The sequence below is a fragment of the Hyperolius riggenbachi genome, chromosome 2 (assembly GCF_040937935.1).
Source record: "Hyperolius riggenbachi isolate aHypRig1 chromosome 2, aHypRig1.pri, whole genome shotgun sequence".
Taxonomy (NCBI): Eukaryota; Metazoa; Chordata; class Amphibia; order Anura; family Hyperoliidae; genus Hyperolius; species Hyperolius riggenbachi.
This window is the reverse complement of record NC_090647.1, coordinates 228182937-228244692: the sequence shown is the minus strand read 5'-3', so window position 1 is coordinate 228244692 and position 61756 is coordinate 228182937. Positions and strand designations below refer to the sequence as shown.

The 61756-nt window shown below is 42.5% G+C and overlaps 1 protein-coding gene across 1 annotated transcript; it reads left to right on the top strand.

The window, feature by feature from the left end:
* Nucleotides 1-1980: 1980 nt before the first annotated feature.
* NMS (neuromedin S) lies at nucleotides 1981-39245 on the top strand. Its single transcript, XM_068266022.1, has 10 exons — nucleotides 1981-2128; nucleotides 6367-6428; nucleotides 6592-6642; nucleotides 14681-14731; nucleotides 16711-16737; nucleotides 16811-16858; nucleotides 18705-18740; nucleotides 22295-22336; nucleotides 33225-33276; nucleotides 39121-39245. Exons 1-9 carry the CDS (start codon nucleotides 1981-1983, stop codon nucleotides 33261-33263), a joined length of 504 nt encoding a protein of 167 aa, XP_068122123.1. The 3' UTR covers nucleotides 33264-33276; nucleotides 39121-39245.
* The last annotated feature ends 22511 nt before the right edge of the window (nucleotides 39246-61756 follow it).

Genomic DNA, 61756 nt, shown 5'->3' with positions numbered 1-61756 from the left:
TGTAAAAGCTGTAAGTTAAAAAAAAATCTAAAGTGGGAAGAATATGTCACCTTTATTCTCTTCTGAAGATGACGGTCATCTGGATATTATACTGCTTTCTTGGCTCTTGGACTAATGAATCATTGGCTTACTGAAAGAATGAGTATTAGGATTGTTCTCATTGGTCCACCTAATGAACGAATGGGGAGCACTGGCAGGAGCTTCAAAGACGCTTCTGCTGGGTCTCCTGAGTAAGAAGAAGGAATAGAGACCAGCAGTGGTGGTCACAGCGGGTCCAGTGGGTGGTACAGAGCGATGGGAGGAGGTGATGCCAGTAGAGTTAGTCATGCTGCGGCAGGCAACAGGTGAGCACCGAGTGTTAAAGAGACTCTGTAACAGAAAAATTTCCCCTGGGGGGAACTCATCTTGGGAGGGGGAAGCCTCAGGGTCCCAATGAGGCTTCCTCCTCCCCGGTAGTTGCAGGCAATCCAATGCTGGCTCCCCCGAAGCGTCCCACAATCCTGGCTTGACAAGCCTTGATATATTTACCTTCCCTGGCTCCAGCGGGGGCGCTGTTGCGGCTCTCAACACAGAGATAGGCGGAAATAGCCGATCTCTGTCACGTCCGCTCTACTATGCAGGTGCAGGAGTCTTGCGCCTGCGCAATAGAGCAGACTGACAGCAATCGGCTATTTCCGCCTATCTCTGAGTGGAGAGCCGATACTGTGCCTGCGCTGGAACCGGGAAGGTAAATATTTAAATCCCTGCTGTTCAGAGGGGCACAGCAAGACCGCTGTGGGACACAGGAGGATGGGGGAAGCCTCCACAGGAGCCGGAGGCTTCCCCCCAGGGGAACTTTTTTTAGTTACAGGTTTTCTTTAAGGACAGGTGGCAGAAGAAGATTCTTTAATCAAGATTTATGGGAGAAGAACGAGTGACATATGAAAAACAGAAGATTACAGAGGAAGTATTTTTTCCTCTACTAAAGTTCATTAATCTATTTTTAGTAATAAATAGGTCTAGAGTAAAAAGTTACGCCGTATACCTATTTACCTAGAGGGCCAGAACTTCTGGGGGTGTCCTTACGAAAGGGTGCCATATTCCAACATAACTCCCCACGACATATGTACCTCCGCTCTGTAGAGCTCTGTAGAAGAGAAGGCTTGTTGCCCCTGACGTACAGTGCACCCCATATCATGTACCATGTGGGCTAGTATGGCAGAGCACCACACAGGTTGACTTAGCTATCCTGACTACACCAGCCTGCATGGGTGAGAAGGGATTACGGAAAGGTTTAAGAGGAGGAGCCATGACTTTTTTTTTTAATAAAAAAAAAAGTATCCCCTTCCCCTACCAAAACTTTAATGAACCCCCTTCTTACCCATGCAGGCTGGTACAGTCAACCTGCATGGGGCTCTGGCATACTAGTCATACCAGCCCACATGGTACGTGATATAGGGGCTCTGTATGACAGGAGCAGCAAAGTCTCCCCTTTCCTGTAGAGCCCTTGTCCATATCATGTGCACACCCAGCTTCAGAGGAAGCTATGTTTTTTTGTGAAACGGTAGTTAGGCCTGCACCCCCAGCACCAACTGCCACGCTCCTGCACCCAGTACACCAGGACTATAAGCATACTAACTTTGCATTGAAATGTACAGTATGTTCATATATAATACTGCAATTTTGCACAAGCACTCTACTGGTTAAAGGTACCCTGAGCAGGGCCCAAAAATGCCATAATGAACTTACCTAGGGCTTCCCCCAGCCCCTTGTAGTCTGTGAGGTTCCTTGGAGTCCTCTGGGCTCCCTCCATTCTTTTGCTGGCAGCTCTGCTAGCCACACAATTTTGCCCAAAATCATACACAACTGCGCATACGCAGCCCCTCTGCACGCCCGTCTTGCCCACATGCCCATCGCCGTGAACATTTTGCATGCATGTGGTTGATTCTTTCGAGAACCGCACATATGCAGAACACTCACAGCAACAGGTGCGCAAACAAGATGGGTGCATGGAGGGACCACGCATGCACAGTTGTGCATGACTGTGGGCGAAGTCGTGCGGCTAATGGAGCCACTAGCAAAAGAACGGAGGGCACCCAGAGAACACAGAGGGACTTCACAGACTTTGAGGGGCTGGAGGAAGCCCCAGGTATGTTCATTATGGCAAGTATGGGTCCTGCTCAGGATCCCCTTTATAAATGGCTCAATAGTGCCGCACCTTCTTTTGCTTTGGATGTGAAAGAGATGAAGTAAATGGATCATACCCAAAGTGGGTAAATGTAAGAAGTAGAGTCCAGTAAGGGTCATTACTAGGACCAAATATCTCCAGTTTATTTATTGACCTAATAAATTAAATAGAAAGTGATATTACCAGATGTGAGAAGAATGTTGATAATTTCAAGGTCATGCATTTTGGCTGTGCTAATAATATATCACCACATAAACTAAATTGGAAAAATATGGAGTATTCAGAGTTGGAGAAGGAATGGGCATTACTGGTTAACAATATGTTAAGCAGTAGAATTTAATGGCCAGCGGCATAAAAAGGTGACTTCAGGCAGATAACACTAGTGTAGTTATGCTTTTATATAAATCACGTGTAAGACCATATCTGACATACATTATGGAGTGCAGTTTTGGGCTACTCATTACAGGAAAGACATTGGAGTTTTACAACAGGTACAAAGCGGCCAACCAAATTAATTAAAAGGAATGGAAGGTCTCACAAAATCAGAAAAAATAATTAGCTTGAAAAAGAAACCACTCAGAAGTAATCTAATTAACATGTACAGTATAAGTACATCTAATGGCAATATAAAATGTTTTTTTTTATCCCTAGGTTGGTACAAAAACTAAATTTTACAAGCCGATTTTCACATGCAATAAAGCTACGGACAATAGATTTTCTCACCCGAATTTCTCATTTGTGTTTATCTCAAGTGAAAATCTAGAATCAATCACTGATAATCTTCTGCTGACTGTTTGGTCACTTTTGCCTGCTATTGCCCGACTGATATTCTTTTCATGTCCTCATGATGGGGAGCCTCCTGCTTGTCCTGTTCCCTGTCACCCAAAATAATGACTAATTACCATGTTGATGTGCAATAATTGAGCATCTGTATGGGTCTTAAAAGTGGGGAAGATATGGGATATTTGACATGTTATTGCAATTTCTGTGGTTAATAGGGCCTTGGATGCCTTCTTTATATTAAAGGCCATCCACTGATACAATTACTGGATACAGGATGGTTATACATTCATCCATCTTGAAAAAAATGTTGTCTTTATAGGACATCCGAGGTGACATGTGACATGATGAGATAGATGTGTATGTACAGTGCCAAGCACACAAATAACTAGGCTGTTTTCCTTTATTTATTTCTCTGCCTGAAAGAGTTAAAAATCAGGTATGCAAGTGACAATTTATGCCTGAGACAAGGACCGGGTTGGACTATAATGTAACCCTCACTGATAAGGAATTACAGCCATAAAACACTTTCCTGGCAGTAAACTGCTTCTGAGAGTAGGAAAGAGATAACAAGGGTTAATAGTTCACAGATTTTAGCTCTGGCTAAAAAAGGCTAATGAATGTGTCATGGAGAAGAGGCCATGAAACAGTAAAATGTTAAAAAGTAGATTTAAATATGAAATAAAACTGTGGGATACATTAAAAAGTCATTTTTAGAAGAAGGAGGATCAATATAACTGTTTATCTCATTAGTTAATTTTCACCTCGGATGTCCGTTTATATGCAACAAAGGATAGGGAGGCCCAAGAGCTTGAACTTCATGACAAGTCTTCTGAAAACATAGATAACAGATAAGCAATTGTTACATAGTTAACTTTTGTTGAAATTATTGCAATGTTATATGTTTCACATTTTTGTTTCTCATAGCGTTACCTTTATATAATATTAGAATAAAGATACAATACTAATAGTACCACATATGTTAAAAAAGAAAGTGATTGCATAGTTTGCACTTACATTTTCCCATGACTGTCTGTGCTTTATATGTGCTTTTATATATTCAAACATGCTTTTACAGTTATTCTAAGGCCTTCCAAGTATTGCACATAATTATCTGCTTTGTTGAAATGTTATGCTTTTGCCTCTAACAACAGCCCACCGATATTACTAAAGCGATCCCCCTGGATAACGTTGTTAGCTTTAGAAACATGATTTCTCTGGGGGGGTTTCAAGTGCACATCAACAATCTGGTGGGATTAAACTGTAGCGCTAAACACTAAGTGCTGTTGTGTAAGCAAAATGTAAAGTGACACAATACAGACATAGCTGAAAGCAGATAATAGCAGAGAATAGCTATTGCTGCACACTTACAATAAGTCAGATTATATCAGTACTGCTTCTTTTAAAGTAGAGTTCATGTGAAATTTCCCAAGGATCAGCAAATGTCATAAAATAGTAATTGTTAATAAACTCCATAGGAAGCAAAAAACCTATTATGTTTCAGAGGGCACGTGCGGTGGTATCACATAGTGCTCATAAGCAGCATTTCCTATCCACCACAGTCAGTGTTAGTTATAAGATTCCCTATTGTGCAGTAATATAGATCCTGTGTTCTTCCCTACTTACTCAACCCTTAGCTAATCAGGCAACATTGATTTGGGGGGGCAATGGCTCATAAATAAGAGCCCAGCACGACACAGGCAGGGAAAGTAGGATCCTGCCAGGTGCTGATTGCTTGCACTCCTATGGGATACAGTGTTGCATTTAAAGAGATAGAGCTGCACTGTGGATGAGCCAGACACAGACTCGCAGACCTCGCCGGCAGCATTCCCTCCCAAGATGCTCAAGTTCTGCAGCCACAAGAGAAGCAGATCCCTTAAAGATAAGAAAAGAGAGTTGATTAGTTTTAAATCTGTGACACAGCCTCCTTCTCTGCCATTGCTATTTGCAATCTGTTGCTTGAGTGCCCTTCACCTTTCCTCAGGTAAGGCAATTCCTTTCCTCCTATTGATTACATACATGCTATTTTGTGATATATTGTTACACTTTATAGTGGCTGATTGTATTCCAAATGTCCTGTGAAAGAACACGGGAGAGGACAGCTTTCTGAAGACTGCAGTGGCTTTCATTGTATATTTGAGTTTGGCATTATTGCGGCTCCTAAAGTGTTAATTTGGCCATTATTCACATAAGCAGTGTCCAGAAGGGCATTGTGAACGATGCTCCCTCACAGAATAGGTTCTCCAAGCCTAACAATTTCACTAGGCGTTTATCCCTTACACTGCAAACCCATAAAGGTGGCCACACACCATGCAATAAAATGATCCAATTTTACAGCATTTCGGTAAAAATGATCGATTGTCCCGAAAAATTAAAAGCTTTTTTTTATTTCAGCAAGAAATCATATAAGTCAGTCAGGAGTGGAGGATTTTTCTGATCAGTTTTTTATGAAAATTGAATGGTGTAAAGTAGATTGCCAATTTCCTTATATACTAGTACTACCAAGCAATTTTCTCAGTTTTCAATCTTATTTTTTTATAATTGGGGAAAAAAATGAATACATGTGTGGACATTGGTCACATTTTTTAAAAATGTTATAATCAATCAGAAAAAATTGATTGTAAACCTTGACTTGAAAATAAATTTAAAAATTGTATCGTGTGTGGCCACCTTAATCCAAAGTAAAAAATAAGGACAATCATTTGATTTATGGCAATTGGCTATCTACCTCGGTTAATTAATTTAATTGATTTAATTGTTCTAATTTGTTCTACTTTTAAATCCAATACCTGTTAGGCAAGACAGCTTGTCATTGACAAGGGGTTACACATACGAACTCCTATGTACTGCATGGCTTATAAGGATGAATGCAATGTTGGTGATATTTTAGTACAATACACTACAGTAAATAAAAGGGCATCAGAATTTTATTATGCTGATTTTTACAGTGTAACAAGTGTACTAAAAGTGTACTAAAAACTACAGATAATTTACTAGGATAATAAAGATTTATCTACTGTAATTAGTAATATGTGTAAGAAGGGCATATACATTCATTCATTCATTATTCCAAAATGAGAGATGAAATGATATTTATTATTATTTTTATAGTGTATTTACAAAGCTATGGCATATAATTGTCATTTTTTTTCTTATTTTATATCGTAGGCTGAAAACGTATATCATAATTACCTTTGTATTTTGTAATACACAATGTTAGATTACAATATTTCATTCAAAGGTCGGTCACTTTATACCGTACTAACAAGGAGCTCTTATAAAGTGAACTGTTTTTGCTCTAAATATCTGCATATTATTTGGTTTGATGTCTATGGTTGATCAAAGGTTTACTTTTCCTTTGCAGTGTTACTGCTGAGTGTTTCTACATTGTATGAGTTTCTCTTGCATCTACTTTTTAGGATTCCCTCAGTCAGCAGAACAATCTCAATATATAGCTGATTTGGATATTCCAGAAAATGAGGTATGCAGTACGTGCGTGTTATGTGTTACAATATTATTGTATTTACTGTGGAATTATACATGCAGACCAAGGGAGCATTTCATTGCCTGGCAAGTTATGGATCTTGGCTCTAAATTAGTGCACAGTTGCTAATACAGTAACATGTCTTCTTCTTTTACTTTAGAGATTAGCATTTTGCTTCAGTCAATGGACAGCACTATTGGACCAACCACAGGTAAAGTTCATATAGAAAATCAGATACCAGTTGTGGGATGGAATCTCAAATAAATAAACATTTTGGTACATTTAAATATACATTGAATTCATCTCTCCAGAAAAAAAAATAGAAGATGATGGGCCCAATCCAATTCACCTTCTCTCCTAAGTTTTCTCCTAGGTGATATTTTCACATTATAAATAAAATGCCTTTAAAGCCACCAGCAAGCAAGAAAAAACTAAATAAATAATTTTGACAGTACTTTTTCACCTACTTTTTGGTACTTTTCAATTGCGGAGTGCTCAAAGTTATTTTAAACCGAAGATGACATTTATTGTTTAAAAAAAAGCAACAAAGGATGAAAAATGATCTTGTAGGAGAAAAAATTAATAGGATCAGGTCATATATCTTCTAGCATGATTGCTAAAGACTCTCTCTGGGGCATATGTAATACTGAACTGAAGGTATTAGTATAACTGTTAGAGTAAGAGAGATAATAGTTATTTTATATGTAGTTTCATATTCATTTGTAAAAGCCTGAAAAATGTAAGCACAGGTTCTCTTCTAAGAACTCATAGTCCCATGTTTCTTTTCCATTAAGCTTTTATTTTAGTTTCTCAATGATAATATATGTGTAATATGCATAACAAACATAAATATATATTTTTTTAGTTGATGTAGAACTAATTGTTTATTTTATTAAAGCAGACCTGAACTCAGAACTTTCTCTCTGCTCTAAAAGATACACAACAGCATAATAACCTTTAAAGGAAAACATTTAATTCTTGCAGCTGATACAAAACCTGCAATAAATCTGCACTGTTTCGCCTTCCTGCTTTCATGGAAGCAGGCATATTGTTAACATCCTGTGCTTTCAAATGAGCTTATCTACCTTATCTGCCTTGGCAGTGAGGTGACACAGAGGAGAAATCGATTTGCAACTTGTTATTAGAGGCAAATGCGGGAGAATTAGACAGGCTAAATAGATGTAGGTTGCATTTCTCTATGTTTTCCTTCTGTCATGTGCAAGAGTTCCGGTCCACTTTAAAGGGACTCTGAGCACCTCTCATGGGTATGCCTTTAAGCCAGACAACTTCCAACAAAGTCGTGCTATGACACTTTTGGAGGAGCCTTTTGTAATGGCTATGCATGTCACTTCCTCTTCCTGCTTCATTCAGTGATACACTTCTTTAACAGAGAAGACAGGGGTGACTCAGAAGTTTTAACATAGCCAAGATGGCAGCCACAATGTTTAAATCGAAATCAAATGAAAACTATTTGATGTAGAATGGTGATTCAGGAATCAAAAGAAAGAGGAGAGCACGGGCTACAGAAAGGTATGCATCTTTAAAGGAATACTGTAGGGGTGTCGGGGGAAAATGAGTTGAACTTACCCGGGGCTTCTAACGGTCCCCCGCAGACATCCTGTGCCCACGCAGCCACTCATCAATGCTCCGGCCCCGCCTCCGGTTCACTTCTGGAATTTCAGACTTTAAAGTCTGAAAACCACTGCGCCTGCGTTGCCATGTCCTCAGTCCCACTGATGTCACCAGGAGCGAACTGCGCAGACACAGACCATACTGGGCCTGCGCAGAATGCTGCTGGTAACATCAGCTGGATCGAGGACACGGCAACGCAGGCGCAGTGGTTTTCAGACTTTAAAGTCCGAAATTCCAGAAGTGAGCCGGAGGCGGGGCCGGAGCATCGGGGAGTGGCTGTGCGGGCACAGGATGTCTGCAGGGGACCATTAGAAGCCCCAGGTTAGTTCACTCATTTTCCCCCGACCTCCCTACAGTGTCCCTTTAAAGAGAACCTGTACTGAGTAAAAATATTTAAAATAAACACACTAGGTAACTTCAAATGAACATTACATAGTTACCTTGTCGTCAGTTCCTCTCAGAAGCTCACCATTTTCTTCTGACACTAATCCCTTCCAGTTCTGACAATATTTTGTCATATCTGAAATATATCAGTTGTTGTCAGTAAAATATCAGTTGCTGTCAGTTATAGCTGAGAGGAAAACTGATGTACCTGGTAATCTCCATGTACTGGTAATTCCAGTTTAAAGAGAAATTTGACTTGGGCTTCTCCAGGTCAGCTCTGTAGATTGCAGGGATGTCAGCAACTACATTTCACATTTCTACACTGTTTTATGTGCATATACCAATGCCAGTCATTGTTAAACATTAATCCAACATTAATTGCTAAATGGGGCTGTCAACCTGCTGTAATCTATTGATCACTACCAGGTTCATAAAAAAAGAAAAATGCTTCCCCCACAGTGCAGGAAATGACTCACACAGAAAAATAATTGTTATTCTGCTTTATATAGTGTGATCATCCTTTTCACAGCATTTTATATAGTTTAACACTGCAGCCCATACCAGTGACGGTTCCCCAGAGACACACACAACGTGATATCCCTAGCACCGCCTAGAGACATTTTTTTTCCACTTAACATGCCAGCTTTATTGAAGTAAAAGATAACAACAGGGCATATAATAATCACAGGTTGTCAAGATAATACAAATATTGTAGAAATGCTAATTACAGTAAAGATTAGTGCAACAGTTGTAAAACCATGAGAATTTTGCTACAGCAAACAATTAGAAGGTAGATAAAAGCCTATCAGAAAAGTAAGGTTTATCATAAGGCAGCATGCCAAACAGTGTCAGATGCAGCAGGATAACTATTCTTTTCATAACCACAGTTTCAAGAAATACATGCATGGGGTATTAGCCCTGCCAGGCCAAAGTCTAGAGACAATTTTTAGATGAAGTCCAAATAATACTTTAGCCTGTTAAAATGTGGGAGGAAACCGTAATGCCAGGAGAAAACCCACACAAACAAGTGGCACACATACAAAAGTCTTCAGGATTCTGCCCTGGCCAAGAAACAAACCTGAAACTCAGTTTGCAAAATTAGAGGGCAAGCTGCTTAGCCATTGTTGGAATTTCATGACATTCTGTTTAAAGGGTACCTGAGATGAAAGACATCTCAGGTACCATACTTATCTGGGGTTTCCTTAAGCCCCCCTTGAGGCCACTCAGTTACTCACTGTCTCCCCTGGTGGCTCCTGTCCCTTGCAATATGGCCCGAAATAATCGCTTTGTTGCGCTTCATTGCTCCCACGGCTGGGAGCGTCCTCTGACTACTTGGTACTGATTTGGTGCGGTTTCTTGAGGTCATAGCTGCTTCTTTTCGTTTACACTGACTACTGCGCAAGCGCAGAATGCTCCTGTGAACGCGACAAGGGAGTGCACACAGCCGGGCCGCACATATGCGATGAAGCACGACTCTGTGAGGATATCGGACCATATTGCAGGGGACAGGAGCCACCCGGGGAGACACAGAAGGACTGAGGGGCCTCAATGGGGCTTAAGGAAGCCCCAGGTAAGTATAGAACCTGAAATGACGTTCATCTCAGGTTCACTTTATCAAAGAGTATAACTAAATTCCATAGCTGCATAGAAATGAAGCTTGAACTTCCAGGCAAATTTAGAACGGAAAAGTTATTTTTTCTAATTCTAAATTACAAAAAAAATTGTGTAATTCTGATAAATATATTAACATTTTTTAATGAAATTGGAACTACACTGTTAGGAGTGGCAGAAATTCCTGTACAATGTTTCAGAAGATTGAATAGTGTAGGATAGATTGTCAGTTTCTTGATTTATAAACACAAGCAAGTTAGTTTTCAATAATTTTGTCTCATAATTGGGGAAAAATAAAAACTGTGGCCCATATGTAATTCACTTTTTTTCTCCAGAGTTTTCTCCTAAGTGATATTTTCACACCTTGTCATACAATGTGTTTTTAAACCACCAGCAAGAAAATACAGGGAGTGCAGAATTATTAGGCAAATGAGTATTTTGACCACATCATCCTCTTTATGCATGTTGTCTTACTCCAAGCTGTATAGGCTCGAAAGCCTACTACCAATTAAGCATATTAGGTGATGTGCATCTCTGTAATGAGACGGGGTGTGGTCTAATGACATCACCCTATATTAGGTGTGCATAATTATTAGTCAACTTCATTTCCTTTGGCAAAATTCGTCAAAAGAAGGACTTGACAGGCTCACAAAAGTCAAAAATAGTGAGAGATCTTGCAGAGGGATGCAGCACTCTTAAAATTGCAAAGCTTCTGAAGCGTGATCATCGAACAATCAAGCGTTTCATTTAAAATAGTCAACAGGGTCGCAAGAAGCGTGTGGAAAAACCAAGGCGCAAAATTACTGCCCATGAACTGAGAAAAGTCAGGCATGCAGCTGCCAAGATGCCACTTGCCACCAGTTTGGCCATATTTCAGAGCTGCAACATCACTGGAGTGCTCAAAAGCACAAGGTGTGCAATACTCAGAGACATGGCCAAGGTAAGAAAGGCTGAAAGACGACCACCACTGAACAAGACACACAAGCTGAAACGTCAAGACCCGGCCAAGAAGTATCTCAAGACTGATTTTTCTAAGGTTTTATGGACTGATGAAACGAGAGTGAGTCTTGATGGGCCAGATGGATGGGCCCGTGGCTGGATTGGTAAAGGGCAGAGAGCTCCAGTCCGACTCAGACGCCAGCAAGGTGGAGGTGGAGTACTGGTTTGGGCTGGTATCATCAAAGATGAGCTTGTGGGGCCTTTTCAGGTTGAGGATGGAGTCAAGCTCAACTCCCAGTCCTACTGCCAGTTTCTGGAAGACACCTTCTTCAAGCAGTGGTACAGGAAGAAGTCTGCATCCTTCAAGAAAAACATGATTTTCATGCAGGACAATGCTCCATCACACGCGTCCAAGTACTCCACGGCATGGCTGGCAAGAAAGGGTATAAAAGAAGAAAAACTAATGACATGGCCTCCTTGTTCACCTGATCTGTACCCCATTGAGAACCTGTGGTCCATCATAAAATGTGAGATTTACAAGGAGGGAAAACAGTACACCTCTCTGAACAGTGTCTGGGAGGCTGTGGTTGCTGCTGCACGCAATGTTGACGGTGAACAGATCAAAACACTGACAGAATCCATGGATGGCAGGCTTTTGAGTGTCCTTGCAAAGAAAGGTGGCTATATTGGTCACTGATTTGTTTTTGTTTTGTTTTTAAATGTCAGAAATGTTTATTTGTGAATGTTGAGATGTTATATTGGTTTCACTGGTAAAAATAAATAATTTAAATGGGTATATATTTGTTTTTTGTTAAGTTGCCTAATAATTATGCACAGTAATAGTCACCTGCACACACAGATATCCCCCTAAAATAGCTAAAACTAAAATCAAACTAAAAACTACTTTCAAAAATATTCAGCTTTGATATTAATGCGTTTTTTGGGTTCATTGAGAACATGGTTGTTGTTCAATAATAAAATTATTCCTCAAAATTACAACTTGCCTAATAATTCTGCACTCCCTGTACTCAAAATCATTTTGATAGTACTTTATTTACCAACTTTGGATACTTTTTTAATTGTAAAATGCTTAAAAGTTATTTTAAAGAGAATATGAAAATGATCTCCTTGGAAATAACTTAGGAGAAAAAGTTAATTGCATATGGGCCCATATGCTATACATTGGTCAAATTATTTACAAATGTTACAATCAATCACAAAAAAAGTTTGTACTCAAATTCAAAATAAATATTAAAAAATGCATTGTGTGTGGCCACCTTTAAGAATAAGAATGTACCTTTCAGGACAAAGTAAAAAAAAATAAATCTCATCCTAAGCAGACCCTAAAATCTAACCTCAAGTGTAAAGCAACACAACACAACAGATTCTGCCATGTCATTATTTAACAACAATTATGCCAAAATGGAGGAGCCATTAAGGTTTTGTAGAAACACCTTTAGCAGAAATAACTTTAAGCAATAGTTTCCTGAATTACTTTTACAATCTATCACATCATTGTGGAGACATTTTAGTTCACTCTTCTTTACAACATTTCTTCAGTTTATTAAGGTTTGCAGACTTTTGTTTATTCATAACTCAATTATGGTCCCACCACAGCATTTCAATGAGATTGAGGTCTGGACTTATATTGGTCCCTTGCAACACCTTGATTATTTCCTTTTTACACCATTCTGTTGTAGATTTGCTGGTGTGCTTAGGAGGATCATTGCCCTGTTACATAACATAATTGTGTTAGTTTTAGCTGTCACACAGATGGCCCCATATTTGATTCAGGAATACTTTAATACAAATATGAGTTAATGGCCGGCTCAGTGACTGCAAAGCTTCCTGGACTTGTAGCTAAGACATTTGTACTGATATGCTGCATTTAGTTTTTGCCAAATTTGGTTTTGATCTGTAAGTAATACTGTGCATATCAAAAGGCATCTACTGATACTAATAACGAGAGTGGAAGATACTGTACATTTTTACATGTAGGCTCTCCATATCATGTCAACAAAAGTAATATCCTCTGTCCCCACTAATAAAATGAGAATTGCATGAGTGAGGTCAGTGGTAACAGCAAGACTATCTAATAAGATCCATTCACTTATCACAGTAGCTTTCCAGGAAGCAGTTAACACTTCCCCAGAGGTAGAACATCCCCCTGTTAGTTTGTGTTTATATAAAGCCAAGTTCTATTGATTTATCCTGCTGGGCACTAGCTGTTTCACGCTGTTTCACAACCATGCTGTTTGTATACATCTAAAGATTGATATCTGAAGATATCCCTGTTATAACAGCTTAACATCACTTCTATCTACTTAGTTTATATTATTGGCCAATTAGCTTAGAAAAGGTAGAACACGCCTAATGATCAGAAATAAAACAATGTGCTCAATACGAGGCATGACTTTGTGAGATCATGCTTCATTGGTATTAGTCCTTATTTACAACTTAATTTTGACCCAAGTCTCACCCAGTCCTCAAGTCAAATTAACATCACATTCAGTTGAACTTCACCACAAAACCAATTGATTATTTCAATTGAAGATTATGTGCTTCTCAGTTGTAAAGTAGACACACTGTCAGGCTGTCCAGAAATAAACATGACACTTGGAAAGAGCTATAAGCTGATCAGTCTATGTCCGACCAGTACACACAGTCAAAGGTACTTCTATGTGCATTTGCCAAGGACTGATGTAATGACAGATTGTCTCTTGCTCTCGTTTGTAGATGATATAAAATTGAATATACACTGTATTCCAGGAGTGAAATCTAATATCTGGATGCTGGGCCATTTGGGTACCTGACCTCAGTGGTGTACAATGCTAGTACTTCATAGTTTTGGGCATTCTGCAATACCTCTAAATCTAACCAAACCTGCCCCCCATGTAGTCTTAACCTTAACTTTCCCTTATGGCCTGTGATATGCCTTAACCCTTCCTCCCCCTCCTTCCCCTGTGTGATTATGAGGCTTACTGACAGTGGAGCAAGCAATCATGCTTGTAACTTATACTGAAGGGGGACACAGCCACACAGTGCAAACATTTTTTGTTCATTACATTTAACATTCCACACATGACCTCTGTAGGACCCATAAGTGACCTCTTCCCCCACCAATAAAAGACTGTGACACACTCTTGGAATTCAACACAGCTTTTATTAACATATACACATATTTCTACAAGGTACAACAAACATCCATATACATTTTTTGGATAGCATGAAATAACAGCTTGATTTACAAATAACCAGTTTAACCATGAAATTACATCATATCATCAAAGGGTCCCTTGACAAGGCCACCAATTACCACCAGCCACGACTTATACCACTCTGTGGTACCTTATTTTGCCCTCGTTGTACTGAAGCATCCAAGTTGTCCTATGCAAAAGGACCGACCGCCTGTTGCTGACCCCTGTCACCCCATATCTTCAATAACCAACACAATGCTTAATTTTAGGCAGGGTGGGAGGATGTTGCCTCTCCTCAATCCAAAAGGAAGTCCCAATACACTTCCTCTGTACTTACTGAGGCTAACTGTTTACCTGCCCGCCTTTGTTTGTCACATTGACCTGATTAACCCAACCTGACTGCCCTGAGGTCACTTTTTGCTCACCCAGGTTATGTCCACCTCCCCCTCAGTGGGCTCACTTTCATTCTGAACTTATGTCTTTCAGGTTCCCAATTTTGTCATGGACCTTTGTAGCTCCATTTATAATAGAATGAAGGTACGTACACAGTTTGTTTATTTGAGTTCTTGACTTTATATACTAAAATAAAAAAAAATACCTGTGGACCTTATGTATAAAAGGGCTGACTGCACAACAGTTTCTATTTTTGTCCTGGCAACCAAAAAGATTAGATCATATAAAGAGAACGTTGATTGGATCTTAAGAAAAGCATAGAAACTCACATATTTAGATGTTTCGTACTTGCCAAACTATGATTTTTTTGGGGGGGGGCAAATGTATGCCAAATTATTGAAATGATGGTTTGAGTTGATCATCGTAACATGGAGAACAGGACTTCCAGTTTTCATTCTCATTTGTCTGCAATTGCTATTGGCTCACAAGTTTTCATAGACATCTGCATAGAAGTCTACACAGAGCAGGAAGTATATTTTTAGCATGACTTGACAGTAGTCTACAGTTTTCTGTAATACACTTTTCACCTATAGGGGAAAATGAGGCAAGGTTAACGGTTTTCATTATTCTATTTTTATAGCACTGGGATTGATCATGATCATATGAGTAACGCAAGTAGCCAAACTACTCCAGTCAGATCTTTGCTTATGACTGAATACAAAGGAGAAAAGTCATCAAAGTTGAAAAGTTCCTATTTTTTTTCCTTTTCACCGCTTCTCGTATTTTCTCAATCAATGCCATTCTTAGGTTGTGTGAAGTGAGAAAAGAAGCAAAAATGAACTTTGGAAACTCTATAATAAAATGCTGATAGCAGAAATTAGGAGAAAAGAATGATACACACAGGGCTTTAAAGTCAGTAGGTCAAGTGTTTTTATTGCTAATTTAGCAACTAGTGCAGAGCTGCGCGTTATCATCTAAATAGTATGGAAAGCCGACACCTCACCCTCTAAAAAAAAAAAAAAAACCTACAGAAAAAGTAGCATTGGGTTTCCCATTGTTCCAACTTGCCCAATTACCAGGTATGCAGCCTAGTGTGTTAAGAAAGGGAAGGCTTCCAACATCTCCCCCATCTTACACAGCCATATGAATTATGACATTGGAAAGTATGTTGCAAGAGAGGATAAACAAGCTTTCACTACTTTTGATTATACACATTATACTCTAGGTCAAAATAAGCCTTCCAATCATTGTGATCCTTTCAATCTAAGGAGTGTTCCAAAGCCTTTGTCAGTTTTCTGACTTGACACACATACAGGAAATAAATACTTGTTTTTGAAATACTTGGATTGTATGTTTTTAATTATTTCTTATATCTAACACTTTGTAGGAATGGGTAAGGGGTATTATGCATCCCTAAAAAATGCATGGAAAAAATGCATGGAAGTGACTTATTGTTGAATAGGATAAGGGGCAGAATCCTTTTCAAAATTGGCATGCTATCATTCAAATCCCTACATGAGCTAGGCCCTGGATACCTGAAGGATTTGCTGCAACTGCGTCACACCTCCCACAACCTCAGATCAAAAGGATCCAATAACTTGACCATCCCCAGAGTTAAACAAAAAGCCTTTGGAGCCAGAGCTTTCCGTCATGTTGCCCCTAACCTTTGGAATGCCTTGCCAAACTTAAGACAGCTCTTACCTTGGACACAGTCAAATCAAAACTGAAAAGCCACCTGTTTAGTCTGACATGTATGATCACATAACTTTTTTCCCCTGTACACATCATTAAAGGACGCTTTGGGTCCTATGGGAGAAAAGTGCTTTACAACTGTTTCGTTGTCAGTGTTGTGCAATATTTTGCTGGAGTCTTTATTTGTTATATGCAACTTTATATGCATTTTACGCCTGCATGTATCATTCTACAAATACTGCAACATAGTCTTGTGTCTTTATGACGTATGTTTGTACTGACAATTCTTCTTCTTGTGCAATAACAGGAATAAACAAAACAACTGTTTTGTTGTTGTTGTAAGATGAGCACAGGAGTACATTTTTTATTGACCATATTAAATGATATTGCTTCAGTTTTGGTTTAAACACCAAATTTGTTTTTCTTTCTAGGGAAATGACGAGGAAGTGTACAAAAGAGTAAGTGACAAAGTATATATATTCTCTATCTGTGTTCTTATGTTTAGGAATTTAACTACTATGTCTTTCTCAGTTTTTATTTCACTACACCAGAGCATTAGATCCTGCTCTAAAAACTGGGGTGAGTACAAACTAATGCCGTCAAGTGTAAATTAAAGTTCCACCTTGCCAGTTCAAGATAGGAATTGGCTTGTTTTCTTTGTGGCCTTCCTCCTCCAGACTATTGTGTGTCTTCCCCCTTCCTTCTATTCACAGCATCACTTGAGTTTCCACGGCCCTGTGCACAGCAACTTTACCAGCATTTAGTGATAGTCCATCATGAACTGCACAACTCATTCACCTCTCCTCCCACTTCTCCAGCTCTATCCCACTTTGTCAGTCTCTTCACTGGCTGCCAGTTACACAAAGGCTACAACTCAAAATCCTGACGCTTGCCTACAAAGCACTTTACAACCTAGCTCCTTCTTATCTAAATAAACGTACTTTCATATACATCCTGCACGCAATTACTATACTCAAGTCTACTAACAATATGTTCCTGTCTTCTTCAATGGTCACCTCTTCTCACTCCTGCCTACAAGACTTCTCTTGATCCTCTATCCTGCTCTAGAACACCCGCAGACAACACATCCTCCACTCGCTCACACTTACCCTTTTTAGGCCCAACTGAAAAGTCACACAGCTGCCCTTCACCTATTGTCCCGTCTCTTAGCCCTTTAGACTGTAAGGACGATTGGCCAGAGCTCTCCTCCCCTTTTGTATCACAATGCTGTGTAGTGTAAGTGCATATCTTCCACCATTATGTAAAAATCTGTTATTGATTTGTTCACTGCATAAGCTGAAATCCACCTTTGTCTTGTACTGTTAATTGTATTGTTTATGTTGTATTGATATACCTTGTATTCTGTTCACCATGGAAGATGCTGGCGCTATATTAATCAGTAATAATAATAACCAGGCTCACTGAATGATAAGCTGGGTAACAAACAAGTTGATAAATGTCCTAAGGCACAATCTTTCTCCATAATGCTAGACTTTCAATTGGAGACGATAGCACATAGTTATTGCATAACTTACACTTGCAGTTATTGCTAATCATAAGATTACCTGTCACTTTCCTAAGGTAACAGAGTACATAGATACATACATTCAGTTTACAGGTGCTTACAGGATATGTTCTGTAGACACTGCTTACTACAAAATATGGATTCTCATTAAGAATGAAAAGAGAAATTAACCTCCTTGGCGGTATGAAAAATACCGCCAGGAGGGAGCGCAGCAGTTTTTTTAAAAAAAAAAAAATTTTTTAATCATGTAGCGAGCCGAGGGCTCGCTACATGATAGCCGCTGCTGAGCGGCATCCCCCCGCCCGCTTCGATCGCCTTCGGCGATCTCCGATCAGGAAATCCCGTTCATAGAAGGAGGGCGGGATGACGTCACCGACGTCACTGACGTCGGGACGTCATTGGGAGTCCCGGGCCACCCCTCGGCGCTGCCTGGCACTGATTGGCCAGGCAGCGCTGGGGTCTGGAGGGGGGGGGGGGGCCCGCGCCGCAGCAGATAGCGGCGATCGGGCAGGGGCCGGCGGCGATCAGAGTGCTGGCGCAGCTAGCAAAGTGCTAGCTGCGTCCAGCAAAACAAAAATTATGAAAATCGGCCCAGCAGGGCCTGAGCGGCACCCTCCGGCGGCTTACCCCGTGTCACACACGGGGTTACCGCCAAGGAGGTTAAATAAGTCTGATGACCTCACTACTTAACATAAACCATTAAAAGGGTACTGCCATGTAAAGATCACACCTCATTCCACTAGCATTGAATCAAATATCAGCTATGGGTGGGTTTTCCATTCCTAAAACACCAGTGTATAATGAACAATAATCAGTGCTGTAAACTGGCTTCCTTATATACCTTCTACTAAAATTATGTATGTAGCAATGTTTACACATATATTTTTGTTGTGTTTTTAGGAATCACATATTACTACAGAAGAGTTTACAAAAAAGGTATGTATGTGTGATGTTTCATTCATACAGAAATCTTTTAGTCCCAGCCTGTATCTAGCCCCTGTTCTGTTGCACCATCCAAAGGACGGTACTGTTAATGGTGGGGGTAGTGTGTGAGATATTAACTGCTTCCACACTGACACATCATGTTTCTACGCCTCTCTGGACTTCACTTAAAAAACAGGGGAGTAGATACACATATCCTCAGTTTATAAGTGGCGCCCCACTTGCACGTGCACCTTTCCCGTGACAAACACACACACACCGCGGCAGAGTATTGATCGGTGGATGGGAGCATGTGCTCCCAAAGCTGATTAAAGTGCCTGTAAGAAATGATCACCAGCATCAGCAAGATGCTGGTGATCAAAGTAAAAGTAAAAACACACAGATACACATTACTTCCTGTGCACTATTCAGTACCTTGTATCCTGTGTACTATTCAGCAAGTGTGGGAATTTCTAGCGGACAAAAAAAAAAATACAAGCACACTACATATAAATTACATAAATAATTACAATTCCCATTATTGATTAACCCTTTATTACCCCATCCACATTATTATCAAAATAAAACACTTGTAATAAAAAAATTGAAAGCATTAATATATATATATATATATATATATATATATATATATATATATATATATATATATATATATATATATATATATATATATATATATATATATATATAGTTATCTTAGATTAGAGACTCAGATTTTTTAATATGTATGTCATTAGGGTACATTCCTGTTATTTTTACAAATAAGGGCTTGTAATTTATATAGTATTAAGAAACACAAAAAAGGAAAAACCCTTTATTTCCAAATAAAATATTTTTGCCATACATTGTACTAGGGACATAATTTAAACATTGTAATAACTGGGAAAAATGGGTAAATAAAATGTGTGAGGTTTTTCTATTGTGGCAGGTTTTATTTTAAGACTATAATAGCTGAAAAGTAAGAAATTATTAAGTTTTTTCATTTTTTTCGTATTCTTCACTTTAAAATGCATATAAAATAAAATAATTCTTAGCAAAAAGTGCCACTCAAAGAAAGAAAGCCTAATTTGTGGCAAAAAAACAAGGTATAGATCATATAGCTGTGATAAGTAGCAATAAAGTTATTGGCAAATGAATGGGAAGAGTGTTACTCTGGTTTTTAAGGGGAAAGCCCTTAGTGAGGAAGTGGGTAAAAGTAGTCTATTTGTGCACAATACAATGGCGTAGCTAGATGACTGAAGACTTTTGGGCAAGCACTGCAATGCCCCAAGCCGTATATCGTCCCTCCAATAATGTCACACTACCACACACTCAGTACTATCCCCTCACAAGTCCTGTCTCGCTTCTTAGTGCTGACACACACACACACACACACACACACACACACACACACACACACACACACACACACACACACACACACACAGAGAGAGACACACACACACACACACACACACCTCCCGTTCCCATATAGCATCCTGTCCCCCAGTCAAATGTCAACTACTATCTATGAACAACTTGAAGGCTACTGGCTACCACTATTCTTTTTTTACATGGTGGTAACCATTTATAAAAGTGTTTTGTTTTTGCTCACCCATGCAACCTTCAAAGTATTTATCAGGACAGAGGTTGTGGTTTGCCTCTTCCTGATATATATGAACAAGACTGACAAATCACATCAATCCTTAACCTCTGCAGGCTTTATTATATATCAAGCGGGAAGGGAAGGGGAGTGGCAGAGGGAGTTATATTTTTATCTTTAAAGTGAACCTGAGATGGTTCACTAGCCCATATTTATACTTACTTGGGGCTTCCACCAGACCCATGAGCAACGTGGCCTCCCTCACCGTCCTCTCCAGCTCCTCCGTTCTCCTGCAATAACTTCCGATAACCCGGGCAGTCATGGGCTTCAGCGCATGCACATCTCGGCCACGCGCACACCCAGTTATTGTTTAAAAGGAAATAAATATGGCAGCCTTCATATTCAGTTGTCCTTTAAAGAGAACCAGAGACGAAGCACCCTCATGTATTTTATTACATTTATCAGTGGGAACATGACAGTAAATACCTACCCTGCTTTTAGTTTCATTGTTATCTGCTTAATTAGTCTATTAGCAGCTGTGATAAGAATCCCCGACTGGCTCAGTCTAGGTTTGACCTGGAATCATTATAGCTGAGTCACTCTTCTGTGGAGTCTTTTCATAGGAATGAAACTACAGTCATCATCAGTATCTAGTGCACACAGAGCACACAGGGATCATATTGCAGCCACAGAGCTTCTCTCTCAGCAGGAGCTGGCTCAGTCTAGGTTTGACCTGGAATCATTATAGCTGAGTCACTCTTCTGTGGAGTCTTTTCAAGTCCAAGGCTGCCACCTCCTGGCTTAGATTTCCTGCTTTGCATACTGAGAGCTGTGATGACATGGGAGAGCCAGGTCAAACCTAGACTGAGCCAGCTCCTGCTGAGAGAGAAGCTCTGTGGCTGCAATATGATCCCTGTGTGCTCTGTGTGCACTAGATACTGATGATGACTGCAGTTTCATTCCTATGAGAGACACTTCCTACAGGCAGCTGTACATCATACCAAAATGAAAGCACACAGATGAAAGGCTGCATTTAGCCTAGATAGCAGCATAGTCTCATATAGCCTAGACAGCACATCCAGAACAACTCATAACCCAGAAGGAGAAGGGATATGAGCCGGCGGCCATATTTGATTTTTCCTGGAGCAATAATGGATAAAAAACACTAAAAAAGGCACACCAGAGCGGCGAAATGATCAGGTAGAGCATTTATTATTTACAAGCTATCGACTGATATGTTTATTTTGTGTGAAACGTTCATCTCTGGTTCCCTTTAAGTGGCATAGGGAGTCATAACTCTGAGTGTGGTGGTTCTTGAAGATAAACTGCATTGTTGAACAAGAACATTTACATGGCCAGAGTGCCATACCCTCAATCCATTAACACTTTATTGAGTTTTCTTGTAACAATATAAATACATAATACCAATATATATTTTACAGGGGCACTCTACTTTGTCTTTCGTTTCAGTAATAAGCATATACATATAGTACTTAATAATTTGTTCAGCTGTTCTTTTTTTTTTTTGTTTAAATGATGCTCACAGCTGCAAACATTTGAAATAGCCAACTGAAATCTAACACTGTTATTTAAAGCGGACCTGAACAAAAAAAAACTCTTCATAGTTACGAAGAAATTCACTACTGCATGTTCTGGGTGTGTTCAGGGATATCAGCCTGTCTAATTAGCTATCAGTGTGAATCAGGGCTGTGAGCTGTGCCTGAGCTGTGCCAGGGCTCTTAGATAATAAGTAAACACTGAAGCTTAACCCTTTCAGTGCGCCAAGGAATGTGCATGACGTTAACACTTCAAAGGTTTTTTTTGGATTTCCATAAACTATGATGAAGACATTTTTTCCACTAAAGGTTATCATTAATCTTATCTTTAAAAGCAGACAGGAATTTCTGAGTTTAGTTCTACTTTAACCTCCCAAAATCTTCATTCTTGAATGTATTATATTTTATAGGGTATGCCCGGTACAGTTGGAAGACCATTTTTCCTTTTTAGGGTAGGTTTTGTAGGTTTTGCATGTATTTGTAGTCTGTGCTGCATGCTTTAGTCTTCTATGCTTCTAGTGGATGGATACCAGTCAAGCAGTATATTAATCAAAGTAAGAAGTGGATAAGATGTGGTGAGACATACTGTATATGCTAATTCATACAATAAATCCTATATGAATTCAAAAAAGTTCCAGTTATCACAATTTTATTAAAGGACTTACGAGGCCAAATTAGTCAAAAAAGTTAATTACCTGTATAATCTTTTACTGCACGGAGGACGCCGTCCGCGCCCTCCGTGCCGATCCGCCGGGTCCCCCCGCTCATTAGCCCCCCGGGCCGGCTCCTGACCCCACGGCCCGGGCCGGGCTCCCCTGCCTCTCCCAAAATGGCCGCTTCCTCTGGCCACGGCTGCGCAGTCCGCATAGCCGCGAATGCGGCTACGCAGCTCTAGGGCCAACCCTCCCCGATCCACGCTACATAGCGTACCAAGTTCTTGATAGAGTTGAGCTGATCCAGCACACCAAAAAGTGGCAAATGCAGATGCAAATCAAGGATATACAGAGAGGAAGCAAGCTAGAATAGCAAGAAGCAGGTTCAATTGCAGTTCATTTGCGTGAGTAGCATTGTGAAAACAAGCCAATGTAGCGAAAAATAGATGAGCAATATCGCGTGTATATGGTAACAGTTTTCACCAGACCATGACCGTAGTTACAACTTGCCTGCGCCCTTCCTAGGCAAAATGAGACAGTGTCCAAGAGCCAATACTGTCAGTCCTGTATGGAAGATCCAGGAGAACCGGACCCAGATCCCAGTGTGTGGTAGATGCAGTGGGGCGGAGTGGAATCCCATGCAGGCATCACTTCTGACAGCTTCCTTGGGGGATTGTGAGGAGGGCATACTAGTCAAGCAGGTCATTTTGGTGTGGCTGATTTAGGTGCGGAGCTTCAGCTTTACTGAACTGGTGCCAGCACTATATAAACCCAAAAACTAGAAAACAGTATAGTTGTGGGCACTTGGTACAGGTCCCATGAGGAGTACTATTATCATGGTCTCCAATCCACCTAATACTGTCTGTGGAGCAGTGGGCTGTGTGCAAGACTGCAAGTCATTGGATCTTATAGCTGTTGGTGGGTGCATAAACCATCATTACAGTGATGCTTAGCAGAGTCCCCAAGGCTTATTCACCAAGACAGATGCAAAAAGTGGAGCAGTTGCCAAGAGCAACAAGTCAAGTTTTAGCTGTTAAAATGAAACATTTCATGTGAAGCTCTAGACACCAGCTCCACTTTTCTACTAGGTTTTTATGTATCAAACTATGTAAATCCCCTTTTCACTAGGGCACATTTATTCAAATCGGTACAAAGACAAATGGAGCAAGATTGGTGTAAAAGTGGAGCAAATGCACAGATCAAGTGTTTTTAGCACCTGTCTTAGTAAATGTTCTCAGTAACTCTGCTAAAAAATCATGTGAATCATTATAATGGTAAATTAAAGTTTAGACTCACACAGACATATGGCAACACCCATAAGATCCAAAGATTTTCAGACATCATCCACAGCTCCTTCCTCCCGTACATATACTGTAGTTACGTTGCAATTTCATTGACAATGGAACCTATTATCTAACAAAGTTCCAGATCTGTCCTAGGCCTAAATAGTTCCTCTTTCAAATGTGTCTTTCATACATATTTAGTAAAATAATATACCTAGTATTGCTACAATTTAGTATGACCAAGGTTAGTGTTGTTCACTTGTCAGCACTCCTCCTCTCAGTCAAAAGGCTTTATTTAATAGTATTTGGAAGCACCTCAAGCTCCGTCTCAGATTCACTCATGTAGGCTTGTGGATCACATTCCAATTTTTTTTTCTAGTGGCACTGTGCTACATAATGAAAATGGAGACCCATTGTGCCACTTTTTTGTGTGCATTAACATAGCAGCCAATGAAAATTCATAGCAGCCAATTAAAATTCACTTTTTATTGCTACATTACAGTAAAGCAAAATCTGGCTATTGTGGATTGCATAAACACTGATTCTTCTGTAGTAGAGATGGGCCGAACGGTTCCACGCGAACTTCGGTGGTTCGCGTTCGCGTCCCGCTGGCAAACCTTTGCAGAAGTTCGGTTCGCCCCATAATGCACCTTGAGGGTCAACTTTGACCCTCTACATCACAGTCAGCAGGCCTAGTGTAGCCAATTAGGCTACACTAGCCCCTGAAGCCCCACCCCCCTTATATAAGGCAGGCAGCGGCGGCCATTACGGTCACTCGTGTGCTGCCTGTGTTAGTGAGAGTAGGGCGAGCTGCTGCAGACTGTTCTTTTAGGGAAAGATTAGTTAGGCTTAACTTGTTCCTGGCTGGCTGCATACCTGTTCTGTGAACCCACCACTGCATACCTGTACTGTGAACCCACCACTGCATACCTGTTCTGTGAACCTGCCACTGCATACCTGTTCTGTGAACCCATCACTGCATACCTGTTCAGTGAACCTGCCACTGCATGCCTGTGCTGTGAACCCATCACTGCATACCTGTTCAGTGAACCTGCCACTGCATACCTGTGCTGTGAACCCACCACTGCATACCTGTTCTGTGAACCCATCACTGCATACCTGTTCAGTGAACCTGCCACTGCATACCTGTGCTGTGAACCCATCACTGCATACCTGTTCAGTGAACCTGCCACTGCATACCTGTGCTGTGAACCCACCACTGCATACCTGTTCAGTGAACCTGCCACTGCATACCTGTGCTGTGAGCCCATCACTGCATACCTGTTCAGTGAACCTGCCACTGCATACCTGTGCTGTGAACCCACCACTACATACCTGTTCTGTGAACCCATCACTGCATACCTGTTCAGTGAACCTGCCACTGCATACCTGTGCTGTGAACCCATCACTGCATACCTGTTCAGTGAACCTGCCACTGCATACCTGTGCTGTGAACCCACCACTGCATACCTGTTCTGTGAACCCATCACTGCATACCTGTTCAGTGAACCTGCCACTGCATACCTGTGCTGTGAACCCACCACTGCATACCTGTTCTGTGAACCCATCACTGCATACCTGTGCTGTGAACCTGCCACTGCATACCTGTTCTGTGAACCCATCACTGCATACCTGTTCAGTGAACCTGCCACTGCATACCTGTGCTGTGAACCCATCACTGCATACCTGTTCAGTGAACCTGCCACTGCATACCTGTGCTGTGAACCCACCACTGCATACCTGTTCTGTGAACCCATCACTGCATACCTGTTCAGTGAACCTGCCACTGCATACCTGTGCTGTGAACCCACCACTGCATACCTGTTCTGTGAACCCATCACTGCATACCTGTTCAGTGAACCTGCCACTGCATACCTGTGCTGTGAACCCATCACTGCATACCTGTTCAGTGAACCTGCCACTGCATACCTGTGCTGTGAACCCATCACTGCATACCTGTTCAGTGAACCTGCCACTGCATACCTGTGCTGTGAACCCACCACTGCATACCTGTTCTGTTCAGTGAACCCGCCACTGTATACCTGTTCAGTGAATCCGCTACTGCATACCTGTTGTGTTCAGTGAACCCGCCACTGTATACCTGTACTGTTCAGTGAACCCGCCACTGCATACCTGTTCAGTGAACCCGCCACTGCATACCTGTTGTGTTCAGTGAACCCGCCACTGTATACCTGTTCTGTTCAGTGAACCCGCCACTGTATACCTGTTCAGTGAACCCGCCACTGCATACCTGTTCTGTTCAGTGAACCCGCCACTGTATACCTGTTCAGTGAACCCGCCACTGCATACCTGTTGTGTTCAGTGAACCCGCCACTGTATACCTGTACTGTTCAGTGAACCCGCCACTGCATACCTGTTCAGTGAACCCGCCACTGCATACCTGTTGTGTTCAGTGAACCCGCCACTGTATACCTGTTCTGTTCAGTGAACCCGCCACTGTATACCTGTTCAGTGAACCCGCCACTGCATACCTGTTGTGTTCAGTGAACCCGCCACTGTATACCTGTACTGTTCAGTGAACCCGCCACTGCATACCTGTTGTGTTCAGTGAACCCGCCACTGCATACCTGTTGTGTTCAGTGAACCCGCCACTGCATACCTGTTGTGCCCAGTGAACCCGCCACTGCATACCTGTTGTGTTCAGTGAACCCGCCACTGTATACCTGTACTGTTCAGTGAACCCGCCACTGCATACCTGTTCAGTGAACCGGCCACTGCATACCTGTTGTGTTCAGTGAACCCGCCACTGCATACCTGTTCTGTTCAGTGAACCCGCCACTGTATACCTGTTCAGTGAACCCGCCACTGCATACCTGTTGTGTTCAGTGAACCCGCCACTGTATACCTGTACTGTTCAGTGAACCCGCCACTGCATACCTGTTCAGTGAACCCGCCACTGCATACCTGTTCAGTGAACCCGCCACTGCATACCTGTTGTGTTCAGTGAACCCGCCACTGTATACCTGTTCTGTTCAGTGAACCCGCCACTGTATACCTGTTCAGTGAACCCGCCACTGTATACCTGTACTGTTCAGTGAACCCGCCACTGCATACCTGTTGTGTTCAGTGAACCCGCCACTGCATACCTGTTGTGTTCAGTGAACCCGCCACCGCATACCTGTTGTGTCCAGTGAACCCGCCACTGCATACCTGTTGTGTTCAGTGAACCCGCCACTGTATACCTGTACTGTTCAGTGAACCCGCCACTGCATACCTGTTCAGTGAACCCGCCACTGCATACCTGTTGTGTTCAGTGAACCCGCCACTGTATACCTGTTCTGTTCAGTGAACCCGCCACTGTATACCTGTTCAGTGAACCCGCCACTGCATACCTGTTGTGTTCAGTGAACCCACCACTGTATACCTGTACTGTTCAGTGAACCCGCCACTGCATACCTGTTCAGTGAACCTGCCACTGCATACCTGTTGTGTTCAGTGAACCCGCCACTGTATACCTGTTCTGTTCAGTGAACCCGCCACTGTATACCTGTTCAGTGAACCCGCCACTGTATACCTGTACTGTTCAGTGAACCCGCCACTGCATACCTGTTGTGTTCAGTGAACCCGCCACTGCATACCTGTTGTGTTCAGTGAACCCGCCACTGCATACCTGTTGTGTCCAGTGAACCCGCCACTGCATACCTGTTGTGTTCAGTGAACCCGCCACTGTATACCTGTACTGTTCAGTGAACCCGCCACTGCATACCTGTTCAGTGAACCCGCCACTGCATCCCTGTTGTGTTCAGTGAACCCGCCACTGTATACCTGTTCTGTTCAGTGAACCCGCCACTGTATACCTGTTCAGTGAACCTGCCACTGCATACCTGTTGTGTTCAGTGAACCCGCCACTGTATACCTGTACTGTTCAGTGAACCCGCCACTGCATACCTGTTCAGTGAACCCGCCACTGCATACCTGTTGTGTTCAGTGAACCCGCCACTGTATACCTGTTCTGTTCAGTGAACCCGCCACTGTATACCTGTTCAGTGAACCCGCCACTGCATACCTGTTGTGTTCAGTGAACCCGCCACTGTATACCTGTACTGTTCAGTGAACCCGCCACTGCATACCTGTTGTGTTCAGTGAACCCGCCACTGCATACCTTTTGTGTCCAGTGAACCCGCCACTGCATACCTGTTGTGTTCAGTGAACCCGCCACTGCATACCTGTTGTGTCCAGTGAACCCGCCACTGCATACCTGTTGTGTTCAGTGAACCCGCCACTGTATACCTGTACTGTTCAGTGAACCCGCCACTGCATACCTGTTGTGTTCAGTGAACCCGCCACTGCATACCTGTTGTGTTCAGTGAACCCGCCACTGCATACCTGTTGTGTCCAGTGAACCCGCCACTGCATACCTGTTGTGTTCAGTGAACCCGCCACTGCATACCTGTTGTGTCCAGTGAACCCGCCACTGCATACCTGTTGTGTTCAGTGAACCCACCGCATCAGTGCGCATACCTGTGCAGTTAAGTGAACCCACCTACCTACGTGAGTGCACGCAGTGTGATATACCACTCCGTGCATACCCGATATGGACAAAACAGGTAGAGGAAGAGGTAGTGCCAGAGCCAGAGGAAGGCCACCCGGCAGGTCTGCACGAGGTCGTGTAAATGTAATTTCGTGTGGACCTGGCCCACAGTACAGTGCTCGGAAGAAGGCACGTCCCATCACCACCCAAGATTGTCAGGACCTGGTTGAGTATTTAGCGACACAGAACACCTCATCTTGCTCAGCCACCAGCGCTACTACTAGCACCACTTCCGCTGCATTTGACACTTCGCAAGAATTATTTAGTGTTGAAATCACTGATGCACAGCCATTGTTGTTACAGCCAGATGAATTTTCACCAGCTCATATATTTGAGTTACCCGGCAACACTATGGATGTAACGTGTAAGGAGGATGAAGGACCTACTGATGGTGCATGTTTGGATTTGTCTGAGGCAAGCGAAGCTGGGCAGGATGATTACGATGATGACGATGATAGGGATCCTCTGTATGTTCCCAATAGAGGAGATGAAGAGGGGGACAGTTCAGAGGGGGAGTCAGAGAGTAGTAGGAGGAGAGAAGTTGCAGAAAGAAGCTGGGGCAGCTCTTCGTCAGAAACAGCTGGTGGCAGTGTCCGGCACCATGTATCGCCACCTATGTACAGCCAGCCAACTTGCCCTTCAGCATCAGCTGCTGAGGTCCCCATAGTGCCCACATCCCAGGGTGGCTCAGCGGTGTGGACATTTTTTAATGTGTGTGCCTCAGATCGGACCAAAGCCATCTGTTCGCTCTGCCAACAAAAATTGAGCCGTGGAAAGGCCAACACTCACGTAGGGACAAGTGCCTTACGAAGGCACCTGGAGAAAAGGCACAAACAGCAATGGGATGGCCACCTGAGCAAAAGCAGCAGCAGCACACAAAAGAAAAGTCACCCTCCTTCTCCTCTTCCTCCTTCAGGTGCATCATCTGCTTCTGCCGCTTTCTCCCTTGCACCTTCACAGGCACCCTCCTCCACTCCGCCTCTGCCCTTGAGCGGTTCCTGCTCCTCTGCCCACAGCAGCAGTCAGGTGTCCGTGAAGGAAATGTTTGAGCGGAAGAAGCCAATTTCGGCCAGTCACCCCCTTGCCCGGCGTCTGACAGCTGGCGTGGCGGAACTGTTAGCTCGGCAGCTGTTACCATACCAGCTGGTGGACTCTGAGGCCTTCCGTAAATTTGTGGCCATCGGAACACCGCAGTGGAAGATGCCAGGCCACACTTATTTTTCGAGAAAGGCCATACCCCAACTGCACCGTGAAGTTGAGAGGCAAGTAGTGTCATCTCTTGCGAAGAGCGTTGGGTCAAGGGTACACCTGACCACGGATGCCTGGTCTGCCAAGCACGGGCAGGGCCGCTACATTACGTACACAGCCCATTGGGTGAACCTGGTGGTGAACGATGGCAAGCAGGGCGCAGCGGACCAAATTGTGACACCTCCACGGCTTGCAGGCAGGCCTCCTGCCACCTCCTCTCCTCCTGCTACATGCTCTTCGCTGTCCTCCTCCTCCTTGGCTGAGTGGCAGTTCTCCTCTCCAGCTACACAGCCCCAGCTCCGCAGGGCCTATGCTGCATGCCAAGTACGACGCTGTCACGCCATCTTAGACATGTCTTGTCTCAAAGCGGAGAGTCACACTGGAGCAGCTCTCCTGGCTGCTCTTAAGAAACAGGTGGATGAGTGGCTGACCCCGCACCACCTGGAGATAGGCAACGTGGTGTGCGACAACGGCAGCAATCTGCTTGCCGCTTTGCATATGGGGAAGCTGACACACATACCCTGCATGGCACATGTCATGAATCTAGTTGTTCAAAGATTTGTGGCAAAGTACCCTGGCTTAGCGGATGTCCTGAAGCAGGCCAGGAAGTTCTGTGGGCATTTGAGGCGGTCTTACACAGCCATGGCACGATTTGCAGAAATTCAGCGGAAAAACAACATGCCGGTGAGACGCCTCATTTGCGATAGCCCGACTCGCAGGAATTCGACCCTGCTCATGTTCTCCCGCCTGCTAGAACAGAAGAAAGCCGTCACCCACTACCTCTACAACTACAGTAGAATGAAACAGTCTGGGAAGATGGGGATGTTCTGGCCCGACAACTGGACACTGATGAAAAATGCATGCAGGCTCATGCGGCCGTTTGAGGAGGTGACCAACCTGGTGAGCCGCAGTGAGGGCACCATCAGCGACTTAATTCCCTACGCTTACTTCTTGGAGCGTGCTGTACGTAGAGTGGCGGATGAAGCTGTGAATGAGCGTGACCAGGAACCGTTACGGCAGGAACAGGCATGGGACCAATTTTCATCAGACCCAGCTGTTTCCTCAACACCTGCGGCAGCACAGAGGGGGGAGGAGGAGGAAGAAGAGAAGTCATGTGCAGAAGACGAGTCAGACTCAGAGGATGATGGGCAAGGTGTTTCTTTGGGGGAGGAGGAGGAGGAGGAGGAGGGGACGGCGGCAGGAGAACACCTGCAGCAGGCGTCGCAGGGGGCTTGTGCTGCTCAACCTTCCCGTGGTATTGTTCGCGGCTGGGGGGAGGAGGTTGACTTACGTGACGTCACTGAGGAAGAGCAAGAGGAGATGGAGGGTACTGGATCCAAATTTGTGCAGATGTCGTCTTTTATGCTGTCCTGCCTGTTGAGGGACCCCCGTATAAAAAACCTCAAGAGGAATGAGCTGTACTGGGTGGCCACACTACTAGACCCTCGGTACAGGCACAAAGTGGCGGACCTGTTACCAACTCACCGGAAGGTGGAAAGGATGCAGCACATGCAGAACCAGCTGTCAACTATGCTTTACAATGCCTTTAAGGGTGATGTGACAGCACAACGCCAGCAAGGTACCACTGCCACTAATCCTCCTCCCGTGTCCACGCAGTCAAAGACAGGACGCTCCAGCAATCTCATGGTGATGTCGGACATGCGGACGTTCTTTAGTCCAACGCCTCGCAGCAGCCCTTCCGGATCCACCCTCCACCAACGCCTGGAACGGCAGGTAGCCGACTACCTGGCCTTAAGTGTGGATGTAGACACTGCTGTGGCCAGAGCTGTCCCAATTTGCCATCCAACTTCTCTCCTGCCCTGCCGCAAGCGTCCTGTCAGAAAGGACCTTCAGCGCAGCTGGAGGCATTGTCACAGAGAAGAGAAGTCGCCTAAATCACAAAAGTGTTAAGTACCTTACCTTTATCAAAATGAATGAGGCATGGATCCCGGAGGGCTGCTGCCCGCCCCAAGACTAAGTCAGTCCCCGCACACACACAGCATCTCTGCCTGCACGCCGTGTGACTGGCTGCCTGGCCTGGAGTCTATAGCACGACTTGACGATTCCCTGGTCCACCATTGGTGCTTGCCATACACTACCTCACAATGAAGCAATGACCGGCGCCTAGATGAGTGTCTCGGGGGGCACACAAAAGATAATAAGGTCGTTGCTTCATTGTGGTCAGACCAAATTTGATCAGCTGGACAGTCACTGTTCTGTCATTCAGCTACATCAGCCAGGCGACCATATGGGCTGTAAAGCCACCAAAACCTGCACTCTCGCCATGGTGCGCACCAGTCCAGCACGGCCATCACTACACAAACAGCTGTTTGCGGTGCGTTACACGGTGAGTTTGGTGTGTCAGTGTGAAGCAGTACCTTAATTACACTACCTGATTGATGTATACACATGCAAGATGTTTTAAAGCACTTTAGGCCTGTCATTTAGCATTCAATGTGATTTCTGCCCTTAAAACGCTGCTTTGCGTCAAATCCAGACTTTTCCCTGGGACTTTTGGCATGTATCCCACTCCGCCATGCCCCCCTCCAGGTGTTAGACCCCTTGAAACATCTTTTCCATCAGTTTTGTGGCCAGCATAATTATTTTTTTTTTCAAAGTTCACATCCCCATTGAAGTCTATTGCGGTTCGCGAACCTAAAATCGGAGGTTCGGCCCATCTCTATTCTCTAGGTGGTGACTCCTAGATAGGCCCTCAGTAGGGTTGATAAGGCAGGCCAAGGAAATCACAGTGTTCGTGTCTTGTGTGTTACGATTCTGCACTTGGCTTGGCAGCCTCCATGTGAGTGTCTGCCACATTTATAAACTGCAGTGCCCTTCTTATGGTTAGGGCAATAGATTAGGGAGGGATTATGGCTGAACCAAGAGAACCACTGTGGCTTACTATGTATTTGCAAATATGCAGAATTAATCCTGTTCTTTAAAGAAGTCATCAGCCGTTTTAAGCCCCCCCCCCCCCAAACTACTTAGGCGTGGCTTCCTCCAGCTCCTTCCCAGCAACATGTCCCACCACGCAGCTCCGCTCGCAACCCACAGTCCCCGCAGCCCGCAGTACAAGGCCGACCCCACCTCGGGGACAGCCTTGTACTGCGCCTGCGTGAGCGCCGCTGTCAATCATGGCCATGTTGTCCGTGGTGTACTGGGCAGGCACAGAACTACTGTGCCTGCACAGTACACAGCAGACAAGGTGGCCGTGATTGACGGCAGCACTCCACTGTCCTGAGGTTGGCCTCAGTACCAGTGGGGACACCGAGCCATGGGCAGCGAGTGGAGCTGCGTCATGGGACATGTAGCCGGGAAGGAGCTGGAGGATACCACAGGTAAATAGGTGAGGGGGAGGGGCTTAAAATGGTTGATGACTCCTTCAACAACAATTAGAGGCAGTGTAGATTTTTATTCTTGTGTTTTCTGGCTTATTGTGGATTACATCACTTTATGCATTATCCTTTCTTTATACACTCACTAAATCATTGAATATCTATGTACAAGTTAGCAATCTTGACACAAGTATAAATCTTAAAGAATGCTATAACTAATTTAAACATTTCTCTCCAATATAATCCACTATCACTTTTTTCCCTAACAGCCCAGAAATGGAAGAAAGGTTTCCATCGATGAGCACTAGCATTATTCTTAAGGTATATATATATGTTGTTGTTAATGTGTATGTGAAGGACTCTATGGGCTCGATTCACAAAGCGGTGCTAACCCAGTTAGAGACTTTAGGCGTGATAACCATTGCACCACGCTGGTGAAAAGCCAGTTTAGGCGTGATAAGTTTAGGAGTGATAAGTTTAGATAAGTTTAGATCATGCACAAAGTCCCGCACGCAAAGCAGCGCCATTAAATTCTATGCGAAGTGCACCAGACTTTGCTAGTGCAAAACTTTTGATCAGCTGTGCACTGCGGTGCTAACCCAGTTGGTGCTATAGTTATCACGCCTAAACTTATCATGCCTAAACTTATCACACCTAAACTTATCATGTCTAAACTGAGTTTAGGCGTGATAAAGGGCTTTTCACCAGCGTGTTAACTGTTAGCACCGCTTTGTGAATCAAGCCCTATGTATTTTTGTAAAAAAAAAATTGCAAATTGGCGACTGTTGGGCACAGCACAGTTTGAAAAAGGAAATCAGTATTTGTCATCTTGGCTTCGTTGATTTTGAAGCTGGACTGTCACTAGTAAGTAGTGCCATACTTAATGACAAAAGTGGACAGATCTTCCTCCCATGATGTCCCCAACCTAACGTGAAACATACTCCACCAACATTAAATTTACTTTCCATAGCGTACCCATATCACACATCATACTTACACCTCTATAATTTTATCAAACCCTACCCCACCATACTCTCCATAACTTACTTAGTCTTAACCCCCGAAATCTGTTGAACCTATACTTTAGCTATAACAGAAAACTGATTACAAATGATCATTCCAGCACATATACATAACTCTAAACTTTGTACACAAGCTAGACAAAACTCAGCTGAAACGGCCATTCTGGACACTCTCTGCCAAGATTCCAGCATCTGTACAGGTGTACCCAAAGCTCATTTAAAGATCTAGAATAATGGACCTTTAATTGACAGCAATGGCCAAGCACATTGTTCTTCTCCGTGGAAGATGTTCTATCATGCAATTCACCATGGTTTCTTCTACTCTCTTCATAACCTTGCCCAGCTGAAGCCAAGAGATGATTCTGTATGAGCTCAGGCACACAACTGTCACACTAGGAATGGAATCCTGATCCCTACAGGGAACAGTTACTTGTAGTGTGTATGTAGCTACTACTCTAGAGGAATCCCTGGCTGGAATCTCCCTCTCTCTCTCTCTCTCTCTCTCTCTCTCTCTCTCTCTCTCTCTCTCTCTCTCTCTCTCTCTCTCTCTCTCTCTCTCTCTCCCTCCTTTCTGGAGTCTGGAGGTAAGCATGTCCTTTCCTGTCTTGAGTCTTTCTCTTTCTGTTGGCCTGCATTATGCACTATATATACTGGTAGGTAGAGATGGTCAGTGAGATTCAGCAGGAAGTGCCTTTGATTGGCCTAGTTTAAAGCTGCATATAGGTTACATGAAATCTGCATACAAGCCAACATTATTTGTATCTCATTGTCGAACGCGAGCCGAACGCAACGTGATCAAGGCCTGAGAGAAGTTTTGCAAACTGATCAATTGAAGTTTTTTTTTTCAGCTCTGCATTCAATGTCGACCACTTTTGACTGATTGGATTACAAGGTTCAGAATGGATTTGCAGATCATTTCATTAAAATTTAAATAGACTGATCTATTAAACAGAAAAGATGACACATGGTCAGGAGCCAATGAAATTGGCTCCTGACCGAGATGTGGGTGGGTGCAGCAACCAAACAGAGGCAAGGACGGCAAGAGTGCGTAGCAGTGAATCATTGGAGTCTAAGTTCTGTCAGATCTCACTGCCACCAGCAGAATGTAGAGATTCCAACTACGTCGGTCCCGAAGTGATTATTGGACCACTACAGGGAAAAAAGTAAGCAGTTAAAATCTGACAGGACCATCAGGTTTTGGACTGGTCCATCTCCTCATGAGGGATTGTCAGTGTTTTCTTTCTTTTCAAATGCATTTCCTGAATGGCAGTTGCTAATGGTGGCCACTAATGATCCAATCTTTTTCATCCAATCTTACCATTTCTATGTAATATAAGGTAACTACCTGAAGTATCCATTCAGTATATTCACTCAATTTACCCTTATACTACATAGATTTGGTAAGATTGGATGAAAAAGATTGGATCATTAGTGGCCACCTTAAGTCTAACTGCCAAAATAGTGTGCAAGTGAATAGGGAGGCTGTCTGGTATCTTACTGTTTTGGCAGTTAAACTACCGCTCAGGAAATGCTTTTGAAAACAAACAAAACTCTGAGAATCCCCAATGAGGTGATGGACTAGTCCAAAACCTGTCAGCTCTGTCAGATTTCAACTGCTTACTCTTTTAGCTATAGTGGTCCTTTAAATACACAAATTAGTTGAGAAGACACTGCTACAGTAAAGGCTTGTTCACACTACTACTACACGTTTTTGGCTTTTTGTTTTTGCCCGCGTGCGGTTTTTAAAAACGCCCCCGACCGCGTGGATAATGAATGTCTACGAGAAGGTTCATATCAGCGTGGGTCGTGCGCTGTCTGTTCAGTAAAGTGGTGCCGGCACCATTTTTGAGGCGTTTCCACCTCAATGGAAAGTATAGGAGAAACGCAAAACGCTTAAAAAATCACTTTGTGTAGTGATTGTGCTTGCATTTTTAAGAATAAATATATTGTATTTATTCTTCTCTGGGTCAAAGAGTTCACTTCCTAACTTGCAACAGGGAGTGAATTACAAAACCGCTCAGAAGAAACGCTTAGAAAACCACTAAGCACAAAAACAAATCGCCCACCCAAGCACCTGGAATCTGAAAAAAAGGATGCCTCAAAAAAAGCCCAACGCGGACGGACATGCGAACGGAACACAATGTGAACAAGGCCTCTCTGTGCTGTTTGTTGTTTGAATTGTTACATAATACTCCCACAGGCTATGTATTTAGGCTTTTGGATATCTGTCCTTGAGATATCATGTATCAAAGGCTATTAAAAAGTTAATACATACCATAATTCACCTTAGTCGTTAAGCAGTAAAATCACATCTGTGCTGATGCAATGTTCTTCTGCCCCAACAGACAGTCTCTCTTGACAGGGATGTCTGACAATTCCCCCGAGTGACAGATTAGCCCCCAGTTACCTGGTGTTCTGACTGGGAGGCCTGGCTAATATCAACTCAGCCGCACTTTCCCCTACCAGAATGCAATTCTCTCTCCTCTGCACATGGAGAGTGGGAGAAACAGAGCATCAGCATGGGTCATGTGACCACATAGCTTATTGCTGAAATGATGGTGTTTATAAACTCTTTAATCACTTATAAAATATTATTTAACTGTTGGGGAATGGGGGGTTGGCGAGAAAGGGGGTAAGAAAAATGTATATGTGGAAATTTGTATCATAGCAAATTACTGCAGTAACTCTGTGCCTAATGTCTGCACCAGTGGCGTAGCTAGAAATTATGAGGCCCCAAAGCATTCTTTTCATGGGGCCCTCAGAACTAGACGCTCTTGAGCAGTGCCATGGGCCCCTACCCTATGGATATGAGTTGATTGGGCAATTTACATTCCCATGCAATGTACACTGTGCAGGGGCGTAACTAGGAGCCACCAGGCCCCCCTGCAGAGATTCTGAGGGCCCCCCCTGGGCCCGCTCCGTTCCATTTTGGGGGGCTGGAGGGGACGCAGCATGAGGGGAAAGCCATGGCCACACTCGGCGGGGAGGGGGGACGGTCCCCCCATCCCTCACCTCGGGCTCTCCCCTCTGTGCTCCCCTCCAGCTTAAATTAGTGTCTGGGCAGCGGCGGGCAGCAGGCAGATACATACCTTCCTTGCGTTCCACCGCGGATACTCCTAGCTCTAGTGTCTGACGCTACTTCCTGTTTATACAGGAAGAGACATCAGACGCTAGAAAGAGGAACATTCCCGGTGGAATGCAAGGAAGGTATGTATCTGCCCGCTGCCCAGACACTAGTTTAAGCTGGAGGGGAGCGCAGAGGGGAGAGCCCGAGGTGAGGGAGGGGACCGTCCCCGCTCCCCGCCGAGTGTGGCCATGGCCTTCCCCTCATGCTGCATCCCCTCCAGCCCCCCAAAATGGCCCTGAGCGGGCCCCAGGGGGAGCAGGGGCTGCAGGCCCTATTGTTACGCCCATGACACTGTGTATAGTCATTGAGCTAAGAGACAAAGTCAAAAGGTGGAGAAAAAAAGGATAGTTAATAGTGAACAACATCAAGTACAACCTGGGCCCCCTCTGCTCCAGGACCCCATAGCATTTGCTATGGCTGCTATGGCTATTGCTACGCCCCTGGTCTGCACTGTGTCATCTGCATGACATAGCCCTTTTTTATCATGTATTCCTTTTTACACTAGTGACTTTTACATCCGTAGACTGAGCTGTGTTGGTTTGGTTCTCTGCAAACAAACCACTTATAAATGGTTAATTTTTGTCACATATAACTTTTGGTACTCACATTTGAAATCATTCTTGGCAAAGGTCTGGATAAGGATGTATAATGTGTAGGATGATTCAACAATTCTATAGCCTAAAGTAATATACAAATGGGATCCATTATACACAGTGCTTGAAGCCTAGAATGTTTTAGTGGAGTAAGTACAGAGACCCTTGTTCTGTGTTTGCTAACTGTGCAGCGATGTAGGCAAGAACACAGATTCATGAAAGTAATGTCTGGTATCGGTACCACTAGTTCATCGTGACTATTTCAGCGTGAGCGGTGGTCAGCAATGCAAAACAAGCATTGCAGTGGTTGTTTCTGATGAGATCAAATAAATATTGCTGCTATAATATGGTGCATGGCGGATCAGTGTTCACTACTAATCACTATTTCAATGACCACTTCAAGCAAACGTACTAACCTGCAATGATTTCATCCCGCAGTATCCAGTAACACAAACACTACCACAATTTATATAGATTACCTCTTGTCTTATCTCCTTCAATCAAAAGCTCATATGAGAAAGACATTTCACCCAAACTCCATCTCTATGTACTTACAAGGTGTGGGAATCATGGCACAGTTATTCCATCTCTCTGTGTTTACAAGGTGTGTGGTGTGTGGTACTGTTATTCCATCTCTCTGTACTGACAAGATGTGCAGTTCATGGCTCTGTTATTCCATCTCTGTGCACTAACAAGGTGTGCGGCTCATGACACTTATTTCATCTCTCAGTACTTACACTGTATGTGGCTCATGGTACTGTTATTACATCCCTATGTACTTACAAGGTGTGTGGTTCATGGCAGAATTATTCCATCTCAATGTACTTGCAAGGTGTGCAGCTCATGACAGCTGGCGTTGTTATTTCATATCTGTGCACTAACAAAGTGTGGGGTTCATGGCAAAATTATTCCTCCTCTATGTGCTTACAAGGTGTGCAGCTCACAGTACCGTTATTTCATCTCTGTGCACTAACAAGGTGTGTAGTTCATGGCAGAATTATTCCATCTCTATGTACTTACAAGGTGTGCAGCTCATGACAGCTGGCGTTGTTATTTCATATCTGTGCACTAACAAAGTGTGGGGTTCATGGCAAAATTATTCCTTCTCTATGTGCTTACAAGGTGTGCAGTTCATGGCACTGTTATTTCAAATATCATTGCTGCTGAACATACTTTTACGGACATGCACTAGCCCATTGATCTGCAAACTCGGCCCTCCAGCTGTTAAGGAACTACAAATCCCACAATGCATTTGCCTTTATGAATCATGACTGTGGCTTTCAGATTCCCGCAATGGATTGTGGGACTTGTAGTTCCTTTTCCTTCCTGTAGTTCCTCCTGATTTTGTATATTTATTTATTTTGTATAGTGTACTTTCTTCTGCATAGATGTAGATACAAACTTTTTTCTTTTTTGTTTGTAGAATTCGCTGAAGATGTTCTATGTGGTGAAAAGTGGCATTTCAAGGGATTCTCCATATTGCATTAATGATTGTATGGACACATGGGTAACTCCAGTGTTTTGCACCAAAGAACAGATTCTTTACAACTTCTCACCAGAAATGTATTATTTGTTATTAAAAATATAAAATAAACTTTTTTTTTTTAGTTGTCTACGTGCTACAATTCAATGTTCTAGAAAAAAAAACAGCAAAATTACAGCATATATTTTCCACTGTTTCTTTCACTTCACATATTTCTTATGTAAATTGCAGCTGGATATGAAGCCCAACTAAATGCAAAATAGAAGTTTATGAATTCTAGAAGCACAGGTTTAGAATGAATTATAAGTGGTGTAGTGGCCACACTGGCCAGCACTCTCCTCTTGCAGTGCTAGGGTCACAGGTTTGAACTTTAACCAAGACACTATGTGCGTGGAGTTTAAGGGCTCGTCTCCACTAGTGCGGCGTGCGTCTCGCAGACGCACGCCGCACTGAGCCAGTGGGCGGGATCGCAGGCTAATCCCATGAGCCGTGCCATGCACGGCTATGGGATTCGCAGCCTCCGCGGTGAATTCTGCGGGGGGGTTCCGGGTGAATCGCTCCCGCAAGCGTTTCTGCCGCGGCGCCGTCATCCCCTATGGCAGAGTTTCCCCGTGCGAATGATGCGCGGGGAAACTCTGCAGAATCGCCGGCGAAACCGCCCTAGTGGAAACGGGCCCTAAGTTCTCGCTGTGTTCTTGTTGATTTCCTGCCACATTCCAAAAACATACTTTTTGTTTCCTCTCAATCTGGCTTTAGACTGTGTAGGGCAGCAGTAGACAGAGACTATGGTAATATTCGCCAGTTAGCTCCTCTGAGGGACAGTTAGTGACATCACTATAGACTTTGTAAAGTATTGAAGAACATGTCAGGTCTATAAAAATGCATAATTATAATAAGAATTACTTTTGTCACTGCAGTCTCCAATTTGAAAAACCTGTTATAATACTGAGCTTTCCTCCAGCTGTTCAGATGCAAGCCCCCTGAATTTTTCTTGCATAATATTCAGGAAGGGGTTCTTGAAATTCTGCTTCCTGTGACCTACAAGTCTACAGCAGATTGTGCCAACTCAGTATGTGACACAAGCACATGTCTATCTCTTAAAGGAAACCAGGGATGAACGATTTGGCACAACATAAACAGATCCCCTGATAGATTTTACAAAATAAATACTATACCTAGTATTTTTGCCGCTCTGGTGTGCCTTTTTTTGTGTTTTTTTTACTATAAATCCACGCAAAACACAGTTTATCAGAAAAGCATATTATTTAGTAGGCTTTGTGTAAAATGAAATCACCATTTCTAAAAACCTCTTATAACTAACAAATATAGATAAAAATAACAAACGTTTTTCAATATACCCTTACTCCTCCCATCTCATCCCAGCTCTCTGTGATGCTGTGAATATACAGAACAGGAAAGCAAAGCCAGAAGGGTTCAGGCTTGGGTTTGATAAGACATCAGAGAACACAGACTCAGATATAATGATTCCTGAGCAAAGCCAGACTGAATGCTCAGTCGGGGATTTTATCAGGGCTGATAACAAGCAGGCTGAGCAGTGAAAGATGAAACGGAGAGCAGGGTAGGTGTTTTCTCTAATGTTCCCACTGATATGTATGGTTAAATACATGAGAATTCTTCATCTCTGGTTCACTTTAAGCATATGACTGAAAATGGATGGAGTGGTTGGAAAACTATATGGCTGAAAAAAACAAACAAACATATTTTGGGTCCCTATGTCAGTCTTTCTCAATCGGGGTCCCCTGGAACCCCAGGGTTCCTTGAGTACTCTGGAGGGGGTTCCTTGGCATTTCTCCCTTCTCTCCCCTCCCCCCCCCCCCATCGTGGGGGAATTATGATAGAGCACATTGAAATAGAGGATACTGTAAAAAAAAAGTACTAAATTGGGGTCAAAATAATAATACGCACATCAATAAAAAGCACCAGAATAAGGAGATAGTATAATGAGGTGCACTGTAATAGGTGGAAGTAAAATAAACAGCCACACCTACATTTAAAGCACATGCCACTTGCAAAATAGATGCAAAATAAATGCAGGGGTTCCTTGAGATCCCAAAAAATATTTTCAGGTGTTCCCTGAGATCCAAAAATAATTTGTAGGGTTCCTCCAGGTTAAAAAGGTTGAGAAAGGCTACCCTATGTATCTCCTCTCTTGACTGATCCCTATGTCACATGTTCATGATGCCAGGGGACAGGAAGCAGAGGAGATTCAATGTTGAATCATATTGTTGGATGTTCTTATTGCACTTGGCATTAACTATAAAAATGTTTACAGTATGTACTTTTTGTAATAGAAACGATTATGCCAGATTTTTTTTTTTAGCAGAAATTCACTGAATGGATTAAACATGACATTTTAGTGCTGCATTTAGCTAGAAATGCTCCTCGTGCTTGCTTGTTTAGTTACAAATGTATCTATCTACAATGTAACAAACAAACACTGCTCTGAGATAACAAAGAGGGCTTCCCTGGCAGGCTTTTCAGAGGTCTAATTGCATTCCAAACAAAGATACATTTGTGACTAAAGATAAGAACAGATGCGGATTCCTAGTTGAATCCAACACTAAAATGTCATGTTTAACCCATTCAGTGAATTTCTGCTTAAAAAAAAATCTGGTATAATAATTTCTAAGCTGTAAGTAATCTTTTAAAGCAAAGTTGTAATGCTGGGTGTTAAACCGCTTTAATCAAACTGAGTCTGAAAGAACAGGGAACAAAAAAACATGAGCGTTTATCAGATTCTATAAAATGAATGGCATGAATACTTGGCATTCATCACTAATGGGTATTTAAAAGTAGTAATATAAGAAAGGATCACGTCTGCCTCTTCCTAGCAAATATACATATTTTATCAGCTGCTGTTGCTTAGCTGCACATCTACAGAGCATACAGTGATGTATTAGTTGTGCGCCTGGGAAAAGAGAACACATTAAAGCGTGTTGGCTATCAATTCTGTGTTGGCCAATTAGGGATTTCTGTATTAACAGTGCTCGGTAGAAAGGAAAACATACGTCCATCAAAGTTCCACATATAAGTTGTACTTCAGGGAACAGGAGAATTACATCCATATTCCACTTGGCTTCCTGTCTTCTAAAGTCCATTTGCAGTGAAGCTGTTTAGTGGAGAAGCAGCTAAAACAAGACTAGCATGAAAGTGAAGATAAAATCAGGTTACACACAAAGATGAAACTACGTGTCTACATCTTCTTTTTTCTTTCCAAAGATTGATCAGATGGAATGATGCAAAGTGAAATGGAGAGTGGAACACAATACAGCAGCATAGAGGGACACTTGGTAGGTCAAAGAGGTGTGACTTGATCCTCACACCAAGGAACACTATAGCACTCTATGCATTATTACATATTAATGAATACAAAAAATGCTAAGGATGTAATAGGCAGTTGACATAAAGTATAATAAAATATGTTTAACCACTTGAGGACCCACCCTTTACCCCCCCTTAAGGACCAGCGCTGTTTGTTTGGATCTGTGCTGGGTGGGCTCTGCAGCCCCCAGCACAGATCCGCGGCCACACAGAGCGATCAGATCGCCCCCCTTTTTTTCCCCCTATGGGGATGATGTGCAGGGGGGGTCTGATCGCTCCTACCTGCAGGCATGTTGCGGGGGGGGGCACCTCAAAGCCCCCCTCCGCGGCGACATTCTCCCCCCTCCCTCTCCTACCTGCTCCCCCGGGAGATCTGGGCTGCACAGGACGCTATCCGTCCTGTGCAGCCAATGACAGGACGTCCCCTGTCACATGGCGGCGATCCCCGGGCGCTGATTGGCCGGGGATCGCCGATCTGCCTTACGGCGCTGCTGCGCAGCAGCGCCGTACAAATGTAAACAAAGCGGATTATTTCCGCTTGTGTTTACATTTAGCCTGCGAGCCGCCATCGGCGGCCCGCAGGCTATTCACGGAGCCCCCCGCCGTGAATTGACAGGAAGCAGCCGCTCGCACGAGCGGCTGCTTCCTGATTAATCAGCCTGCAGCTGGCGACGCAGTACTGCGTCGCTGGTCCTGCAGCTGCCACTTTGCCGACGCACGGTATAAGAGAAATACTAAATAACCCCATTTTCTTAAAACCACATTAATTATAATTATTATTGATTTATAAAGCGCCAACATATTCCGTGGCGCTATACAAAGTAAGAAACCAACATGGGGTACATAATAATCCAGGCGATGCTGTATATCAATACAAAATACATAATTAGTGATAAAATACAAAAACGATACAACATACAGAATACAAAATACAGAATCGGTAATGACAGTGATAAAAGTAACATGATGAATAAAATGTATAATAATTTCCAAGACACAAAAGGGGGAGAGAGCCCTGCCCTTGCAAGCTTACCATCTAAAGGGAATGGGGGGAAACAAGAGGTGGGGTAGTATACAACAAACATATAGAGGCAGTGTGTTCTAGGGTAAATTCAATACAATAACATTTGTAAAGCGCGTTTCTCCCAAAGCGCATAGATATGACCAAGTTATTAGATCCTTTTGATCTAAATTTGTGGGAGGAGTGATGTAGTTACAAAATGCTTCAGGTGGCCAGGTCCTAAATTGTGTAAAGATTTGGATGTTAATAGACCAATTTTGAAGTGGATTCTCCATTTTATGGGTAGCCAGCGTAGTGAGTGAAAAATCAGTGTAACGTGGCAATTGGGGGTTGATTTGTTACCAGCCCTGTAGCAGCATTCTGTAGTAATTGCAGGCAATGCAGGTCTCTATTTGAAAGGGCTGGATAGAGAGCAATGCAATAGCCAAGCCGTGATGTGATGAAGGCATGAACTAAGGTTGGAATATCTACTGGAGGTATGAGGTGCTTAATTTTTACAATGTTCCTTAGGTGAAAAAAAAAGAAAGCTGAGATTTGATTCCTGAAGTTTAATTCCCCATCAATTAATACACCCAAGCTGCGCACAAAGTATCTTTAGTTGTGCTCATTGACTGGAGCTGCTTGGCTGTCAAGCATTGTCCTCATATTACATGAACTTCAGTTTTGTCAGCATTTAGTTTTATCCAGTTGTCATTCATCAACCTAAGCTCGGTTATTTTTAGAGTAGGGTCTGTCACACCAGGTTTGAATGATAAATATAACTGGGTGTTATTAGCACAGCAGTGGTATGTCATACCATATTTTTAGACAAGTTTTCCAAGTGGTACCATGTATAAAGTGAACAGCAAAGGAGATAGTATTGAGCCCTGGGGAACACTATATTTCAGTGGTACAGGGTTGGACAAGAAAAAACTCAAGGATACCGTTTGTGTTCTGGCAGAAGGAGATGAACCACTGGAGAATTAAGCTATCTATTAAGCCATCTATGCCACACTACCCTTGTGGCCTGTTAAGCAATACTTCATGATCAGCTGTGTCAAAACCCTCTGAGAGATCAAGAATAATCAGGAGGGAACACTCGCCTCTGTCTCTTGCCATGAACAGATAATTGAAGATCTGTGTGAGGGCTGTTTCACAGATGTGAAGTTTCTTGAAGCCAGATTGTAGCGGTCTGTAACAATAGTGTCAGCAGGATAACAGGTTTCCGATTATGTGGTGATCTGCAGTATCACCAATAATACAGATACTATATCTGATTATATGGTGATCTGCAGAATCACCAATAATACAGAAATAGTTAGCAAATGGCGTGTAAGACGTGACAAAGTCACTAGCTTTATTGCACAAAGTGTAGTGATTGGTGCAAACAGTAATTTTCTGATAGATCCTTAGCGGTAACCTCACCAGTGGCGATGGAGGTTGCAAATAGAACCACAGCGGTAACCTCACCAGTGGCGAGGGCCCACTGGTGAGAGAGAGTAGTCGGACAGATCAGGTAGGCAACAGATGGGCAGACAAGGTACAGAATCGGCAGGCAGAATCAAAGTGGAGTTCAGGCAAAACTCGGCAACAAGATCAGATGGGCAGAAGCACAGAATCACAAGGCAAAGGATAGTCGAGAGTTCAGGCAAGGTTCATACACATAAAGACAATAATATCAATTATAATTATAGCTATCAAACAATTCCTATCTCTGTGTGAAATCCCCGGTTTACTCCCGGATCAAAGCACACTGGAACTATCTAAGGTCTGAGCGCTAACACGAAGTATTCCCAACAACAGACAATGAGCAAATAACATCTCCCAGCTTAAATACAGAAAGCAAACTCAAACCGCCCGCCCAGAGGGCTGGACCAATCAGCAGCATGTTATTGGCAGGTTGGTGTCAGCTGACTGCAAGATCAGCTGACCCGTCTCCTCAGATTATAAAGGTCCAGCCGCCCCGCCCGCGAGTGTGCTGACCTAATCTGATGTGCAGAGGAGAGACCTGTCCTGCCATGACTGAGAGGATGCGGCCGCCGCTGGGGCGACGTCAGATGCGGAACAGGCGGCCGCGGCATTCTCCGCTGGTGAGGTAATACTGCTATACCTGACACGGTCAAAGAGTTTCTTGAGAGCCTGGCTTTACATTAGAGGTAGACAGTCTTTTCAATAAATTCCACAAGAAAGGAAAGGTTAAAGATGGGGTTTTGGTGATGTACATTGAATAACAGATCATATGGAGAAGACTTTGAGAAGAAGTGGGTGAATTTCTCACACGGGACCTGTGAATATGTGATGCTGGGTCTCTAGCAAGATGGGTTGCAGAGATAGTCAACTGTGTGGGAATAGCTGGGCGGTTTGTTGGCTGCTTTTGCAATCTCCATAAGAATAAGTAAGTTTTATTGTTGATCACTGTCTGTGTTTTTTTAGGTGAACAATTAGGGAATGTTTGTCTTCTGAGGACTGATGTTTCTACCACTGTTGTTACAGTCTGCGCCCCTCTTTCTTTAGCTCCTTTACAGAGTAGTGAAACCAATGCATAAGGGAACTATGGAATCAAAAGTGGATGAGACATAGTGGTAAGGGCCTGTTTCCACTACACGCAGATTCTGCATGCAGAAAACTGACTCCAATGAATTCCTATGGGCCTGTTTCCACTGAACGCGATTTTTCTGATGCAGATTTCCCATAGGCATTCATTGGAGTCAGTTTTCTGCATGCAGAATCTGCGTGTAGTGGAAACAGGCCCTTATTGTTAAAAGGAACCCAAAGTGTGGGACCTATGGTAGATGCCATATTTTTTTTCATTTTGAACAACACCAGTTGCCTGGCAGTCCTGCAGTACAGAGCAGTCCTGCAGTCAGAGCAAGCAGAGAACAATAGTCAGGAGGTCAGATATACAGTAGAATGTCAGTACAGTAAACTCTGATATAGTAAACATCAGGACATAGTAAACTCAGGATTCCTAACACAGGCAAACCTCGACAACTATATAGGGGAGCCTTTGGTTGGTTAGGATGTTAATATAAAAATAGCTGAAATATTAATATAACTCAGATTAGTGCTATACAAGTTACTTTGGGGAATATTGACAACAAGTCATTAAATTGTCCATTAAATTTGTCCAAAGTGAAGACTTGACAAAGGCAGCACAACAGGCCTATCAAGGTTTGAAGTTAACATCTGAGTTTATGGCAGAAACAATTATATAGGTATTATGAATAGTGACTATCCAGAAAAAATTGCAAAACATACACAATCTGGCGTTTTCAAGTAAACTTCATGTAGGGTACTGTTATTACATTCATAAACACATACAAAAAAAAAGAGGAAAACACCTGTGTGGCAATCTCCCGCAAATGAACTAGACAAGTCCCTACTTACAGTTTCTTTTTTTTTTACATCAATACATTTTTATTAAGGAGAAAATACAGAGGCATGTTATACAAAACCAGTGTCGTACAGCCATAATAAGAATAAACTGACATTCTGATAATTGGTAGCTGAGTCAATAAACATAGACATAGCAAATGAAAACAAAATCTTTACATCATGCTGACAGCGGCCTAGAAGGCAAAAAAAAAATTCAGCTTAGGGCCCGGATTTGGCCTGGCTGCTATAAGATAAAATAATACTCCAGTGACTACTTATAGCATAGGAAGATCAATTTAACCAACAGGCCGCACCTGAAAATAAAAACAGAACAGAAGAGGAACAAGGAAGAAGCAGTGATGAAGAAGATAAGGAAGAGAAAAGAAAACAGCACTGATTATGAAAGGCTCATATAAAGAAGAGCATTGGGGCTGGGGTAAATGAAGGTGGACTGGCAGGTATGAGTGTTGGTTTCCTAGGGGTCTGTGTCAAGCACAGAACACACTGTTCCCCCTTAATAAAAGGTGCCACCTGTCTCCCCCCCCCCCCCCCCCCCCCGAAAAGCCACCTGGACTTGACAGAGGATATATGCAACCTTATAATGTGGGTTGTTTGGAGCTGGTAAGCCCCTTTTATTCCTTTGGGTGATGGTGACTACAAGAATATAGGAGGCCTGTATGCCACCATGGTGAAGTCTTACAGACTGTTTATTATATTACCACTGTATTTGAAGACCTGCGCTGATTTGTACTATAATTCTTGGGACTTTGGACATTGTCTATCTTTAGCTGTGATCAATTGTATAGTCCCTGTTGGTGCTGACAATTTCTATTATACTAGTTTCGCAAAACCAATCGGAAGTCTGACAAAAATTTTGTGATCTTGCCTGTGACAATCTTGCTTATCTGTAATGGCTAAGCCATCAGCCAGCAAGGCCAGTAACAGCCCATTTCTCCCTCAGCTGCAGGGGCGTAGCAATAGGGGGTGCAGAGGTAGCGACCGCATCGGGGCCCTTGGGGCAGAGGGGCCCCGAAGGGCCCACCCTCAATTACAGTATTAGCTTTCTATTGGTCCTGTGCTCATAATAATCACTTCTATAGATACTTTGAACAGTGGTAATCATTAACAAGCTATTCCCCATCCCCTTCTTGCACCTCTGACACTGTAGTTGCCATTGGCAGGTTTTGGTCCGCCGTATCAATTGTTATGTATAGAGTGCTTGGGGGGCCCCATTGTAAAACTTGCATCGGGGCCCACAGCTCCTTAGCTACGCCACTGCTCAGCTGCCTACTACTTTAGGGCTCTTTGAGATGGGTGGCTGTAGGCAGTGAATTCACCGCCTGTCAGTTGCTCTCATGCAGCGGGTAAGCACTTGGTAGCACTTGGTACCGGCAATGAAGAGGCTACGTCCATGCACAGATGCAAATCACTTTTTTTTTTTTTTTGCAGCCCAGTAATGCCACTGCATATGATCATTTACTGGGGGGAAACATCCTGCTACCTATACTGAGGGGATATCTGGCTACCTGTATTGGGGGGAGGGGGTCATCTTGCTACCTATACTTAGGGGGTCATTTGGCTACCTATTGTGATGATTTGCTCAGCTGCCTGTGCAGGCAGCCAGCCTTTTGACCATTGTGTAGGTTTGCATGCTGCAGGACTCTGGAAAGAAGAGCTTCTGTCAGTTTTGCAGTTTGTGCTTGCAGAGGAATTTGCATACGTTGTCATGCAAATTGCCTGGCCACATTCATTAAAGGCGTGTACTATAAGTACTATGTCTTTCCCACAATGCTTGGCTGTTCATAAGGATTTCGTCCTATGTAACACTCCTGGTGGGGTGTCAGCCTTGCTCTCTGTTTGAACATCAGCTTAGAGTAATTCCTAAATCTGCGCTAGGCAGGTTTTCCCTAGTGCTGTTAGGATTGTATTATCTGTATTGCCCGTTCTGTCTTGTCTTGCCTGTTTGCCATTGTCCTGTCCCTATGGTGGTTGTCAGGAAATGGTTCTGATCTCTGTTCTTGGAGTATAGCTGGTGCAGCGGTTGCTACCAGCTATCTCTTCTGTTCTGTCTCCTGGGATCGCACTAGCTACTTTTTGCTAGCGCTGGGGATCCTTCTGTTCTGTCTCCTGGGATCGCACTAGCTACTTTTCGCTAGCGCTGGGGATCCTTCTGTTCTGTCTTCTGGGATCGCGCTAGCCACTTTTCGCTAGCGCTGGGGATCCTTCTGTTCTGCTACTCTGTACTTGGATCGCGCTAGCCACTTTTCGCTAGTGCTGTGGATCCTATCTCTCGCTTGTCCCTGTTTTCGTGTGTCTGTCTGCTACGCTTGCTGGAGGCTCGGTGAGGTAACCGTTAAGCAAGCGCTCGCGTCCTCTGTTTCATGTTTGTCTGTTAATGGTTAGTTAGGCGTGCTTGTCTCTATTGTGCTTATCACGTGGAGACCGCGCATAACCGCGTGCACTGTTGCGAATGAGTGCGGTGTTCGCGGTTAGCTAGCATTTGTTATTTTCCGTATCTCCTCATTGTATTATTTGCTGTGCCTTTGCTAACCTCGTATTCTGTTCTGATCTGCCTTGTGTCTCGTCTGGCGATCGCACCTCTCGCGATCGCGTTCCTATTTCATATCTACTGTTGTGTGTATGCGGTTGCGGGGTGGCGACTGGATTGGCACACACACATACAACTTGTCCCTTTGCTCATTCTCATTCGCAATCGCCTCTCTTGCGATTGCGTTCTGCGTTTCGTACAATTCCTGTCTGGCATTTGTGGAGGTACAGAGGATTGGTTCCTCTGCACTCCCCAGCGCCATCTGCCGACAGGAATTTTCCCTCTACGGGTGCGTAGCACCTTTTGCTGGGTTCCTGCAAATTATACGCTTGTGGAGGATTTCCGCCGTGTCAGCGCACGCGTTGTGCGCTGATCATGGGGAAAGTTCCACAATCGTTACACCTATACTGGGGGAGACATCTTGCTATCTATTATGTGTGGGGTCATTCTGTCTACCTTTAGTGAGGTATCATCTGGCAACCTGTACTTGGGGGGGGGGGGAGTGGTCATCTCGCAATCTATACTTGGGGGACATCTGGCTGCCTATACTGGGGGTGGGGATCATCTGGGTAACTATAATGAAGGTGGACATCTGGCTACCTATTTTTTTTGGGGGGGAGGGGGTCACCTGGCTACCTATATTGGGGGTCATCTGGCTATCAATACTAGAGGCACATCTGACTACCTATAATGGGGGGTCATCTGGCTAACTACAGGGAGTGCAGAATTATTAGGCAAGTTGTATTTTTGAGGAATAATTTTATTATTGAACAACAACCATGTTCTCAATGAACCCAAAAAACTCATTAATATCAAAGCTGAATATTTTTGAAAGTAGTTTTTAGTTTTAGCTATTTTAGGGAGATAACTGTGTGTGCAGGTGACTATTACTGTGCATAATTATTAGGCAACTTAACAAAAAACAAATATATACCCATTTCAATTATTTATTTTTACCAGTGAAACCAATATAACATCTCAACATTCACAAATATACATTTCTGACATTCAAAAACAAAACAAAAACAAATCAGTGACCAATATAGCCACCTTTCTTTGCAAGGACACTCAAAAGCCTGCCATCCATGGATTCGGTCAGTGTTTTGATCTGTTCACCATCAACATTGCGTGCAGCAGCAACCACAGCCTCCCAGACACTGATCAGAGAGGTGTACTGTTTTCCCTCCTTGTAAATCTCACATTTTATGATGGACCACGGGTTCTCAATGGGGTTCAGATCAGGTGAGCAAAGAGGCCATGTCATTAGTTTTTCTTCTTTTATACCCTTTCTTGCCAGCCACGCTTGGACACATGTGATGGAGCATTGTCCTGCATGAAAATCATGTTTTTCTTGAAGGATGCAGACTTCTTCCTGTACCACTGCTTGAAGAAGGTATCTTCCAGAAACTGGCAGTAGGACTGGGAGTTGAGCTTGACTCCATCCTCAACCCGAAAAGGCCCCACAAGCTCATTTTTGATGATACCAGCCCAAACCAGTACTCCACCTCCACCTTGCTGGCGTCTAAGTCGGACTGGAGCTCTCTGCCCTTTACCAATCCAGCCACGGGCCCATACATCTGCCCCATCAAGACTCACTCTCATTTCATCAGTCCATAAAAGCTTACAAAAATCAGAAAATCGGTCTTGAGATATTTCTTGGCCGAGTCTTGACGTTTCAGCTTGTGTGTCTTGTTCAGTGGTGGTCGTCTTTCAGCCTTTCTTACCTTGGCCATGTCTCTGAGTATTGCACACCTTGTGCTTTTGGGCACTCCAGTGATGTTGTAGCTCTGAAATATGGCCAAACTGGTGGCAAGTGGCATCTTGGCAGCTACACGCTTGACTTTTCTCAGTTCATGGGCAGTTATTCTGCGCCTTGGTTTTTCCACACGCTTCTTGCCGACCCTGTTGACTATTTTGAATGAAACGCTTGATTGTTCGATGATCACTCTTCAGAAGCTTTGCAATGTTAAGAGTGCTGCATCCCTCTGCAAGATATCTCACTATTTTTGACTTTTCTGAGCCTGTCAAGTCCTTCTTTTGACCCATTTTGCCAAAGGAAAGGAAATTGCCTAATGATTATGCACAGAAATAAGCAAAATGAACAAATCCACTGCGCTCAATCATTCACGATGTCCACACGTTAGATCACCATTGAGTGCTGCTCCAATATTACTCAGGGATCAGAGTAAAAAAGACTGGTGAAATACAGAAAAAAGAAAAGAGAGGAGCGCTCTCTGGTGCATTAACCATTTAATTGTGCTTCTAAGCGCAAGGTGATAAAATAACACTTACAATGTGTATATAAAATCTAAGCTCATCACTAAAATGTAGTACGTCACCGCGTCCTGATGTACATTCGACCGCTGGGTTCACTTCCGCACTATGGCCAGTACTGCGGGGAATCCTGGGGTTAAGAAACGCCGGCGGGATCCGGGACACGGAGACTCGGCAGCTGCCCTGCGTCTATTGTGTCATGACGCGTTTCGGCGTTCCACGCCTTCGTCAGATGACGCAATGACGCATGATGAGCTTTGATTTTATATACACATTGTAAGTGTTATTTTATCATCTTGCGCTTAGAAGCACAATTAAAAGGTTAATGCACCAGAGAGCACTCCTCTCTTTTCTTTTTTAATAATTATGCACACCTGATATAGGGTGTTGATGTCATTGGACCACACCCCTTCTCATTACAGAGATGCACATCACCTAATATGCTTAATTGGTAGTAGGCTTTCGAGCCTATACAGCTTGGAGTAAGACAACATGCATAAAGAGGATGATGTGGTCAAAATACTCACTTGCCTAATAATTCTGCACTCCCTGTATATTTGGCAGACATCCTTTCCACAGGGTTGCTGGGGGAAGGGGAACTAAATTCATTGCTCTGTTTGGTACCCTGTGTGGTCTAAATCCGGCTCTGGGCAATAACACTACACTGGCTGCTGTCTTTCGAAACTAATTAGAGGCCATAAGATCTCGGTATGGTTGTGCAAACACATTTGATGGCAGGATAGAGAAAATGTAATTTTCCTGTGTGGGAACTAAATGCACAGGAGCCATTTCAGTGTCACATAATACTGTCTATAAAGCTATTCAACCCTTAAAGTGTACCCAAGGCAACATGTGACATGATGAAATAAAAATGTATGTACAGTAGAAAACATACTAATAACCAGGCTGTTTTACTTGCTTTATTTTGCTGCATGAAAGAGTTAATTTTTAGACACGAAAGTTGAAGCTTCTGTCTTTTCAGTAGCTTGTCGGGAATATAGTAGACATCACTGATAAGCAAATTACAGCCATAAAGTGTTCCTGGCAAAATACAACTTCTGTGAGCAGAGGGGGATAAAATACAAGAACTATTGCCTTTTTTCTTACTCTAGGACACTTATTAGGCTGGCACTGAGCAGAGGCAACAAAACATTCAATCTAGTATGTAAATGTTTAAATGTAAAATAAAACCACGGGATACCTAAAACAAGTCATTTTTAGGAGTAGGAGCATAAATACAATTGTTTATCTCATCAGTTTATTTTCACCTCGGGTTCACTTTATGAAAATAAGAATCAGGGTCTCCAAGAAAAATGTATTTAGGATTAGTTCTAAAGATACAGTTATATACTGCATTTCACTTCAGGTTTGCCTTAAACTAAACACCAGTAAGTTGTTTTTACCAGCTCTTCAGACTTGCTGTACATGGTTCCAAGTAACCCAAGGAGACACAAGGTGGCAGTGTACTCCTTATTTTCCTATCAGTGACAGCTCTTCTCTCAAGTACAAGCAATTCACCCATTACTACCCTTTAATTTTTAGGACTAGGACATCCTCTAACAATAGACCTCTACAGACAATATTTTTATTTATGTGGGAGAGATGTATTAAAGTGATATCATTTAAAATAACATTAATTGAGGCCCTGGTCAATAAAGCAATATACAGTACTTTTGTAACTTATTTTCCATGACTTTTACAATACAAGCACATCAACTCCAGTGAGTACAGTATAAGGTGTTATAGCCTACAGTATATAATAATATCCCTGTGTTCCTGAGTATATACTGTATGTGTCCGTTGTGCCTTGCTCACATTCGCAGCCCACAGGCTTTGCAGCTAGTTTTTAAAAAGCTGCAATCTGTTGTGACCTCTTCCATAATAATGTGCTTGAAGCTATCCCCACTACTTCTATAGCATCTGACATGTTAATAACATCTGCAGACACAGCTTATCAGTACAGGCTGTTTCTGGCTCACTTTGCAATTGCATATAAAAGTAAATGGAAGGCTCTGCTCTCAAATACAAAGTGGGCCAAAATTGAACAGTAGGACCAAGTTGTCGGCCATCTGCAACTTCTAGTGGCCACTTCCCTCCATTATAATGTCCCCAGGTGTCTAATGCCATCCTCCCTCCCCTATACAGCTCCCAGGTGTCTAGTGACTCCCCTCCCTACCGTACAGTGGCATATCTACGGTAAATGGTACCTATGGCGAGTACTAAAATTGTACACCTGTCTGACCATCATAATTGACAAGGTAAAACCCAGGTCATGCTTCTGTACACTGGTCCTTGAGCACTTACCTGCCCAAAGTAACAACAATAACTTGAGATAAGGTAAAGTGGTAGTATTATAGCTAACACTATATATATATTATAGCGCTGCATAATATATTGGCGCTTTATAAATACAATAAATAATAATAATAACACTCTTGCCTTGCAACACTAGAACACTTGTTTTAATTTCCAACTTTCTGTTTGTGTAGGTGTTCTTTAGGAAATCTGGTTCCATCCCACATCCCAAAAACATACTGATATGTTAACTTTCCCCACCACCTTTCAAATTACCCATATATTATGGTAGGGACAATGGCAAAAAATAGATTGAGCTCCACTGAGGACAATCATTGACATGACTTTGTACTGTGTAAAGTGCTGCAGAAGATGTCAGCTGTATATAATAATAATAATCATTATTATTATTATTACTGTAATTTATAACGCGCCAATATACTCCATGGCACTATACAAAGTAAGAAACAAACATGAGGTACATAATAATACAGACAATGGTGAACACCAATATACAAAATACAGAATTGGTAACTAAACACAGAATTGGTAATTACAGTGACAAAATTAACATGATGAATAAAATGTATAATGAACTCCAAGACACAAAAGAGCGAGAGAGCCCTGCCCTTGCAAGTTAACAATCTAAAGGTTTGTATAAATACAAATTAATATGGTAGGGACATTAGAGTATAGGTCACAAATAATACAATAAAATGATCCAATTTTACTGCATTTCGATAAAAACAATTAGTTGTACTAAAAAACTGAAAGATTTTTTTTCTAGAAATGTGATTAATTTGCCAGGTTATATATATATAAATAAATATACATATATATATATATACATGTCGATTGGTAATAGTGGATTTTTCAGATCAATTTTTATGAACCTATACAGGGAGCACCCATGCCTAGCTACCTATACTAGAGGCACTCATACCTAGCTACCTCTCTAGACAGGGGACACACATGCCTAGCTACCTATACTAGAGGCACTCATACCTAGCTACCTCTCTAGACAGGGGACACACATGCCTAGCTACCTATACTAGAGGCACTCAAACCTAGCTACCTCTCTAGACAGGGGACACACATGCCTAGCTACCTATACAGGAGGCACCCATACCAGACCACCTATACTGAAGGCACCCATACCAGACCACCTATACTGAAGGCACCCATACCTGACTACCTATGCTGGAGGCACCCATACCTTGCTACCTACTTATACAGGGAGCACCCATGCCTAGCTACCTATACTAGAGGCACTCATACCTGGCTACCTCTCTAGACAGGGGACACACATGCCTGACTATACTGGAGGCACCCATGCCTGACTACCTATATTGGAGGCACCCATGCCTGGCTACCTACTTACACAGGGGGCACCCATGCCTAGCTACCTATAAAGGGGGCAGCCATGCCTGGCTGCCTATACTGCGGGCACCTATGCTGAGGGAGCTGCATCTGGCTACCTGGCCTACCTTTCCAATTACTGTTTTTTTTGGGGGCGGGGAGGGAGGAGGGGGTGTCAAGCCCATCCAAAGATTTCGAGTTACGCCACCAGGGAGTTAAAAGGACCCTCTGGACCACCAGAGAATTCAAGTGTACCTACATAAAAGCATGTATACTTACCTGGGGCTTCCTCCAGCCCAGTGGGCTTCCTCGCTGTCCTCCCGAGACACTCCTATTCACCTCTGGCCGGTCCAGTCTCTCTCTAGCTGTTCCAAGACGTGCTGTACTGTGCATGTGTGTCACGGCCACACTGTTAGGAATCACGTTCTGTCACTTTCTGCCTGCTGGTGGCAGCATTGACGTGAACTCTCACAGACTTTTATTATTCCACCAGCAGTTGGCTCTGGGAACTTTGCATGCCCTGGATTTTCACTGCTTCACCATTAGGTGGCTCTGTGCTTGTCTGGAAACAGCTCTGCTACTGCAAGGGTTGCTTAATACTGACTTTGCATTTCAATCATGCAGCAGGTGTGTGCTCCTTATATAAATGCCCTGCAAGAGCTAACCTGTGGCAGAACTTCGTGCTCACAGGCCTGAGTATCTGGACAATCCCGATTCTCTGATATTCTTGTATTCCTGTATCTGCTGTTCTGTTGCCAAAACTATTTTCTGTCTGATTCCTGCCTGCTCCTCTGTACTGTTTTGCTGCAAACTGTGATCAATCCCTGTTCCTCCATTCAGGTTTGTAACACACACGCACCCCCTTCATGCTCATAACCCCTCCCACTTTAAAGACCACGCCCTCTATATAATAAAGTTGATAATTAACCTTTTCAGTTAACCCTTTCTCTCTTATTTTTACCATTAAAATACTTGAATTATTTTTTCAGTTTAATGCAAATCAGGAACACTGTAGCAAAAACCCACCTTTGTGTAAAATCAAATATCAGCATCATAAATTGTAACAGGAACATAATTTAAGTTTTGCAATAAACGGGAGGACTAGCCCATCATCTTTACTGTTTTTTATGTACAGTAGCAGTTTTTAGTTTAAAACTATAATAGGTAAAAGCCAAGAAATTAGTTTTTTCAGTTTTTTTGTGTGCCTTAAAAAGCATAAAAAATGAAATAATTCTTGGACAAAAAAAACTTCACAAAGAAAGACTAGCTTGTTCTGAACTTCCCCCCTCTCCCCCAGATATATATACCTCTTAGTAGTCTTAAGTAGTGGTAAAGTTATTGCTGATTTCATAGGGACATAGCTAAAATGTCAAAACTGTTCTGGTCTTCAGGGGGTTTTATATGTCTGACTTTGAAAGAGAAAATATAACCAATAGTCCTTGCTTCCCCTTTGTATTGGATGTATTATCCAAGATGGTTTCCAAATTCCTTTATACATTTTCCCCAATTTTGATACATACCCATGAAAACCCCTAAAATCCATTTTATTTTTATTTCTGTGGTCTGATTTCCAAGATGTTTCTTTCTCCAGACACTACTACTAGTGCTGGTTCTACTTGATTTATTAATGTATTACAAGGCAGCTGTTTTGGTATCAATTTATTGGTGGTTGAAAATGGACCATACTTATACCTCTATTACTCTTTAATTAATATTTTGGGTTCGAATGAAGCCCTTGCTAAATTGCAATTTTGAAGTAATAAATTCTCCTCCACACTTACCCTCCTGATGAATACGACCTTCAAAATTTGGAGATCAATTTCTGATATTATACCGGGAGATATTATAAAATCTCCTTATGTATGTATGGTCCAGTATGGTCCAACTCTAATTTACCTCACTTCACATACATCCAGGATGTTGAACTATAAAGCACCTATGGAATAAATTCCTTGGTTGATTTATGCAGTAATAATCAACTTTACGCTTTAAAAATTACCTTTAATCTACCTAACAATATGTTTTTTAGATTTCTCCCCAGAAAACATGAATTTGAAGCGCAATTTTGTAGAGTTCCTTTAGAAAGAATATCCGATACATTGGGTAAAATATTATTTACAATATATAGGTCATTACTTCCCACTTCATCTGCGAGAAAGGAGAAAATAATTATATATTGGAAAGATGATATTCCTGATATTACTGATAAAGATAGGTAACCTGTTTATTTAGAACACTTTATAAAATTAATTAATGCAAGAGATAAGGTAATAGCTCTGAAAATTTTCCACAAAGTTCTTCACACTAATATATGCTAAACTAGCATATATTTATAGTTCAGCTGATGATAGATGCCCTAGATTTAGATAATCTCAACCAGACTTTTTGCACATGTTTTTGGTATGTCCAATACTGGATACCTTTTGGAAAGATATTTCTAATTATAATAGTAATATACTGAATGTTACCTATACTTTTCTCTAAAAAAGAACTGCCAACAGGTTATATCCACGAAGATATCCTTTCTAAACATAGTAAAATTCTGTTCCTAATATGTACTTTTTATGACAAAAAAAGACATTTTATTTCAATGGAAATCTCCTCAAATCAAATAAATGGAAATGTTGAATCAATTCCTCATAACCTCTTTATAAATTGACATTTGAAAATAGAGGTTGTCCATGGATCGAATTTAATGATAATTACTCTTAGAATATTGGGCCCATATGCACATTTTTTTTTTCTCCTGATTTTTCTCCTAGAAGTTTTTCCTCTTCAGTTTAAAATAAGTTGCTTGCACTCTACAATTGAAAAAGTACCAAAAATGCATGAAAAATTACTATAAAAATTATTTTGAGTGTTTTCTTACTTGCTGGTGATTTAAAGTGCATTGTACTGACCAGGGGCCATATGCAATTCTATTTTATCTACTGAGGTGTCTCCTAGGAGATAATTTTTCATTTTCTCTTTAAAATAACTTTTCAGCACATTGCTGGTAGTTTAAATGGAAATGTTGAATCAATTCCTCATAACCTCTTTATAAATTGACATTTGAAAATAGAGGTTGTCCATGGATCGAATTTAATGATATCCACTCTTAGAATATTGGGCCCATCTGCAATTTTTTTTTCTCCTGATGTTTCTCCTAGAAGTTTTTCCTCTTCAGTTTAAAATAAGTTGCTTGCACTCTACAATTGAAAAAGTACAAAAAAATATATGAAAAATTACTATAAAAATTATTTTGAGTGTTTTCTCACTTGCTGGTGGTTTAAAGTGCATTGTACTGACCAGGGGCCATATACAATTCTATTTTATCTACTGAGGTGTCTCCTAGGAGATAATTTTTCATTTTCTCTTTAAAATACCTTTTCAACACATTGCTGGTAGTTTAGAAAGCATTTTATTGATAAGATGTGAAAATATTACCTAGAAGAAAACTCAGAAGATAAAATTAATTGCATACGGGCCTTGGAATTTAAGAATTTAGGATTGCGTACATATTGTTATAATGCATCAAGTACTATTGTCTCAATAATAAGATAGTGGAAATGCTTGGCACTACTGACAATTTATTGCTTCAGTCACTTGACTTCACAAAGCATGCATAAAGAGTCCATTTTGTACATAGCATACAGTATAAAAAGTGATACTTACCGTGAGCAGGGATGTGGGGAGGACAGTGGGTGCCGCGGGGTGCACGGTCTGACGTGAAGTACAATTGTCTAACTTCCACAGTACAATATAATAACTTGTGAAAGTTTTTGTTTTATGCTTTTATGTAATTTGGTACCCATGTTGGGTATATTTGTGTTTATATCAAAACATAGACACAGAACATTTATATTGTGCTTTTCTCCTGGCAGACTCAAGGTGCCAAAGCTGCAGCCACTAGGGCATGCTCAGTAGGCAGTAGCAGTGTTAGGGCGTCCTGCCCAAGGCCTTACTGAATAGGTGCAGGCTAACTGAACAGGAAGAGCCGAGATTTGAACCCACGTCTCCTATGTCAGAGGCAGAGCCCTCAACCATTACACTATCTAGCCACAGCATATATAGCTATGATTGTAAATTTTAATACATTTATTTATTTTGAAAAAGGCTCAAAGTGGACTGAACAGCGATTCTTACTTCTTAAAGCACAAACCTCCCCATATGGGCCCCAAATACTATGCAGGGGGCCCCAAGGACCACAATTCACTTGGGGGATACCTGGTGGATCCGCTGGATGATGTCAAAAACAAAGGGGCCCATAATGCTGCTTACAGGGGAATCAGGCAGGCCCCATTTCATCTTTGCCCTGGGCCCCATTGTAGCTAGAACCAGTTCTGGGTGGGGTGATACATAAGGTTTTCAACCACGGATGTTGTCTTCAGGAGCACAACTAGGCCAGAAGCTGAGGTTTGAGTAACCTGGGCTCAATTGTATGCTTGTCTGAAGAAATAAGCCTACTAATCAAAACTTATTTCTACAATTTGCCTCACTGCTCACTAAGGATACAAAGCATTTAAACAGTGAACCAAATGCCTCTTTCACATAGCAGGCTGAAGGTAGTGAATTTAATGCCTGTCAGCTGCTCCCATGCATCGGTCGTGTGCTCCCTAGTGCTTGAGTCACATTTGACAGTTCCAACAAGACTTTTTTTTGACAAACACGGATAATCAGGCAGTTCAACTGTCCATCTGAAAGCTCATATACTGTACATGCTCAACAAAGGTCTTTTAAATACATGATTATAAAACAAATTAAAGAAGTTGGACAACTTTTGTCAAGTAAAGTTGGACAACTTTTGTCAAGATGACAAGGCATTTCTCCTTCTCTGAAGGCAGCTCTTCCTTCACCCTTTGGTCTGTTGCTCTTTTCCCTTTTTTTATCTATTTCCATGTAATAATTACATTCGATTGGTAAATTCTGATTGGCAAACATGATGAGACTTTATGCCCAACACCAAGAGCGTGGTGATGAAGCCTATCAATATGGTTGGGCCTTCATAAACTGTGGCTAGACTCGGAGCTAATCAGGAGAAAAAAAAAAAAGATGACAAAGCGTTATCACTGATAAGAGGCGGCCAACGACTGATAAGACGCAGCTCAAGTCAATCCAACTGTTATTGACTTGAGCTGCGTCTTAACAGTAATTGGTCGCCTCTTAACAATGATAACGCCTTGTCGTCTTCTTCTTCAAGTTGTTTGAAGTTGTCCAATTTTACTTGACAGAAGTTCTCCAACTTCTTCAAGTTGTTTGATAATCGTGCATTTAAAAGACTTTTGTTAAGCATGTGTATGTGGCTTAAGACAGTCCTTACAAAAATACATTTTTTACATGACCTATACTGAAGTGCTGCTTGAAGGACAGACTAGGTAAGAGAAAGGTTAGTTTATATTTCATTCAATCTTTTATTTTGTTTACTCACAAATTTTTAAAACAGATCTCTCCTAACATGCTTAACACTGATAAGGGCTACACTACTGATATCTGCCATTGGTCACTTTATATTTGCACTTGCCAGTTGTACAGATTTACATCCATCTCAGGATAGAGATAAAGACACATATAACTGAAGCCATTGCAAACCCATTGGAAAACAATCCTCTATGCAGAATATATTACAATCCATAAAATATGTTTTATTATGAGCTTGAAAATCAAATTTTTTGCAGTGTTCAAATAGTTGATATAACTACTGTAGATTTAAGTTTTTTAGATTTCAGAAAATAATACAAAATCTTCAGAACGCCTATATCGCAGTGTTGCTTGCGAATTTTCGCCAAAGTCATTTTCGCATCAAAAATCCCATTTTCGATTTCGCCGAATTTTTGCGAAAATAAGTACTATTTTCGTTTCAAAAGGTGAAATTTCGCCTGAGTATTTTCGCATTAATTTTCGCCTAAAATCCATTTTTCGCGTTAAATATCTAAGCCCCCTTACAAGCTAGGATCACCAAATTTGCAGGGTATATTAAGGAGATATGTGGGTACAAGAGGAAAACATTTTTTGCAAAAAGACCTTATAGTTTTTGAGAAAATCGATTTTAAAGTTTCAAAGGAAAAAAAGTTTACATTTAAATGTAGTAAATGACAGTTACTGTAGCAAACCTAGAGGTAGTGTAAATGTATTAATATCAAAATAAAGGGCCAAGTGCAAGTGCCATCGGCCAAGTGCAAACTGCCAAGTGCAAAGGGCCAAGGGCCAGAGCAAAGGGCCAAGTGCCAGCTGCCAGCGCAAAGGGCCAAGTGCCAGCGCAAAGGGCAAGTGCAAGCGCAAAGGGCAAAGTGCCAGCGCAAAGGGCCAAGTACCAGCGCAAAGGGCCAAGTGCCAAGCGCAAGCACAAAGTGCCAAGTGCAAGCGCAAAGTGCCAAGTGCAAGCGCCAAGTGCAAAGGGCCAAGTG

Excerpts from the sequence above, each read along its gene's own strand:
- NMS (XM_068266022.1), top strand. The coding sequence starts at position 1,981 with ATGGGTGCATGGAGGGACCACGCATGCACAGTTGTGCATGACTGTGGG. Across the intron at positions 16,859-18,704 it reads ATCCTGCTCTAAAAACTGGG|GAATCACATATTACTACAGA; the intron begins GTGAGTACAAAC and ends TTGTGTTTTTAG. Across the intron at positions 22,337-33,224 it reads GACCATTTTTCCTTTTTAGG|CCCAGAAATGGAAGAAAGGT; the intron begins GTAGGTTTTGTA and ends TTTCCCTAACAG.